This window comes from Jaculus jaculus, chromosome 9, assembly GCF_020740685.1.
Source record: "Jaculus jaculus isolate mJacJac1 chromosome 9, mJacJac1.mat.Y.cur, whole genome shotgun sequence".
NCBI lineage: Eukaryota > Metazoa > Chordata > Mammalia > Rodentia > Dipodidae > Jaculus > Jaculus jaculus.
The window spans coordinates 112,434,167-112,504,845 of record NC_059110.1 but is presented as its reverse complement, the minus strand read 5'-3'; the positions used below and the strand labels follow the sequence as shown (position 1 = coordinate 112,504,845).

At 49.5% G+C, this 70,679-nt stretch overlaps 1 protein-coding gene across 2 annotated transcripts; it reads left to right on the top strand.

Moving 5' to 3' along the window:
• The first annotated feature begins 33,920 nt into the window (after positions 1 to 33,920).
• Positions 33,921 to 63,492, top strand: Tns4 (tensin 4). Of its 2 annotated transcripts, none has more exons than XM_004655436.2 (13): positions 33,921 to 34,021; positions 38,420 to 38,941; positions 47,240 to 47,612; positions 50,310 to 50,731; positions 54,432 to 54,518; positions 54,832 to 54,957; positions 57,741 to 57,833; positions 57,956 to 58,033; positions 59,610 to 59,681; positions 60,573 to 60,741; positions 61,590 to 61,658; positions 61,905 to 61,931; positions 63,088 to 63,492. In XM_004655436.2, the coding sequence occupies exons 2-13, from the start codon at positions 38,515 to 38,517 to the stop codon at positions 63,227 to 63,229; spliced, it is 2,085 nt and encodes a 694-aa protein (XP_004655493.2). In that variant the 5' UTR covers positions 33,921 to 34,021; positions 38,420 to 38,514; the 3' UTR covers positions 63,230 to 63,492. The 2 variants fall into 2 exon arrangements, with proteins under 2 accessions (XP_004655493.2, XP_045014194.1); XM_045158259.1 differs by having other exon boundaries at positions 60,534 to 60,741.
• The last annotated feature ends 7,187 nt before the right edge of the window (positions 63,493 to 70,679 follow it).

Genomic DNA, 70,679 nt, shown 5'->3' with positions numbered 1-70,679 from the left:
CACCCTTGACCTAATAATCTTATTCTTGGGAATTTATTCCAAAGAAACAAATTTAAGTGGAAGCCAAATATTAATCCACATAAATACGTGTGTGGAAGGGCTTTCTTCAAAGGTCAAAATGGGGAAGTGGTTTCATAAACTTGGACATCCACACAATGGGCAATCAAGCCTGGGAAACCGCAGCTGTGGGAATGAGGAAAAAGCTTTTACTACTCTCCAGATCGCCACCACCCCACCCCCGCCCCCAACTAACTCCTTCAACAAACCATGCTCCTGGGGGGCGGGGGGGGAGGTCTGCGTGCATGTCCAAAGACACTCCTAATCCCCAGTGGGTCCAAAGAAATGGAAAATAAACTGGAATACAGCAGCAATAATGGCCCAAATAAGTCTTTTGCTGTTGTTTGCTTGTTTGTTTTGGTTTTTCGAGGTAGGGTCTCACTCTAGTCCTGGATAACCTGGAATTCACTCTGTAGTCTCAGGGTGGCCTCAAACTCATAGTGATCCTCCTACCCCTGTCTCCTGAGTGCTGGGATTAAAGGCCTCCACCACCATGCCCGACCCAAATAATGCTTGATTTAGAGATTTCCAAAGGTCCCAGGTCCTGAAGACACGCAAGGTTACCTGAGAGTGGCTTTGATTACTGACGATTGATCATTTTTCACCTTTCACATTGCACTGGAGGTTAAGGGATATAGTTCTTCAGGTAAAATTCTGCAATAGTAACAGGTGTAGTTTCTAGTTACTGAGAGATACACGACAGGCTACAAACCCAGACATCTGAGATCCGCCCATAAAGATAAGTGATGAGAAGATTTCAAAATTCATGCACACCATGACTTCAACTTACAAAAATGTACACGTTAGCATGGAACAGATATGGCTGTACAACCTCGTGTTAGTCACCTGCTGCTGTGTACCAAAGCACCCTAAAGCTCAGGCTCCTAGACAAGTACCCGTATTCTCTAACAGTTCCTCACCCCGCAGGTGTGGCACCTCTGCCAGCTAGAGTCGGGGTGCTGCTGGCTCTGCCACCCCCAAGCTCTCATTCGTAGTTATTGGCAGGATCTAGTTCTTCATGGGATGTTGGGCTAAAGGCCTCAACTTTCTCAGGTCCTGGCATCCTGGTCTTCGCATGGAATAGTCCCCTCATGGCAACTGGCTTTTTTTTTTTTCGAGGTAGGGTCTCACTCTAGCCCAGGCTGACCTGGAATTCACTCTAGTCTCAGGGTGGCCTCAAATTCTCGGCAATCCTCCTACCTCTGCCTCCAAGTGCTGAGATTAAAAGCATGTGCCACCATGCCCTGCTGGCAACTGGGATTATCAGGGAAAATAAAGGAGGTGAGGGGAATGAGGGGGGCAAGATGAGAGTCCCAGTTTTCCTTTTCTTTTTTTTCTATTTTTTGTTTGTTTGTTTTTTGTTTTTTCAAGTAAAGTCTCACTCTAATCCAAGCTGACCTGGAATTCACTATGTAGTCTCAGGGTGGTCTCGAACTCACAGTGATCCTCCTACCTCTGCCTCCCGAGTACTGGGATTAAAGGTGTACACCCATCATGCCCAGCTTAGAGTCCCCGTTTTCTAAGGGCTAATCTCCAAAGGGATATCTCTCATTTCCACCACATTTTATTCATTAGAAGCAAGTCACTAGGTCCAGCCCACATTCGGGAGAGCTCCCATGAGAACATGTGGTATACCTACCACCGACTTGAACATTTATAGCTTTTCTCAATAACCAAAACAACATGGCTAAAGTTAACTTATCTAACATGGAAATGTTCTAAATGTGCCCATGAGTGCCCGTACCAATGTCTCATGGGGCACAGCTCCCCTGCCCCCACCCCCCTTTACAGGAGGCCCCTGTTTGGTCCGGGTGCATGAGCAGCTAATTTTTTTTTTTTTTTTTTTTTTTTTGCCAGATTGAGTGGCTTCAGGAATGGAGTGAGGTAGAAATAGGGATGCTTCCAGAAGCCAAGTGTCCAGAGGAGGAAGGCAACCCCAGGCTAACCTTTGGAAAAAAGGCTCAGCTAGTCCTGACTCCCAGACTATTCTCACTGCTTCTAGGGCTGAAGCAGCCCAGCAGGGCCCAGCCAGACATGGCCTCAGCTACTCTCTCCTGCTTCAGTTCCTCCCGTTTATTCTCCGAGCTCTCCTCATTTTAACTCAGAGGCTCTCCTTTCCTTTTCTTGACATGTTTGCGTGGCATGTGAGTGTGTGCGTACGCACCTTCACGTGTGGAAAGACGTGTGTGAGGGATGCGCGTGTGTGTGTGTGTGTGTGCGCGCACGCGTGTGTGCGGAGGCCAGAGGTTGACTCAGACGTCTCTCCACTTTATTTGTTGAAACAGGGTCCCTTGATGAACCTGGAACTCACTGATCCTACTTGACTAGCTAGTCCAGGGGGTTTTCCTGCCTCTGCCTCCCCAACTCTGGGCCTGGCTTTTTTTTTTTTTTTTTTCTTGAGGTAGGGTCTCACTCAGCCCAGGCTGACTATGGAGTCTCAGGTTAGCCTCGAACTCACATTGATCCTCCTATCTCTGCCTCCTGAGTGTTGGGGTTAAAGGCGTGCGCCACCATGCCTGGCTGGGCCTGGCATTTTTAAGTGGGTACTGGGTACCTAAGCTCAGGTCCCCATGCTTACCTGGCAGCCACTTTAGCCGCTGAGCCATCTCCCCAGCCCACTGTCCTTTTCTTCTTGACTCTTGTCTTCTTGACCCTCTTCTCTTGGACACCCCCCATGCCACCCTGTCCTACTCCCAAACCTCTTTTTTCAGGCTCCCATGAATCATGCAGATTAAATATTTGAGAAAGACAGAGAGAGAAAAAGAGGCAGAAAGAGAGACAGAATGGGTTTGCCAGGGCCTCTCGTCACTGCAAACGAACTCCAGACACATGGCCACCTGGGGAATTGGACTTGGGTCTCTGGGCTTCGCAGGCAAGTGACTTAAGTGCTAAGCAGTCTCTCCAGCCTGGGCACCACTTCCTTGCAAACAAGGCCAGGGCTTCACATTACTGTGACCTCTTCAAGCAGGACCAGCTTTTTATTTATTTGTTTTGTTTGTTTGTTTTCACGGAGGGGAGGATAGGGTTGGTTGGTTGTTGTGGTATTTTTTTGGTGTGTGACAGGGCCTCACTTTGTAACCCAGGTTGGCCTCAGTATGTTACCCAGGCTAGCCTCAAACTCACAGCAATCCTTCGTACTTAGCCTCCCCAGTGCTGGGAATACAGGCACAAGCCACAAGGTTGTTTTATTATTATTATTATTATTATTATTATTATTATTATTATTATTTTATTTGCAAGCAGAGAGAGAAAGATAAGAGACCGACAGAATGTGTGCATCAGGACCTTCAGCCACTGCAAACGAGCTCCAGATGCATAAGCCACTTTGTGCATCCAGCTTTACGTAGGTACTGGGGAATCGAACCTGTGTCATTAAGCTTTACAGGCAAGTGTCTTAATTGCTGAGACATCTCTCCAGCCCATGAGGGTGATTTTTCAAACAGTGCAAGTTTGGGAGGCACTATCCTTTTTTGTCCCAGGGTCTCACAGAGACCCCTCCTCCTCCCTGCCACTTGGCACACCTGGGACCTAATGAGCTAGTTCTGCCCTGTGGGCCCTTGCAGAACAAGCCCACCTGTGACCCCTCCAAGGTTGGGGGAGGAGAGAAGGCAGGCTGGAAGAAGGCAGGAGAGAGTCATGGGTACAAAGATAGGAGCGGGGGGGAGGGGAGGGCATGAGCAAGGTGTTCCTGACCTGTGGAGAGACAAGGCTGGTAGCGCTGTAGGATACCCAGGTTCCACTGGAACAGGTCCCCAGAGCAGAGTCGAGATCCAAGGCTAAGAAAGATCTTCCCAAGCTCCTACAGTCAGGAAGCAAAGAGCCAGGCTCCTGGGGCTCCTTCCGGGACAGTGTGGGATGCCCGCAGCCGGAGGATTAGAGATGCCAGATTTAGCAAGTAAAAATCCAGAAGCCTCATAAAATTTGCATTTCAAATAAGTAACAAATACTTTTTTTAGTCTAGGATATATCCTAAATGGGATACAGGTATCCTGTATGTTAGCTGGGAACCCAGCTAAGGTTATGAATTAAGGCTAAAACCTCTAGGCTGGAGGTCCATGATTGTTCAAAGGGATTCCTGGAGAAAAGAACAAACTTCTGGGCTCCCCCTCCAAATAATCCATGCAGCTCAGAAAATGGTTAGCAGGTTTGATCCCCAGTATCACATAAAAGGGGATGTGATGGCATATACCTCTAATCTCAGCACTGGGGAGATGGAGATAGGAGGATCTCAAGCTGAAGGTTACCCCAGATACCTAGAGAGTTCAAGGCCAGCCTAGGCCAGATCTTTTTTTTTTTTTTTTCAGAAAAGGATGTTTTTTATTCAAGTAACTACAAGTAGGAAAACAGAGGGGGCCTAGGCTGGGACAAATGGCCACCCCCCCTCTCCAACAGAACAAGGGGAGAAGGTGGCCCCTATACCCTTGTGGTCAGTGTGGGGCCACCCTCCTCACTTTGCTGCAGCATCCAGGGGGCTAGGCCCCACCCTCCCTGGGACCTGGGTGGTCAGCAATCCCGCCCGCGGTGCCCCAGTCCCCCTTCCCTGTCTGGGGAGGGATTCAGGCAGAGCAGGTGAGGAGGATGAACGTTCGCGCTGGTAGCAGCAATGGTGGATTTCTAAGAATGAACATTGAGCAAAAAACAACACAACTGTCCAGAGGTAGTTTATGAACAGAGGAAAAGATGGAACCAGAACCTTGGGGGGCAGGGTGGAGCAGGAGGGGCGGGGCTAGCTCCTTATTAGTGCCCCACTGGAAGGACAGATCTTAAAGAGATGTTAGAGAGAGAGAGAGAGAGAGAAGAAAGAAAGAAAGAAAGAAAGAAAGAAAGAAAGAAAGAAAGAAAGAAAGAAAGAAAGAAAGAAAGAAAGAAAGAAAAAGGCTGGAGAGATAACTCAACAGTTAAGGTGCTTGCCTCTTAAGCCTAATGACCCCAAGTTCAATTTCCCAGTACCCACATAAAGCCAGTTGTCTGGGGTTCCTTTGCAGTGGATAGACGCCCTGGTGCTCTCTCTCTCTCTCTCTCTCTGCCAGGCATGGTGGTACACTCCTTTAATCCCAGCCTGCAGGAGGCAGAGGTAGGAGGATCACTGTGAGTTCAAGGCCAGCCTAAGACTACATAGTGAATTCCAAGTCAGCCTGGACTAGAAAGAGACCCTACCTCCAAACCCCACCCCCTAAAAAAAAGGACAGGTGAAGGAAAGGAGAGAGGGAGAAAGGAAGGGAGGGGGCTGAGGAGATTGCTCAGTGGTTAAAGGCACTTGTTAGCAAAGCTTGCTGGCCCCAGTTCAATTCCTCAGCACCCATGTCAAACTGGATGCAACCTGCCAGCAATAGGAGGCAGAGCCAGGAGAATCTGAAGCTTGCTGGCCAGGTAATCTGACCTTCTTTCGCAGTCTGGCAGCTCATTTGCAGCAGCAAGAGAGTTCTAGGTTCAGTAAGAAACCCTGTTTCAAAAAAAAAAAAAATGAGCTGGGCATGGTGGCACACACCTTTAATCCCAGCACTTGGGAGGCAGGGGTAGGAGGATCGCCATGAGTTCGAGGCCATCCTGAGAATACATAGTGAATTCCAGGTCAGCCTGAGCTAGAGTGAGACCTTAACGTGAAAAACAAAAGAGAGAGAGAGAGAAAAAAAAGATGGAGCGCAACTGAAAAAGACACCTGGCGTTGACCTTTGGCCTCCACATGCACATATATGCACACACAAACACTTATACACACACCACATGCACTCACACACATGCAAAAAAAAAAAAGCAATTCCAACTAAGCTCACATTAAGACTTTGCTTTGGGGGGGCGGATTTTCAAGGTAGGGGCTGACTTGGAACTGACTCTGTAGTCTTAGGGTGGCCTTGAACTCAAGGTAAACCTCCTACCTCTGCCTCTGAAGTGCTGGGATTAAAGGTGTACACCACCACACCTGGCTTATGTTACGACTTTAATGTACCTTTTTTGGGAGTAACACAATTCACCACATAACGAGAGTAAGGAATAAACTAGAACTCAATGCAGAAGGGCGCTCATGGGTTTTTCAATGAAGAAAAAATATGTATCACATCTTCTTTTCAATATTAAAAAACTGTGTATGAGTCTGTGTACAAGATCATTAGTTCAGTTAATAGACATTTACTGGACACCCAGCCAGGGTTACGTCATGGGTAAGGCAGCTCCCATCTTCCCTAAGCCCCCTTCAGTCACAGTTAAACAGCAGTTTATGCATCTACCTATTATTGCTATTTTCCAACTGAGCATGGAGGGAGAGAGGGAAAATTTTTTCCCTTTTAAGTCTTTTCTGCGTTGCTTGAATTTTTATAGCAAGTATGTTATTAATTTGTGACTTTTAAAGAATGCTTAGCCTTTTTTTTTCAATCTGAAAATACGGTCCTTTGGAAACTTCTCTGGGCACAGTGGTTGGGATACAGCTGAGCAAGCAGTGGTACCTCCATGTGTGGCTGCCGGACCAACCAGCGAGTGTGAGTAAGTGAGAACTAGGAGGAACGTGTGCCCGATCCAGTTATTCATGAATTAAGAGTCGTACTGATTAGAAGAATGAAACAGCTGTGATTGTTCATGTCTGTGCAAGCTATTTCTCCTACTGGGCTGTAAACTCTAAGATGACCAGGGCCATGTTGATGGGTTGCTTTGTTTTCCTATTTTGCTTTTCAAAAAGTTTTATCGACAATTTTCACACATGTACATAATGTATTTTTATCATAATTCCCTTCTGTTACCTTCTCATCTCCCCTCTCCCCATCTCTCTTCTACTGAACCCCCTCATTCTTTCCAATTAGTCCTTCCATTTTAATTTCTCTCTTCTCTCTTTTTGGCCCTCCTCCATATAATAAGGGAATATTGATGGACCAAATAGCATGCAGGTCTTGTGCAATAACAGCTGCTATGAGCTCATAAACGTAACAGCCACTTCCTGTCTGGAAAACATTATTCCAAAGCACTCCTCCCCATCCCCGGGCTTTTACATTCCTTCTACCCCCATCTTCCACAATGTTCCTTGAGCCTTGGAGGGCATGGTATAGATGAATATTTCATAGTCACTTATTCTCTGCACTTTGACAAGATTATTTTTAATATTTTTTTTTAACAGAGGAAGAAAGAAGGAGAGAATAGGTGTGCCAGGGCCTCCAGCCACTGCAAACAACCTCCAGATGTGTGCACCCCCTTGTGCATCTGGTTAGCGTGGGTCCTGGGGAATCAAACCAGGGTCCCTTGGCTTTGCAGGCAAATGCCTTAACCACTAAGCAATCCCTCCAGCCCACTTTGACAAGTTTTGAGTCTCCCCAGTAGTTACCACCACCCATAAAATGAAGCTTCTCTGATCAAAGGTGAGAGCAACACTAATCTATATGCATAAACAGATATTTAGAGGGCAATTTGATGGGATATTTGGTTATTTTCTGAGACAGGATCTTACTACATAGCTCTGGTTGGTCTGGTACTTGCTATGTAACCCAGGCTGGTCTCAAATTTGCAGCAATCCTCCTGTTTCAGCTCTTAACTACTGGGATTACAGGTGTGTGCTATCATGCTTGGCTACTATGTTGGTTTTGTGCTACACTGAATAACCAGCCTCCCGCACAGTGTTCAACAATGCAGATACTCAAGGAAAAGACATTGAGTGAATGAAAAAATACCAAAGCTAGAGGTGACACAATCATTCCTGTCATCTAATGTCCTTATTTTATAACTAGCAAAACTGAAGCCCAAGAAAAGTCAAGACACAGAGCAAGTTAGTGGTAGCCAAGACAAGAAGAGACTTATGATTCTCAGCTAGGTCTTACCTTCGAAATGATATAGATGGATGGATGGATGATAGATAGATACGTAGATACATACATAGATAGATAGATAATAGATAATTATCTAAAATCATCAAAAATGCTTAAACCAGTGTTTTCTTCTAATCTTGACTTTTCCCACTCGGGCTAAGTATTCAACAGATGTTGGGGTTTGTAGGTACTGGTTGCTCCCATCCTTACTTCTCCAAGTTCTGAATCAATTGAGAAATAGTCACAAGAGACAAGTAAGGATGAAAATGTCAGCTTTATTGTGGGGCCAGATGGACTAGAGAATGTGGCTATGGCCCAAGGCTCAAATGGGCCTGCTCACCCTTCTCCCCTCACTTGAACTTACCCACCCACTCACCGCCGAGCAGCTGGACGATTGAAGTCCTCTCAGGCAGGGGCTGGGTCAGCCTGGGGCTCATGGCTGGAGGAGGCAGGAGCAGGGAGAGAGCATGCTGCTTGGGGTGGGGTCAGCCCCGGAGGGAGCGCCAGGAGCAGGCTGAGCACTGCACAGGGCAGGTCTTCCCAGTGTCCTGCACCTAGGAGTGCCCCCTGCTCCCACGGTGAGGAAATCAGTGATGGGGTACCAAGAAAATCTAAATGTTTCAGGTTGTTGGTTCCTGTTTTATGGGCAGATGGGAAAATAAGAGAGGAGAATGTTGTGTCCCCCCACACACCGTTTGCTTTTTTAAAGATTTATATTTATTTGTTTATTTATTTATTAGACACAGAGAGAGGGAAATAGAATGGACGCTCCAGGGCCCCTAGCCACTGCAAATGAACTCTAGACACATGTGCCATCGTGTGCATCTGGCTTACGTGGGACCTGGAGAATCGAACCTGGGTCCTTGGGCTTTGCAGGCATGCGCCTTAACTGCTCAGCCTTCTCTCCAGCCCCTCTTTGTTTGTTTCTTGAGGTAGGGTCTCACACTCACTCTAACCTAGGCTGACCTGGAATTCAGAACTCTGTAGTCTCAGGCTGGCCTTAAACTTATAGCAAGCCTACTATCTTGGCCTCCCAAGTGCTGGGATTAAAGGCATGCACCACCACACCTGGTCTTGTTGTCTCCTTTTATGCTAACCTTCAACTCGCTCAATACCTTTTCACAGAATCTAAAACCACCTATGTTCCAAGAAGCAGCTTTGAAGTTGAAGTTATGCCAACTGAAAGTAAATGTGTTGCAAAGAACAGAAAATGGAACCATCAGTAACTTAACAAAAGGATGTGTTTTTCTTATGTGACAGGAAGTTCAGACGTAGGTGTTCTGGGTTGGTATGAAGCTTTATGATACCACCAGGACCCCAGCTCTCCTTCTGTCCATCTCCACCTTCCTTGAGAGTGGCTCTGTCTGATTGCTCCTCCACCTCCGGCATCATGTCCATCCACACTCCAGACAGGAGGAAGGAAGGGCAAAGGGACAGCTAAATCACAACAATGCTTTTTCTGGAAACCCCATCTCGTTAACCAGAAGCACCAGGTGCTCCACCGCTCTGAAAGGGAGACTATGAAACTTATTTTGAAATCTGGCAAAGTAAATTATGTCTAATTACAGAAGGGAGCTGGAGAGATAGCTCAATGGTTAAAGCACTTGCTTACAAAGCCTGACAGCCTGGGTTCAAATCCCTAGTACCCATGTAAAGCCAAATGCACAAAGTGGTGCATGCATCTGGAGCTCATTAGCAGTGGCAAGATGTCCTGGTACATCCATTCCTTCTCTCTCTCTCTCTCTCTCTCTGTCTCTTGCTCTGCTTGCAAATAAATAATTTAAAGAAATAAATATGGGGCTGAAGAGATGGCTTAGCAATTAAGACACTTGCCTATAAAGCCAAAGGGGGGGGGAGGGAGGGCATTACCATGGGATATTTTTTATAATCATGGAAGTTCTTAATAAAAATTTGAAAAAATGTAAAAGTTAATTAATTAATTAATTTTTTAAAAAAAATTTAAAGCCAAAGGATCCAGGTTCAATTCCCCAGGACCCATGTAGGTCAGATGCACAAGGTAAGGCATGCATCTAGAGTTCATTTGCAGCAGCTAGAGGCCCTGGCATGCCATTCTCTCCCTCTCCCTCCCTCCCTCCCTCCCTCCCTCTCTCTCTCTCTCTCTCTCTCTGCTTCTTTCTCTCTCAATAAATAAATAAAAACAAAAAAGATTTAATAAACAGAGAGATGAGCATGGTGGCGTATGCCTATAATCTCAGCACTAGGGAGGCAGAAGTAAAAGGATCACTGTGAGTTTGAGGCCAGCCTGGTACTACAGAGTGAATTCCAGGTCAGCCTGGGCTAGAGTAAGATCCTACCTGGAAAAAATAAGAGAGAGACAGAGAGAGAAAGAATATTGGCTACAGAATGATGTGCCACAAGATTATACAATAATAATGAAATGTTATAAAAAGTACTGTCAACAAATTGCTTTAATTAAAAGATGTGAGGCCAGGATTGGGCACACATCTTTAATCTTATCACTTGGAGACAGAGGTAGGAGGATCACTGTGAGTTTGAGGCCATCCTGGAGCTACAGAATGATTTCCAGGTCAGCCTGGGTTAGAGTGAGACCCTACCTAGAAAAATTGTCCTGGAGAGATGTCTTAACAGTTAAGGCACTTGCTTGTGAAGCCTAAGAACTCATGTTCGAATCTCCAGGTCCCACATAAGCCAGACGCACTGTGACACAAGCATGCAATGTCACACATGTGCACAAGGGGAAGCACACATCTGGAGTTTGTTTGCATCCGCTGAAGACCCTGGCACACCCATTCTTACTCTCTGTCTCTGCCCCCCCCCTCAATAAAAATAAGTAAATAAAATAAAGCCAGGCATGGTGGTGCACGCCTTTAACCCCAGCCCTCGGGAGGCAGAGGCAGGAGGATCGCTATGAATTCAAGGCCACCCTGAAACTACATAATGAATTCCAGGTCAGCCTTAGCTAGAGTAAAACCCTACCTTGAAAAAAGAAAAAGAAAAAAACAGGAGCTGAAGGGATGGCTTATCAGTTAAGTGCTTGCCTGTAAAACCTAAGGACCCCAGTTTGAGGCTCAATTCCCCAGGACCTACGTAAGCCAGATGCACAAGGGGTCGCATGCATCTGGAGTTTGTTTGCAGTGGCTGGAGGCCCTGGTGCACCTATTCTCCCCCCCCCTCTCCCTCCCTCTCTCTCTCTCTCTCTCTCTCTCTCTCTCTCTCTCTTTTCAAGGTAGGGTCTCTCTGTAGCCCAGTCTGACCTGGCATTCACTGTGTAGTTTCAGGGTGGCCTCGAACTCATGGTGATCCTCCTACCTCTGCCTCCCGGGTGCTGGGATTAAAGGCGTATGCCACCATGATTGGCCCATTCTCTCTCTCTCTCTCTCCTTGCAAATAAGTTAAAATTTAAATTAAATAAAAACAATGAATAAAAACCAAAAATAAGAAATGAAAAAAATGCTTATTAATCAGGCTGGATCTCCTGTGCTGATATTTTTAATGTCTCCATCTTTTCGCTCATACAGTTCTGTCTTTCTCTTGTTTTGTTTCCTGAGGAGTATCCTTGACTTCAACTATCAACATTTCTACTGATTTTAATTAAATATTATTACATATATGAATTATACATATATAATATATAAATTTTTGTTCAAGGGCATATTTTGTTTTCTAATTGTTCCTTTTTCATGATACTGCTCACGTTTGATACATACAGTGCCTCCTTGAATTCTCTTTTAAAGTTTTCTCCCATCTATGACTTTCCTCAGAGGTCTTATTTTCTGTTTATTTTTCTTGGTCTTTCTAGTTCATATTTCAGGCTTCCTCAAACAGCTTCTGGCTTCTGGATGTCCATTCATATTTAAGAATGAAGCAGTAGAGAGTTTCCTGGAAACTCCGTGCGCATGGATAAGAGATGAATGGCGGGATTGTTTCCCATCAAGCTGGTCTCTTTGTCTGGAGACTTCTAAATGTCAGCTTGCAATGAGCTTTGTTCTAGGGTGTCACCTCAAAACCCAGCTGACCTGATCTTCCGCAGACAATTCGATTGCCTTAAAGAAGACCCTCTACTCGGAGGAAGAAACAAACTTGGGAGCAGAGCAAACATCTGGCTGGCTAAGCAGTCTGCGTACAAGAGTCAGAGAAGTTCGTGGTTCTACCGTAGACGTTGAATGAAACCTGCCCTCCACTACGCAGCGTACCCAAGTCCTCGGCTTCTCCAGGCTGCTGCGGGGTCACTCAGCTCCATCATTAGCACCAGCCACTGCCTCGTACATTCCAGACCATAGCGGGCTCGCTTGCCATCCCCCATCCATCACTCCTTGAGAAACATAGTACCGTTCACCTTGTCCGTAGGGGTCCCCTTGGATTTCTCTCCTTTGGAAGGGCATGCATGTTGACTATTATTAAGGCATTTCTAGAGGAAAAGGAGGTCTGTCCAGGAGGATTGAACTGCCCCTTCCTTTTGGATTGGAAGTCCAAACTGCCTTGTGACCAGGAGCAGTGAGCTTCGGGGTGCGTGCCTGCGGTTTCCCATGGACCTGAACAGACTGTCAGCCGTTGTGATCGATGGCGCGTTTATGAGGAATTCAAAACCATGCACAGACACGGAAGAAATGCCTTTTGTTACATAACACATTTCAGTCTCTGATGGTTATATTTTAAATATACATGACTGAAATCCAACTTGTCCTTAAATCAGCTCCTCAGAACCCTAACAACTTTGTACAATATAAATATTGTTGAATCTATTTAGAATAGCTAGGCATAGTGACTTCATGCCTATGATCCCAGCATTTGGGAGGCTGAGACAGATGGATCACTGTGAGTTTGAGGCCAGTCTAGGCTACAGAGTGTGTTTCAGATCAGCTGGGCTGACTCTGCCTGAGGAAGGAAGGAAGGAAGGAAGGAAGGAAGGAAGGAAGGAAGGAAGGAAGGAAGGAAGGAAGGAAGGGGGGAGAGAAGGGAGGAAGGGAGGGAATAACGGAGGAAGGGAGAGAGAGAGAGAAAGAGGGAGGGAGTAAGGAAGGAAAGGAGAGAAAGAAGGAAAAAGGAATGGAAGGAAGAAAGGAGAGAGAGAGAGAAAGCATATGAAATTTTCAGTCAAACAAACTTGGATGTAAATCCAATTTCAACTATCTGCTTTCTCCAAACACTAGTCCTTTTATCAGTACCTACCTCCTTAGAGAGCTGTGAGGATTAAATGGGATAATACACAGGTGGAGGACCTAGCACAGCACCTGGTGATTAGTGAGTGTCCAAGAGCTACTAAATGCTGGGCTGGAGAAATGGTTTACCAGTTAAGGCACTTGCCTGGGAAGCTTAAGGACTCAGGTTCGATTCCCCAGTACCCATGTAAGCCAGATAGATGCACAAGATGGTACATGCATCTGGAGTTCATTTGCAGTAGCTAGGGGCCTGGGTGGACCCATACATTCTCTCCCTCTCTCTCCTCTCTCTCTCTCTCTCTCTCTCTCAAATAAATAAGTAAAATATTTGGGGGGAAAAAAGAGATACCAAGCACTGTTCTTGTGCTCAGCTTCGTCCTGCGCTGCTCCCCACTGTGTTCTTGCTATTTCCCCTCCCCTTGTCATCCCTTGAGTCCATGCTCATTCATTCTTCAAGGTTCAGATCAGACATTTCCACATTTCCAGTCTTCTCTGACCTTCCAGAAGTTCAACTGCTCTGTGTTCTGTGCCCACCCCTGGACCAAGCACACGCTCGGCCTCTGGTGTAACTCCACTTTGCCACAGACAGGACTGTGCATATGCCTGTGCCCCTAGTAGGGAGGGATTCCTTCCAGACAATGTCCTGACTTTGTCCTCAGGTCCCCCACTCCATACACACACGCGCACACACACATGCACATGCACACACACACGCGTGCGTGCACACACACACACACACACACACACTGTAGCTCGTACACATGGGCACTCAGTAACAGTTGAGAGCTAAACTGAATTACAACAAACTGAGCTGGATCACGGGCAGCCTTAACCCTCTGCCAGGCTGAGCTCTGATGCCCCAACTGTGACCCCACACAGACAGAGTCTAACTTGTCCGCAGTGCAAACACTTTGCTCCTTTCCTGCAAGAGCTTCTGCGCGATTGTCATCATGACCGGCAGCCTCAGCGCTGCCAGACACAAGCAAACAACACGTTCAACGCCACGAGATGGAACTTCAGTTTGGCTTGGCCCCTGCCCCACCCCATGAGACAGTCAGAGGAGGAAAGATCATTGGGCCAGACACAGCTTACCTGGAACTCTGAGAACCTTCTGGGTGCGGCTGGGATTCTTCATGCTTGGGAATGACATATCTAGCCCTGGGGCTGGGCTGGGCTGGGCTGGGCAGGCTGTTTTCTCTGTTTTTCTCTCCTCCTTGGGCAACACATGGGCTCTGACCTCTCCCCTCCCTCTCCCTCTCTTTCCTCAAAGGCAGGTTCGGGCAAACATAGAGATAAGTCTTCGGGAAGACCCTGTTCTAGAGGCTTAGGCAGAGCCTTAGAACAGAAAAATACAGCCAGCACTGGAACTCATTGTCTAAGGAAGAATAAGAAGTCCTTGCCCTCAAGGGGCCCCCTAATCCAATGGAGGCTAAGGGAAACAAAGTACAGTCACAGCCCCCCAAGTGGTTCCCATGCTCACGTGATCATCCTTGGGCTCAGGAAACTCCAGCTGGTTGTGGGAGCATTCCTGCAAAGAGCCCATCAGTCATTGCACTTGCTGAGTCTCTTCCTGCCCCTATGCTCCATGTGTCTCACTTACAGCCACCTCCCAAGTGGTCCAAAGCTGTGTTATCCTCAGGGATGCAAACTCAAATGGACATTTCAACATTCTGTGTATTTACCGGGCGTGGTGGCGCATGCCTTTAATCCAAGCACTTGGAAGGCAGAGGTAGGAGGACCGCCATGAGTTCGAGGCCACCCTGAGACCACATAGTGAGTTTGAATTCCAGGTCAACCTGAGCTGGAGTAAAACCCTATCTCAAATAAATAAATAAATAAATAAAATCTGTGTATTTAACTTTCCTCTAAGCCCAACAGAAGAGTCTGATAAGACACAGTGAGGCATCTAAAATCTCTTCTCTCTCAACTGTCTTTCCTCACACATCAAAACTGTTCTTAGACATCTCTGCTCTCTGGTCTTGCCCCTGATCTCTTTTCCCTCTCTCTCTTATCTCTCCATTCTCTGTCACAAATACCTGGGGACTACTCCACACTGGCATCCTCCTTAGAGTGCAAGGAAGATCATTTTAAAAATGAAGTTAGGGGCTGAAGAGATGGTTTAGCGGTTACGGCGCTTGCCAGCAAATCCAAAGGACCCAGGTTCAACTCCCCAGGACCCACATAAGCCAGATGCACAAGATGGTACATGTGTCTGGAGTTTGTTTGTAGCGGCTGCCTCTCTCTCTCTCTTTCTCAAATAAACAAATAAAAATAATTTTTTTTAAGTTTGACTTTTTTTATTATAACTTCAATTCTTTCTTTCTTTCTTTCTTTCTTTCTTTATTTATTTATTTATTTGAGAGTGACAGACACAGAGAGAAAGACAGATAGAGGGAGAGAGAGAGAATGGGCGCGCCAGGGCTTCCAGCCTCTGCAAACAAACTCCAGACGCGTGCGCCCCCTTGTGCATCTGGCTAACGTGGGACCTGGGGAACCGAGCCTTGAACCGGGGTCCTTAGGCTTCACAGGCAAGTGCTTAACTGCTAAGCCATCTCTCCAGCCCAAAAATAATTTTTGTAAGTGGAGTAAGCCCTGCTAGAATTTTCTCCAGTGATCAGGGAGAAGGGAAATATGAGGAGGGGTACTCACACACTAATAACCTCCCCCTAGTCTGTGAATATCACGTCACTTAATTGTCACAGCTACTTTTATAAGGGTGACTCTATCACCATTATTCAACAAGTGAAGGAGCAGGCCTGCCAAGAGCAAAGAGTGCAACTGGGACTTGAACCCATGTCAGTCCACAGTCTAACAGGGAGACGGAATGGAAAGGATGAAGTCCCTGGTGCCTAGTCTTCACTGTCGCTGGGTGTTTGCGGGGAAGTTGAGTGACTCAGGGCTTGGAGAGAACACCCTGAGGAAGGAAGGAATTCTCCAGGGTGTGGGGACATAAGGTTCAGTCCCTCGGGACGTACATGTGTTTGTGTGTCTACATCTGAGGGAGACTGTGACTGCCACAGGGAGTTCCCTTCAGGCCCTTGTTTCCTATAGCCACCCAGAACATTCCACCTGAAGCCACGCATCCTGGGGAGGTTCGGGAGGACACCAGCAGAGAGGCAGGTGCCTGGGGACCTGCGGGAGGGTCAGAGTGGACCAGAAGATTGCAGGGACGGGAGGCAGGCTGAGAATATGGGCCAGAGCGTGCAGACTCGGCCCCGCATGGTCGCCCCTTCAGCAATTCGTGGCTGGTGGAACAGAGATTGGAAACCCTTTTTGCAAGTGAGGAAACCGAGGTGCCAAGAAGTTCCACCCCCACAGACAAGTCAGGGTCAGGCTTCAGATTTTCTGGCTGGGCTGGGCCAGGTAGGGGTCAACAGCTCATCCCAAAATGGTGCCTCACAGAGACCTTGACATCAAGTGACTCTGGTCTCTGGATGCTGGTTCCTTGGGATGGACACAGGAACTTCTGCTAGCTGCTTCCTGGACGTCAGGCAAGAGAAGACACAAAGCCACTCCATCACAGCTGTGGCTTCTCACAGGGGCCACCTCCCTGAAAACATCCCCTCCAGTTGCTTGTCTTTTTTTTCCCTACATTTATTTATTTATTTAAGAGAGAAAGAGGCAGAGAGAGAGAGAGAGAGAGAGAGAATGGGCACGCCAGGGCCTCCAGCCACTACAAACAAACTCCAGATGCATGTGCCCCCTTGTGCACCTGGCTTATGTGGGTCCTGGGAACTCAAACCAGGGTCCTTTGGCTTTGCAGGCAAATGCCTTAACCGTTAAGCCATCTCTCCAGCCCTTAATATATATATATATATATATATATTTAATCGCCAGTGATTTGGCCCTGACCAGTTTGAGGCCTAGTTTTTCTAGAAAGGGAATGAAGCTGTCCCCATGCCCTCTGATCCCCTCACGCCTCTCATGTGCCTCTGAGTCCCTTGCAGTAATTTTGCTTCTCTGTACCTTAGAGCCCATGGCTCCTGGTGCTCCCACTTAGAATGTGTTCTGGAAATTAATTCTCCTTTCCCTCCCTTTGCCACCTTGCATCACCCAATTTGGCACAGATAACCTCTCGGACTTCTTTAAAGCGTCCCAGGCAGGGTGCTGAAGAGAAGGCCTAGGGGTTGAAGGCCTCTCGGGCTAGAGACAGCCAAGTTCTCCTCGGAACCCACGTGAAAAGCTGGACAAGGCCACGCACGTCAGTAACCCCAGTCCACAGGTGACAGAACCCAGAGGTCTGTTGGGGATGACACCCTGACAACAGCTCCAGGTTGAGGGAGAGACCCCTGTCTCAAAGAAATCATGTGGATGAGATAGGCATGGTGGTGCAGGCCTTTAATCCCAGAACCTCAGGAGGCAGAGGTAGGAGGAGCACTGTGAGTTCAAGGCCAGCTTGAGACTATATAGTGAATTCCAGGTCAGCCTGGGCTAGAGCAAGACCCTACCTCAAAAAGAAAAAAGAGCAAACACATGCCTAATACTGAAAACCTATGACGGGGAAGTCATGAGCCCTAGGGGAATAACACTTGCTGTGTCTGGTTAAATGCATATATTATGCTCACCAAATTGCCAGTAAGCACTTTTTTTAATATTCATACCCATATATTAATGCGACTCACATTTTTGTCTAGAGAAGCTTTTCTTTTCAAGATGATGGTGACCTCTGGGATGACTCAAATGGCACCATAGTGCTGAGAAGAAGTGACAGAAAAGGGCTCAGCACTGAGACATCTCTATCACACCTTCCAAGGCTCAGGGTCCATTGCAGAAGAGATGGCAGAAAGAATGTAAGAGCCAAAGGAAGGGTAGGACTGCTTATAAAGCAATCTTCTACATACAAAATGGCCTGGATATCCATGACCTCACTGTGCCTGACGCTACACAAGATCATCATAAGAGGAGGAAAAGATGATGACATCAAAATAAAAGAGAGACTGATTGACGGGGGAGGGGATGTGATGGAGAGTGGAGTTGTGAAGGGGAAAGCGGGAGGGAGGGATGTCATGGTTTATTGTCTATATGAAAGTTGTCAATAATAAAAAAATAAATTACCAAAATAGAAAAAGAATTAATGTGGATAAGTCATAAGAGGACACCCAACATTCTCCTCTGGCCTCTGTACAGATACACATGGGGCATGCACATCTGTGCCCACACCACGAATTACACACACACAAAAAAAAAAAAAAAAAAAACTAAGAAAAGTTCACCAGTCCCATGACACTCCCAAGTCTAAGAAGGCTGTGATGGCACAAGAAGCAGATGCCCCCTTCTCCTACGATCTGAGGGGCAGGGCAGACGCCAAAATATATGTGACTAGTACAAGAAATGGCATCCACGCCGGGCGTGGTGGCGCACGCCTTTAATCCCAGCACTCGGGAGGCAGAGGTGGGAGGATCGCCGTGAGTTCAAGGCCACCCTGAGACTACAGAGTTAATTCCAGGTCAGCCTGGACCAGAGTGAGTGAGACCCTACCTCAAAAAACCAAAAAAAAAAAAAGAAAGAAAGAAAGAAAGAAAGAAAGAAAGAAAGAAAGAAAGAAAGAAAGAAAGAAAGAAATGGCATCCCCTTCAGTCCACAGCCCTGATCAGAGAGAGCCCTCCCTGGACAGGGGTCTGGACGGCAGCCCTGAGGACCAATGGTGGGGCTACTCCAGAGTCAGAGGAAACAACTCCTACTCTCTCAGGCAGCTCCATTAGCCAGTCTGTTAAACGGGCTTGGGAGGCCAGGTGGGCGGCTGAGCAGGGAGCTGGGTGTGAGGAAACAGGAGAGCCAGAGTCCCTCTCCCAGGGCAGACAGGAGAGCAAAGGCAATGGAAGCCAGACTCCATGGGTCCCTGGCAAGCTTGTTAACCGTGACCCCTTGCATAGCCACAGCTAGAAGCGCGCCTGGGCTTTCTGGGTGAAATGGGCCTTGATGGGGAAGTGCCTTACATGTTTCTGAGATTCTCACAGTCCTCAGTTGCAGGGAAATGGAGAGGAGCCCCCCAAACCCACCCTACCTGCCATCAATACATCAGGAGAGTCCCTATATCCTTCTTTTTAATTTTTTTTTAAATCAATTAATTTATTTATTTTTACTTTTATTTATTTATTTATTGGTTTTTCGAGGTAGGGTCTCCCTCTGGCCCAGGCTGACCTGGAATTCACTACATAGTCTCAGGGTGGCCTTAAATTCATGGCGATCCTCCTACCTCTGTCTCCCAGTGCTGGGATTAAAGGCATGTGCTACATAATTTATTTTTTAAGAGAGAGAAACAGATAAAGAGAGAATGGCTGTGCCAGGGCCTCCAGCCACTGCCAGGTGCATGGCGCCACCTTGTGCATCCAGCTTTACGTGGGTACTGGGGAATCGAACCTGGGTCTTAGGCTTTGTAGGCAAGCACCTCAACCACTGAGCCAGGTTACCAACACCAAGGCCTCTAAGAGGCAAATACCCCTCATGGACTCACTGGGGCAACTGTATCCTTAGGAAGCTCCCACACCAAGATCCCACAGCCAGAGACCAGGCCTTACTTGGGGGTGGGGAAGGGCTGAGGGTCAGGTTTGCAGACAGAGAGGCTCAGGACTCTTCCATCAGCCCTTCCCCCGAGAAAAGGGCGCTATCCTGCAGGGGAGGGTGGAGACTCCATGAGTAAACAGGTTATGAGGAACACGCTTCCAATAACGTGAGTCAGAGGCAGGAGGAAGAAAAAGAGAACCAGATGTGGATGCCCACCTTGCTAGCCCAAATCCTCCAGAAGTCCCCTATACCTCCAATCAGGTCTCCAGTCTGCTGCTTCAGGGAAAGGGTGTTTGGCGTGGGGACAGGTCTCAGGCAGTGCATGTAAAATCCCTGACCCTAAGAGTCCAGACTATGATGGTGGGCAAAGAAGAGCTCACAGACCCTTTTCCAAGATCTCCTCCCCTCGGCTGCCTGAAAATCAGTTGGTCTTTGCAGGAGGGCACCCAGTAAGGTGCCCTTCTCCCACTGACCACATGCCTTGGACACGTGCTGTCTGAACCTTCCTGAAAGCTTTGGACTTTCAACTCAGCTGACCTGCCTCAGAAAGACAGCCCTCCACCAAAGACAGAGTCTGACCAGGCTCTCAGACTCCCTGGGGCATAGTGCAGACTCCTGAGGGTTTGTGTCCTCTGAACAAATGACCTCCTGAGCACAGGCTGTCTCAAAGCCAGCCATGTGCCTGGAGCTCCACCTCTGTTCAGAGAAGCCACAGCCTTGGAACTGCGCTACCGGCTGCTTCCCTTGACCTCTCTCCCTGACCTTTAGCCATCCACAGGGTCTTTCAAACTAGCACCTTTAACCACTAAGCCATCTCTCCAGCCCCCACCCCACAGGGTCTTTCAGAAACAGAGCCATCATAGCTTTGATCACATCTTTTTTTTTTTTAAATTTTTATCTTTTTCAAGATAGGTTCTTTCTCTAGCCCCAGGCTGACCTGGAATTCACTATGTAGTCTCAGGGTAGCCTCAAACTCATGGCAATCCTCCTACCTCTGCCTCCCAAGTGCTAGGATTAAAGGCGTGCGCCACCGTGCCTGGATGATCACATCTTTAAATGTGCTGCTGCTTCTTGCTACTCTTGGGATAAAAGCCAAAAGCCTAACCTAGTGCACAGGGGTTACCCTGGGGCTACCTCTACAGCCTCCTTGTAGTGAGCCCTTCACTGTTTTTACACCTAATATGGTGCATTTTCTTCAGCCCCTCAAGTGGGCCACCTCAGGACCTTTGCACATGAAGCTGTTGCCACCAGTCTGCTCCTTCTCTTCATCCCTTGCTGCCTAGAGAACTCCGATGGCCTTCAGGTGTTGCGTTCACTGGGGAGAGCCCTCGCTGATGCCCAGCGGCAGTTCTCTTCCTCTCAGATCATCCTTTGCCAGGCATGGTGGTGCACGCCTTTAATCCCAGCACTGGAGAAGCAGATAGGGGGATCGCCTTGAGTTGGAGGCCAGCCTGAGACTATATAGTAAATTCCAGGTCAGCCTGGGCTAGAGTGAGACCCTACCTCAAAAACAAAATACAAAAAAAAAATATATATATATATATATATATATATATATATATATATATATTGTGCCTCCTAGTATCTGCATTTTGTGATTATACATTCGCTTGGTCATTCTCCAAATCAAGCCTCCATCAGATCCTTCTTCCCCTCCTGTGGGCCCCAACAACCTTCAGGAGGATATGAACCATTGCCCAGCCCCTCCCCTTCCTCCCCTCCAGGAGGTGGGAGCCTGACCCAGAATGACCTGCACCCCTGGAGGCTGGAATTGGGGAGGACTTGATCCCACAGGGTCAGCCTTAGACGTGGAGAGGAGGAACTAGCAGACGGGGAAACACACTCCGCTAGAAAGAGAAAGCTGGGGATTGTTTGAGGAGAGAGATAAGGCGGTCAGTAAGCAGGAAATGAGCGCAAGAAGTACTGGTTGAGGCAGGACAGTTGAGAATTAAGGCGGCAGATAAAAGCCACAGGAAGTGGGCTGGTTTCTTCGGGGTAACGGAAGAATCTGATTAAAGCCACACTTTCCTGTCTGGGTGAGGTAGACACTTCATTCACTTATTCATTCGTGTTTGAATGTATCATATAGGGCCATTCGACAAACACTGAGTGAAGAAAGACCTACCTGACTGTATGCCAGGCACAGTGCTGTGCCCTGAGGACACAGCGGTGAGTAAAAGTGATCGTGTCCCTACACTTCTGGCTTCGTGGGCATCTAGCTTTGTGTCTAGACCGTTTCCAAGCTGCCAGTCGGCAGTCCGGGTCATGAGTCACAGCTAGCATTTTGAGAAATGCAGTACAGAATGGAATGGAACAGAAACTGGGGGTGCCCCAGAGCGAGGAAAGGCATCTGTGGGTGTTCACTGAACTAGGCTCCAGCATAAAATGGATTTCAGGGAGGCCGGGGAGATGGCTTGGCAGTGAAGAGAAGCTCGCTTCCAAAACCCGCCGGCTGGAGTTCAATTGCTCCAGTACCCACGTACTGGTGAACAGAAAATGGCCCGTGCATCTGTGACCCCCGCACACTCACCACAATCAGTGGGAGGGGGAGCCAGGAGAATGAGAAGAATGAGGGCCTGTTTGAAGCAACAAGGAATCTTGTGTCATAGAAAGTGGAGCACAGACACCTGAAGGCTGACATCTGACCTCCATGTGCGTGCCACGGTACATGTGAGTCCCTTACACACACAGTCAAATAAGTAAATCTAGCCGGGCGTGGTGGCACACACCTTTAATCCCAGCACTTGGGAGGCAGAGGTAGGAGGATCGCCATGAGTTCGAGGCCACCCTGAGATTACTTAGTGAATTCCAGGTCAGCCTGGGCTAGAGTGAAACCCTACCTTGGGAAAAGAAGGAGAACGAGGAGGAAGAGAAGGAGAAGAGGAAGAAGGAGGAGGAGGAGGAGGGGGAGGAAGGGGAGGAGGAGGAGGAGGAGGAGAAGAAGAAGAAGAAGAAGAAGAGGAGGAGGAGGAGGAGGAGGAGGAGGAGGAGGAGGAGGAGGAGGAGGAGGAAGAAGAAGAAGAAGAAGAAAAGAAAAAATAAATCTAAATATATGTTCCAGGGGCTGGAGAGATGGCTTAGCAGTTAAGGTGTTTGCCTATGAAGCCAAAGGGCCCAGGTTTGATTCCTCAAGACCCACCTAAGCCAGAGGCACAAGGTGGCGCATGCATCTGGAATTCATTTACAGTGGCTGAATGCCCTGGCATGCCCATTCTGTCTCTCTCAAGTAAATAAAAAAAATTTTTTAAGGTGTAAGCATAAAAATACATTTCAGAATAGAATCACAATCAGAAAAGTCTGGAAGACTCCAGCCTAAGCATTGTTTGTTTTTGTTGTTACTGTTTTGGGACATGGTCTCTTTTAGCCCAGGCTGGCCCTGGGCTTCACTATGTAGCTGAGACCTGAAACTTCTGGTCTCCCTGCCTCCACCTGGGATGATAAGCATGTTTTACCATGCTCTGTTTATGTGCTGCTGGGGATCAAACCCAGGTCTTTGTACACTCGCAACTGAGCTGCATCCCCAGGCCCCTGAGCATTGTGTAAATAATTCCATAAGCCTAAATCTCTGGGAGGAACATGAAATATACACAGGGCCACGGGGGAAATAGGCCGCAAGGGTCCATCTGAGCTGGAGAACAGTCAGGGAAGTCTTTCCCGGGGAGATGTTTGAGGAGGAGGTGGAGGAGGAGACAAGGAAGCTAAGAAAAGGGAAAGAGGAAGGAGGCCTGTGTTGGCATGGTTCATGGAGACATGGGCACACGGACTTCTCAAAGGAACAGGAGGGGAGGGGGGAGGGAGAAGCACGGAAACTGACGGGGAAGAGGGGAGGCCAGTTTGGATACGGTGTCAAGGGCAGCTGGGAGGGTGGAAAGACCCGGGAGTGCAGAAGCAGAAAGGAGCCTCGGAGGTTTGTTGGAGACTGGTTTTGATTTCGAATGCATGAGGAGCCACCGCTGGGTTTATGTCTTCATGTATCCAGCAATAGCTTGCTGAGTAGTCCATTCGCCTGCCCCTCGCTCCTGAGGACCCAGATGAAAGCACCCTAAAGCCACTGGGGGCTAGTTGGGTATCCATGGGATACACGGGAACTGTGAAATGGCACTCAAGACCGGAAGCTGGGCTGGAGATCTGGCTTAGTGGTTAACGCATTTGTCTGAAAAGCCAAAGGATCCAGGTTTGATTCCCCAGTACCCACGTAAGCCAGATGCACAAGCCAGTGGCGCATGCATCTGCAGTTCTCATGGGTCACCAGCTGACAGCTAGCTGCCCTTGGGCATCAGGTCCAGAGTATTCTTGGTCTGCTGGAGTGGACACTGTGATGGTTTATGTTGTCAACTTGACAGGACCTAGAATCACGTAGAAAACTAGACTTTGGGCATGCCTATGAGGGGTTATCTTAATTAGGTTAATTAAGGTGGGAAGACTCACATTCAGTGTGGGTGGCACCATCCTATGGGCTGAGGTTCTGGACTGTGTAAAAAGGAGATAGGGCTGGAGAGAGGGCTCAGTGGTTAAGGCGCTTTCCTGCAAAGCCTAACAACCTGGGGTCTATCCCCCAGATGCATGCGCGCCCCCCCCCCATGTGCATCTGGCTAACATGGGTCCCGGGCAATCAAACCGGGGTCCTTTGGCTTTGCAGGCAAACGCCTTAACCACTAAGCCATCCCACTGGCCCCATTTTCTCTCTCTTTCTATCTGCCACTTTCTCTAGCTCTCTCTCTCTCTCCCTCAAATAAATAAATAAATAAATGAAAATACTTTTTTTTTTTAATTATTTATTTATTTATTTGAGAGCGACAGAGACAGAGAGGGAGAGAGAGAGAATGGGCGCGCCAGGGCTTCCAGCCTCTGCAAACGAACTCCAGACGCGTGCGCCCCCTTGTGCATCTGGCTAACGTGGGACCTGGGGAACCAAGCCTCGAACCGGGGTCCTTAGGCTTCACAGGCAAGCGCTTAACCGCTAAGCCATCTCTCCAGCCCAGGATGAGCGCCTGCATTTGTCACCTCTGCTCCCTGACTATGGATACAGCATGACAGCGCTGTGTCCTGCTCCCGCCGCCTTCTCGTGACGGAATGTCTCCTCCCCTCGAAGCCGTAAGCTTGAATAAACCCTTTCCTTCCTTAAGCTCTTCCCTGTCGGGTATTTGGTCACAACAACAAGAAAGTATCTGATATAAACACCATCTAGCCAAGGCACAAAGTGGCAGTCAGGATCCTCCCCAAGTGCAGGGGCAGGCGCAGGAAACTGACCAGCTCTGCCAAAATCACCCTCTGCAGCTTCTAGAACACTCTGTACTTCCTTAACTACTCTGGTTTTAGGGTGATGGCCTTCGAAACATCTTTAGCCTTATTTTTTCCTCTGTTCTCCATTTGTTTTGGGGGTTTGTTTTTTGGTTTTTTGGTTTTTTGGTTTTGTTTCTGTTCTGGCGATTGAATTTAGGACCTTGAACACTCAAGACATGGCAAGCTCTCTACGACGGAGCTACATCCTCAGGCCTCTTTTCCTCTCTCTGTTTCTTTCATTTTGGGGACATCATCTCCCTCAGTCCTCTGGACTGCCTTTGAACTCGCACTGTAGCCCAGGCAAGCCTTGAATTTGCCATCCTCCTGCTTCAGCCTCCCCAGCAGCCGGGAGCTATGGGCCTGCACCACCATGCTTGGCTGCTTCGGGTTTGTTTTGAGACAGGGTCTTGCTGGATAGTGTAGACTAGCCTTGAACTGGAGATCCTCCTGCCTCAGCTTCCTAAGTGCTGGAGTGTTGGGATTATAGACATGTATCACTACGCCTAGCTTTCTAAATATTTTTAAACTTTTATTAATTCTGGGGGGTGGGTGAGTGTGCTAGGGCCTCTTGCCACTACAAAGGAACACCAGACACTTGTACCACTTTTTGCATCCAGTGCATGCAGGTAGCTTGGGAATTGAACCCAGGCAGGCAGGCTTTGAAAGCAAGCATCTTCAACCACTAGGCAATCTTCCCAGCCCCTAAATCTTTATATTAACTGTTACTTAGTCCTCCACCTTTGGCAGTTCCATCAGTGTCTCAAATCATTTAGTCTCCAAACTTAATCCAAGTGGGCAATTTAGCAAGACCCTATCTCAAAAAATAATTGTGAGAGCCAGGTGTGGTGGCGCACACCTTTAATCCCAGCACTTGGGAGGCAGAGGTAGAAGGATCGCTGTGAATTTGAGGCCACCCTGAAACTACAAAGTAAATTCCAGATCAGCCTGGGCTAGAGCAAGACTCTACCTCAAAACAACAACAACAACAAAACAAAACAAACAAAAAAAAAAAAACTGTGGGGCTGGACGGATAGCTTAGCAGTTAAGGTGCTTGCCCACAAAGCCAAAAGAACCCAGGTTCAATTCCCCAGAACCCAAGTAAGCTAGATGCATAAGGTGTCACATGCATCTGGAGTTTGTTTGCAGTGGCTGGAGGCTATGATATGTGCGCTCTCTCTCTCTCTCTCTCTCTCTCTCTCTCTCTCTCTCTCTCTCATAAATAAATAAACATAATTAAAACAATTGTTTTAAGGGCTAGGATATACTTAATGGTAGAGTGCTTGCCTATGAACACACACAAAGCTCTTGGTCTCATCCCCAATACTAGAAGAAAGAAGAGAAGAAGGGGAGGAGACGGGAAGGGAGAGGTCAAAATGGGAGGGAAGGGAAGGGGAGAGGGAGAGGAGGGAAAGGGAAAAGGGAAGGAGAAGGGAAGGCCCGTCAAGCTGGGTTTGGTGGCTCACACCTTAAATCCAAGCAGAGGCAGGAGGATCACCATGAGGTGAAGCCACATCCTGCTCTACATAGCAAGTTCAGAACATCCGGGGCTACATAGTGAGACCTTGTCTCAAAGAGAAAAAGGAAGGTGAAAGTGAAGGAAGGAAGGAAAGAAGGAAGGAAGGAAGGAAGGGGAAAAACTCATGGTTCCAGCTATAAACTCCCTAAGGAACAATCCTGACACCAAGTTGATACCAACGGCTTGTGCAGAAGGAGCACAGTATTTGGGGATGGCTGCCCTCTGCCCAGCCTCTGCCCTTAATGCCTGGCATTCCAGGTCAGTCTCCATCCTCCTCGGTTTCCTGGTCCATACAAGTGTAAGAAGAAATGCAGACAATTGGTCTCTAGCTGGTTCCTTGCTCCTGAGTATGAGGGCTGGTTGCCTCCCCAACTCAGCCTGGGGACTCTGAGACTGAGACTGGCAAATTCTACCCCTCTCACCTCCTCCCCCATACCCAGCCGTGGCTCCCCTCTCCCCGCCAAGCTCAGCTTCTTGCCTGAGTCTGGCCAAGGGCCGAATTGGCCAGGTGAGTGTGGTTACCCACAGATGTGACCACCCAAGATCCCATGATCCCCTGTGGCAGAACCTGGACCCACTCTGAGGTCTGGGAACTCCAAGTCCAATGTCCTTGTCACAAAATAGCCAACCCACACACAATACAAGCATACAGGCCTACTGCCCACTCACTGTCCACCTCCCTCTGTCCCCAGGTGACCCCATCGCATTCCTGTGGCTTGGGGTTTTCTAGGGTGGCGGCTGTGACTGAAGCCTTGGCGCTGTCCCACTTGTGAGTGGGGAAGGGGTTCTGGGGCCAAATTCCTCTTCAAATGAGATTCCCGTGGTTTCCTCAGTTGAGGCGTCTGTGGAGCAAAGAACAAACAATGTGGGATTAGATTTCTCTGGAAAATAAGCTCCTTGGGTGAAGATCTAAGCTTCTGTCGGGGCCTCCTGCCTGCCCCCGGTGCCAGGCTGGACTCTCTCTGCCTTCCAGGCACAACAGTAGGGCAACCCCAACTTTCAAGGCCATGGACTCCTCCTTCTGACATGCTCTGTGACCTCAGAACTGTCACAAGAGACAGGCGCTGTTTCTACTGGATTTAACTGACCAGCCATAACTGGGAACCACTCACTATCTGCCCCCTCCCAGGACGGGTCCTCACCAGCTGTGTGTGCCACGGCTACCACTGCTGGACGAGGAGGGGCTCAAGAGCTGGGGGCAACAATGAGATCGCCTGTCGCCCTGGGTCCTCAGGATTCAGTAGCAAATTCTAAAGTCACAGGCCCCAAGAGGCACAGAGGAGAAAAGGACAATGAGACAAAGTCACCAGCTGACTTCTCCCCGCACCACCCCCGTCCCAGCACCATCTTAGATCCTAGCAGGGTCTCTCCATGCAATGGAATGTCACTCGTCCATTAAAAAGGAATGAAGTACTAAGACATGCCACAGATGTACAGGAAACCAAAATCATGCCAAGTGAAAAACAGCCAGGCACAAATGGTCACACATTGTATGATTCCGTTTATGTGAGATACCCAGACTAGGTAGAGCCACAAAGATGGGACAGAGATTAGTGGTGGCCAGGCCCCGGGGGAAGGGGAAGAGGAGTGACTAGTTAAGGATGTCGAATTTCCTTTTGGAGTGATAAAAAATGTTCTGGAACAGCTAGGGATAGTGTTTGCACAATCTTGGGAGAATGTGCTAAATATCACCTGTGGTAAATTTTATGGCATATGCATTTCACCACAATGAAAGGCCCTGTCTTGGGTCCTCAGTTATAAAGGGGTACACTCTGGCTGCCCCTGTGGCACAAGGAGTCTGTGGGTCCAGGGGGTTGTTCCCGTCAAGAGTTACGGTCTCCTTCCTAGACCATGTCTCTTGCACATAGATTTTGGTGGCATTCCTCCCCAAGCAGCCCAGAGATTCTTCACACGGGAGTTCATTTCCCCAAAGGCAAACCACACCCTGGTCCCAAGGGATAGCTGTTTGCAAGGGAGTGAATGGAAATTTGGCTCGCTCCAGATGGGTTGTCCACATCTTCCAGTGTAGAATGGAGCCAAGAATGAAATGATAAGAAGAGTCAGGCCACAAGCAGGGACTGGGATCCAGGGGCCAGGCCTCCCCAGACGGCTGCCTCCGGACTATAGAGCTTCAAGTCATCTGAGAACCATGAATTTGAACCTGGCCTTCATGGTTATTGTGAAGATCCATGTCAAGATCAGTGGATGCAACATATTTTAACAGTGTTTAAGTTTTATTTAAGACTTGCAAACATACATTTGCACGTGTACGTGTCATGTGAATGCACACGTACCACAGAGCACGTGGGGAGGTCAGAGGGCAGCTCTGGTACTGGTCATCGACTTACTGTATTGAGGCAAGGTCTCTGTTCTGTGCTGTGTCTGCTAGGCTGGCTGGCCCGTGATTCTCCGGTCTCCGCCTCCCATTTCACTGTCTGAGTGCAAGGGTTTGATTTAGGACTTGTGAGTATTTATCTGTGTGTGTGCATGTCTATGTGAACGCACGTCCTAAATCAAACTCAAAAGCTATTAAAACATGTCAACGTACTGTGACAACGTATTATATGCCCCCAGTCCCAATGAAGTCACAGTTTACAATGCCTCATTCACACTAAATGAATCCTCCTAAAAATGTGGGGCTGTCAGGGTATGGTTTGGAAGGCTGACACAAGATCACCCATGAGTTCAAGGCCAGGTTGGGCTACACAGTGAGTCCTGCATCAGGTCAGGCTCTAGAGTGAAACCCTGTCCCAAAACATATGCCCAACTGGGAGCAAACGGTCTAGAGAGAGTTCTTGTCCTGAAACAGCAAGAAAATAGCTGAGTTTTCCCCAATCTGAAGCTATGGTTTCATGTGTCTGAAATATCATAAGGAAAATTAAATTGTACCTGTCAAGTGCCACCATAGAGATTTCTACAATTGAAAGCTCTTTTCATCAGCTATCAAGTAAGCAGCTTTGAAAAAGGAAAACAATACACTGAGCATTTGAAGATAAATTTTGAAAGTGTTCCCATTGTTATATGGTTTTCGTGGCTGAAAACCTCAGGTATTTCCAAGATCTTTCCTATCTGCCCTTCAAACACCATACAAAAAAAGAAAATTTTAATTTGCTAAAAAAATCTTCTAAATGAAGAGTTTGAGTGGGTTTTAAATCCATTTGCTAAAATATTAAAATGCAACATATTCCAGTTTCTTTGCAAGAACAACTGATTGACATGAGAGAAGATGGAAATTTGCAAGCCAATTTTGAACAAAACCTTGGCATAATTGTTGGATGGAATTGAAAATTGAAAATTAATGTCATGATTTAATGAGCTGAGCCTACAATGCACCTCATCGTCTGGATCTAGGTGCTTTTGTGAGGAACTCCCGTCAGCTGTGACAGCCATGAAAGCTGAAGATTGAAACACACCGGATTTAGAATGAGACATTCAAATCACTGTCCCGCAAGAACGTAAAACTAAGTTTTTTTTTTCAAAAATAAATAAGCATATCCAATCACATTGTTCCCATGGTGAGAGCAAAAAGGGACTTTCTTATATTAAATAAAACAGCAGAAAATTACTTTTAAATATTATTCATTTTATATTTATTATGGTCTCTACGGTTTTATAACGTGCGTGATATATGGATCTCATGAACGTATGTATCATGTGCAGAATCTATTTTGAAATGTACATATATTTTTATAATGTAAGCATTCATATTCATATACATTCCCATATGTAGCTCATGTGTATCATTTCTAAAGTTCTATGTACACACTTTATAAGTAAATAGAAGCCAGAATGACTGCTCAACCTTTTTTTATGGATGGGATATATAAACAATAAAGTCTGAGTTGGATGGATGTTGGCAGTGGCTGTGGGTCCTCCAGTTGTCCTAGAATTGAAGACTGCATGGGACCCACCCTGTCCTGGGCGTGGGCATTCATAATAAAGACATTCCCTCACTGGACCTCGCCTTCCCAGCAGCGACAAGGGGTCAGCTGAGGCTTCACACAGGTGTGCTTTATGGGTAAGAAGTCACAGATCCAAAAGAATAAGCACTGGGCTAAAGCAGGCCCATAGGAAAGATCACAACCTCCTCCCTTGAAAAAAGAAAGGCGGGGCTGGGAAGATTGCTCAGCAGTTAAAGGCACTAGCTTGCAAAGTCTGCTGGCCTGGGTTCAATCCCCCAGTTCCCACATAAAGCCAGACACACAAAGTGGCACATGTGTCTGGAATTAATTTGCTGTAGATGGAGTCCCTGGAGTACCCATATTCTCTCCATGTCTGCCTCCATCTCTCTGTCTCTGTCTCTCTCTCTCTTTCTAATAAATAAACAAAAATATGATTTTTAAAGGGCAAGGATTCCTAGACATGGTGGTGCACACCTTTAATCCCAGCACTTGGGGGCAGAGGTAGGAGGATTGCCATGAGTTTGAGGCCACCCTGAGACTGACTACACAGTGAATTCCAGGTCAGCCTGGGCTAAAGTGAGACCCTACCTCAAAAATAAAATAATAAAATAAAATAAAAAGGGCAAGAATAGGCTACAGAGATGGCTTAACAGTTAAGGCACTTGTCTGAGAAGCCTAAGATCACATGTTCAAATCTCCAGGTCCCATATACCAGACACAGTGATGTAAGCATGCACATGCACGTAAGGGGGCACACACGTGTGTAGTTCATTCACAGTGGCTGAAAGGCCCTGGTGCACTCCCTCTCTCTCTCTCTCAGAAATTAAAAAAAAAAAAAGAAAAAAGGGCAGGAATGGAGAGATGGTTCACTAACTGGATTCATATGCTTGCAAAGCCTGCTGGTCTGAGTCCAATTCCCCAGTGCCCATATAAAGCCAGATGTACAAAGTGTGGCACATGCACCTGGAGTTTGTTTGCAGTGGCCAGAGGCTCTGACACCCCCATACTTACATTCTCTCTGTCTGCTTGCAAATAAGTAAATAAGTAGATAACTTTTTTTTTAAATTTTTTATTTATTTATTTGAGAGCGACAGACACAGAGAGAAAGACAGATAGAGGGAGAGAGAGAGAATGGGCGCTCCAGGGCTTCCAGCTTCTGCAAACGAACTCCAGACACGTGCGCCCCCTTGTGCATCTGGCTAACGTGGGACCTGGGGAACCGAGCCTCGAACCAGGGTCCTTAGGCTTCACAGGCAAGCTCTTAACCGCTAAGCCATCTCTCCAGCCCGATAACTTTTTTTTAAAGAAAGGCCTCTCTCTCCTCTTCCCTACATTCGAGCTCAGGAAGAGACAGCAAGTGGCTCTCGTTCTGCTCACTGGGCCTTCAAAGGCCCTGAAAGGTAATTGTATTTCCAGGTGTATCACAGGAAACCGTGTGACTTTAAAGAGCTCAGGGTCTGGCCTTTTACCTGCTCTGCTATCTCTGGCCCTCTCTGTGCAGCCTGGTTACTAAGATGATCCCGATTATCTCTGTTGTGAGTCCTTCCTGCTGCTCATTTCAGATTTGCATGCTGAAAAAAAACAGGGCTGGACAGATTGCTTAGCGATTAAGGTATGTTTGCCTGCTAAGCCTAAGGACTCATGTTCGAATCTCCACGTCCCACATACACATAAGGGGATGGAACCAGTCTGGAGTTCGTGTGCAGCAGCTGAAGGCCCTGGTGCCCCATTCTCTCTCTCTTTCTCAAAAAAAAAAATATATATATATGTGTGTGTGTGTGTGTGTGTGTGTGTGTGTGTGTGTGTGTGTGTGTATCTAGGTGTGGTGATGCACGCCTTTAATCCTAACACTCCAGAGGCAGAGGTAGGAGGGTCGCTGTGAGGTTGAGGCCACCCTGAGATTACATTGTGAATTCCAGGTCAGCCTGGACTAGAGCAAGACCCTACCTCAAAAAAAACCCAAAAACAAAGAAACAAAACACCATCTTAGAATATTCCAGGTAAGTCTTCTTACATATTCCTTATATACAACCGGCTGCATCAATCACCTAATGTAACAGGAGCCATACTAACTAATTTGAGCCTGGAGAATTTCATGCACTTATCCTGTGCTTGGAAAACCACTGGAAGAGTTAAAGAAGCCAGTTGCACCTGTAATAGAGGAACTCAGGCTATTTCTTGTCCTTACCCATGATGCTTCTCTTCCATGCACACTTCCTGAACCTATGACACTTTGCCTTCTCCCTTGGGTTACCATAGATCAAGGTGCCCAATAGAATATAACGCAAGCCTCACATAGAGTACCACACACACACACACACACACACACACACACACACACAAAGTGGTGCACGTGTCTGGTGTTTGTTGGCATTGACAGGAGACTATGGAGTAACACACACATGCAAATAAGTAAATAAAAATTAAAGAAAAAAGATTAAGAAAGTGATGTGGTCACAAGACTGTGAATTCCAGGGCAGTTTCCAAAAGCTGGAAGAAGCCAGGCATGGTGACACACGCCTTTAATCCCAGCACTTGGGAGGCAGGGGAGGATTGCTGTGAGTTCGAGGCCACCCTGAGACTACATAGTGAATTCCAGTCAGCCTGAGCTACAATGAGACTCTACCTCGGGGGAAGAAAAAATCTGGAAGATACAAGGAATAGATTTTTCCATCTAGGCTCTGAAATGAACATGGCCCAGCCAAATTTTTGGGCTCCAGTCTGTGAGATAATAAGATGTGGTCATTTTCAGCCACTGGGTTTGTGGTAACTTGTCATAGCAGCCTTAAAATGTGAAACGAGCCAGGCGTGGTGGTGCACACCTTTAATCCAGCACTTGGGAGGCAGAGGCAGGTGGATCGCTGTGAGTTCAAGGCCACCCTGAGACTACATAGTGAGTTTCAGGTCAGCCTGGACTAGTGTGAGACTCTACCTCAAAAAAAAAAAAAAAAAAGTGAAACAAGGGCTGGAGAAATGACTCAGCACTTAAGGCATTTGCCTGCAAAGCCTAAGTACCTAGGCTCAATTCCCCAGAACCCACATAAGCCAGATGCACAAGGGGGCACATGTGTCTGGAGTTTGTTTGCAGTGGCTGGAAGCCCTCTCTATATATATATCTGTCTCTTTCTCTCTCTGCAATAATTTTTTAAATATTTTATTTATTTTTATTTATTTATTTGAGAGCAACAGACAGAGAAAGAGAAAGAGAAAAAGAGAATGGGCGCGCCAGAGCCTCCAACCACTGCAAACAAACTCCAGATGCGTGCGCCCCCTTGCGCATTTGGCTAACATGGGTCCTGGGGAATGGAGCCTCAAACCGGGGTCCTTAGGCTTCACAGGCAAGTGCTTAACCGCTAAGCCATCTCTCCAGCCCTGCAATAAAATTTTTTAAAAATATTTTTAAAAAGTGAAAAGAAGCAGATGAAATGACTTTCAATCATATATTTTATTTGACACAATATCCACAAATCATTATCATTTCAACATATAAGCGAGATAGAGGTTACGAATAATATTCCATATTCCATTCCTCATCTGCCAAGTGGTTGGCACTTGAACTGTAGTTTGCCCCACAGCACACCTCAGCAGAGAAGGCTGGCTTGTTCACTTGACACCAGTGCCACCCACCATGGCTGGAAGCTTCTCACAACCTTCTGGGACCCCGGGGAGGGAGCGATTTCCTGCCCTCCTCACCCAGTGGAGTGTGGAGTTTCCTCCTGCCAGGCAGCTAACCCTTCTTCCCAAATCCCTCCAGGCGCTCCCAGCCCCATTCTCCGGCTGCAAGTTACACTGCAACAAGACAGGAAGCAAAGGCAACATGTGAATCCTACAGAGGTACCCAGGCCCGCAGGACAGGACTGGGGAGGGGTCTCCTGCCCACTGACTTCCTTTCTTTATAAAGCCCAAGGCTGTTCCACTCTGCTGTCTCTGCCAACCGCGGTTGCCCCCCTGCTGGCTCCAGGTGAGAGGGAGGCCCAGCAGCACACCTTGATCCAGGCGCCCTTTATCACGTGGTGTACAGGGAGGGCCCAGCAAGGAGCTTGGCGCCCCCTACACACACCCTGTCGGGCGCCTGCCAAGACCAGCCACCACCCAGGGTGGCTTCCCTTCCCCCAGGCCACGCCTGCCCCACCTGAGCTGTTGGGACAAGGCAGGGGCAGGGCCAGTGGCTGTCAAGGCCACGTGTAGGCCCTAGGGGAGAAGGAGGGCCTCCAAGGGTGAGGGCGGGCTGCTCCTAAGGCGGGTCTGGAGGTGAACTGGCACCTCCCCTTATGTCTCACCTGGACTCAGAGCCGGTTTTTTGGTCCCAGAAGCCAGTAGTGAATGCAACTGCATCTGGAATAGCCAGGTAGGTGCCTTTGCTCTTTAAGGAGACTGGAGAGGGCTCAGCCCCTCACCCTGCATCCTTATCCCTATCCTTTATCTGTTTTCGTTGGCTTCTCCACCTCTCCGGGGGGAGATAGGTGCAGAGTAGAGACTGTATGCAAGAGATGGTCTTTGGAGGCAGACCTCAGGTCAGCACTAAGGCTGGGTGATGAGAGAACCCAGGGTAAGGGGGAGAAAAAGCTGGGTCCAGGTTAGGGACACCTGAGAAGGGCCTGGACTGACCCAGGGCTCCTGCCCCCCAGACAGAGCACTGGGCCTTCAGAGACAAGCAGGCGCGCGTTCTGCAGGCCATGTGGTTTCCTGGTGCCAGAGGGAGGGAAAGGGCAGCGGGTGGAGGCTTGTGTGTTTGGGGAGATTCGCTTCATCCTCTGTCTTCAGTGACCTGAGCTTGCAGGAGGGAGAGGGCAAGTCAGAAGAGGTGGGCATACAATGAAGAGGGGTTTTCCAGGGTCCCAAGAGGCCCCTGCTCCCCTTCCAAGTCCCCTGGAACAAAGAAAGAGACTAGAGCTGAATCTGGAGAGGAAAGGATGAGAGAGACCGCTAACTAGGACAAAGCTGTCTTGAGCCCTAAGCTACCCTCCCCCCCCCACACACACACACACGCGCACACACGTGCACGTGCATACGCATGCACAATCCTGAGGAGGATGGGGACTCCCCTCTAAAGCTTAGAGCAGGAATCGGTGAGCTAAGGTGGTGTGCTGGTGGGGTGTGGAGGTGGGCAGCGCCCTAGAATACGGGAGCAGGCAGAGCCCAGCCTGGGAGTCCACTGGTGACTTGGGAGGGCTAAAAGTGAAAAGAGCTTGCAGAAGAGCCTCAAAGCACAGTCCTGCGTGGCTCCAGACTCCCAGAAGGGGCCTAAGTGGAAGGAAGGGGTCTCACACCCGTGAGGCATCAGCGGAAGTCAAGCATGTGGGAGAACAGAGCCAGGAATTCCACTGTTGAAACCTCAGCCCTGTCTTTGTAGGTGGGCTAGGTGACCTTGGGCAAGTCCCCACGCCTCGCCAGCAGTATGTGAAGTGTGTGTTGCTATCAGATCCCCATCCGTCAGATGAGAGAGCTGAGACCCACCCAGCAAGGAAAGGGCCCTTGCCCAGGCTGGCACAAAAGCAACGTCCAGACGAGCAGATGGGCATCCCGAGTCCTGGTTCTGGGGAACACCCTGGCCTCCGTGCAGTGTCCCCAGAGTTCTCGGCAGGCCTGACAGAGAACCCTTCAGGCTGTGCCCAGCTCCTTGGACACTTGGAGACTGTGTGGGAAAAGCCATGTCTCTGTGTCCTCGGCTGCCCCTGGGTTAGGAGCTCGGAGGCCGGCTCCCCTCCACTGCCATTTATAGACACGCTTCCCGCACCAGGACGCACCACCCCCTCCAGGTTCTGGCCAAGGAGAAGTCTGGCAGCAAGGATGTAGGAGGCTGGGATGGGGCGGGAGCAGGGGGCCGGAGGGCAGGGAGACAGCCAGTTACGACAGGCCTGGCTTTTGTCATGAGCTCGTTATGAGCCCTTGGGCAAACCATGCCCCTCTCTGGACCTTGTTTGTCCCTCTCTGCCTTTGAACTTCACGTGGCTGAAGGAGTTCAGATTGCAGAGCCCCAAGGCTTGGATTTGAATCCTGGCTCCGCCACTTTTCTGAGTGGGAAGGTTCTGCCGATTCTTAGCCCTTTGGCATCTCGGTGTCTTCATCTGTGAAACAGACCGCTGGCCGGGGCCGCGTTATGGCCAAGGTGGCAAGAAAGTTAAGTTACCAAATACGACTCAGATAAATCATGTGGACCAGTGCCCAGCATCTGGCCAGTGCTCAGTAAGTAAGGACAGCAGATGAGGGTGTCACACTTCATTAAGCCTGGATTTCTAGGCCATCATTAGAATTGTTCAACGGGCCTCACAAGCATCATCTTGTAGCTTCCTCGCAGTGGCTGGGAGGGGAGGGGAGGCAGGAATGCCCCAGCCTCCTCTTCCAGCTGAGGAAACCGAGGGTCTGAGTGGCACTATGTGAGCTATTGGAGCTAGGAATTGCATGTAAATCTCTATTGCTGGTCCATTTTACCTCAGTTGCCCGGGCTGGCCTCAGATGCCTTTCCCTGCATTAAAATCTTAACTGAAGCCAAATGGGGAGGAGGCCTCTTGGCAAAGGGGAGAGTTGGGGGGAGGGGTTTCGGGCAGGTAGCAAAGCTCAGGGCAGTGGCCAGCATGTCCCAGTTCCATACAATTGTCTCCATAGTCTCGGTCCCTGGACCTCTTCCCTCCTCCCTCTCCCACCTATGAGAAACTAGTGTGTGCCATGGGGGCTAAACAACAGCAGAGCCTTCCTTCCCACAGTAAAGGGAATAAGGAAGTTAGGGCTTCTCTCTTCTGGAAGAATTGTCCTCCCCACCCCACCACCAAGGAGTGAATATTGTCTGATGATGTCACTTCCCAGCTCAAAAAAACACGTTTGTGGCTCCCCATTGCCCGCAGGTTTGGGATAGCAGTCCCACACTGAGCATCTGGCCTGCCTGGCCTGCTTTTTCCCTCCCCTTCCCTCTCTACCTCAGCTCTCTCTCTCTCTCTCTCTCTCTCTCTCTCTCTCTCTCTCTCTCTCTCTCTCTTTTTGTTTTTGTTTTTTGTTTTGTTTTGTTTTCCCAGGTAGGGTCTCACTCTAGCCCAGGCTGACCTGGAATCCACTATGTAGTCTCAGGGTAGCCTCGAACTCACGGTGATCCTCCTACCTCTGCCTCTCGAGTGCTGGGATTGAAGGCGTGCGCCACCACGCCCATCTGTTGGTCAACTGTTATTGAATTTGAAGTAATGCTTTGGGACCGTCCATCTGTCAGATGCACCTGACACACACTAGACCCTACTTTCCACATTGTCCTGTCTGCCTTGACCAGCTAGCATTGATTTTTTGTTCTTGTCTACTCTTGCTTGTCCCTTCCTCAAGGAAGTCCTCTGTGACTTCTCCATCGGTGCCACAAAATAACCATGTTCACAGCTGCCCACCTGTTTGCTTCTCTGTTTCACCAACCAGCCTAAGTTCAAGGGTCCTTTGGGCAATTTCCATACCTCTTTGTGTCTGTTTTCATTGCAAAAAGGGGATAATAATGGTATCTACCTCACAGGATTATGATGAGGACTTTAAAAGGCTTTATGTATAAAAAAATCTGTCCTACGTGCCTAGTAATCCCTCAATAAATATTAGGTAGCATTTGTTTAATAACATGCCTGCAGTCTAACAGTTGTTCAATAAACAACTCTTGAAGTTACTTAATCTCCACTTAGGAAGTGTTAGGCACTGTTCTGAGCATATTGCAGAGGTTAGCTTGCTTTATAAGTAGGGAAACTGAATGTATTAGTTACTATCTTGCTGCTGGGACAAAATACCTGACACCAAAAAAATAAAAATAATCAGTGTAAGGGAAAAAGGATTGATTTCCGCTTACATTTCCAGGTCCCTCGTGGTGGGGAAGGTGTGGAGGCAGCAGTTCGAGGCAGCTGGTCACAGTCAGCCTACACCGCGGAAGCAGAGAGCAAGGAAGGCTGGCGCTTCGCCAGCTCTCTCCCTTCTTACGTAGCCCAGGATCCAGGCACATAGAATGGTGCCGCCCACGGTTAAGGGTGGGTCTTCCCACCCTTGATTCCTCACAGATGATTCTAGGTCCTGTCAAGTTAACACTCAATGTAAACCCTCACCCTGAAACAGAAGAGTTCATTAACTGGCCCCAACATACTCAAACCAGGCAGTCTGGCCCCAGAACTCATGCTTTTAGCTGTGTGAGTGGATCTGGAATGTGGGTGGGAGTGTGTGTGTGTGTTGGGGGGTCAGGGCTTCACCTACAGAGGTTACTCAGCTCCCACCCTCCTCTTTCAGGTCCTGGGAGCTGCCACCAGTAAGCAGGTTATAACTGGGGTGCAAGTGAGGTTGACCAGAAGTCAGCAGTAAACCGCCGGAGTCGGTGCCCCACCATGTCCAGTTCCTTGCTGGCAGGAAGTCATGCGGTGAGCTTGGCTCCCCACGAAGAAACCAGGACGGCTCTGCACCCAGCACCCAGCCCCAGCCTGACACCACAGTGCCCTTACTATACCACGGAAGGCTGGGGAACCCAGGCCCTGATGGCACCTGTGCCCTGCAAGGGGCCTCCTAGCAGGCTCCAGCAGACCCAGCAGACAGAGGCCAAAGCCCACCACCTCCTGCAGTCCGCTGGGGAGCAGGCCTCGGGGTCCCCACAGGACCTTGACTCCTACATTGACTTCTCGCTGGAGACCCTCAACCAGATGATCCTGGAACTGGACCCCACCTTCCAACTGCTTCCCTCTGGGTCTGCTGGCCCCAGAGCTGAGCCTTCCCACAGTACCATCTCCAGGAGCAAGAAGGAGGAACCGGAAGCCTTAGGTAAGGACTGGGGACACAGGGCCAGGAGAGGAGGGGCTGGCGGCCAGACCTCAACTCAAGGACTCTGCCATAGAGGCAGAGGAAGACTGTCCAGTAAGGTGCTGCCCAGCCCTGAACCAATTCCTAAGCTCGCTGTTTTCTCCGCAAAGAGATAAATACAATTCCATCTGGTCCCTGAGTCCAGAAGGCAAGAAACACGAGTTTCATGTGGAATTTTTTTAAATACAGTTTATATTTATTTATGTATTTATTTAAGAGAGAGAGAGAGAGGAAGAGGGGGAATGGGCACACCAGGACCACCAGCCACTGGTCATGTGGATTTTAAGAGCACTTAAATGAGCTAATGCATAAAAACATTTTTAAAATACCATGCATGCAGCAAGGGTTTCCTAAACACAGTCTCTGAACCTTACCGTTCTAGCATATCTCACTTTAGCCTATCTTGGATCTCCTAAAATTATTACAGGATGGGCCTCTGTTTCAGGGAATAGCTCTTGGAAGGAGCCCAAACTGGAAATAGTAGGGTTAGAGAGAATCAGAATTCGGTCTGGTTAGGGCAAGAAGCCTTGTATTCAAGTAGCAGGAAGCTAGCTCCCTGGGTGGGTGACAAGGGTCCTGAAGTGAAGGCCCCTTTTTATACATAAAAACCACAAAGGTTGGTCAGTTGTGGTATTCAAGAAGGGGAATTGAGAATTACAGGTGAGGACTGGGGAGATTGGTTAGTGGTTAAGGCACTTGCCTACAAAGCCAAAGGTCCCAGGTTCAATTCTCCAGGACCCACGTAAGACAGATACACAAAATGGCAATGTGTCTGGAGTTTATTTACAGTGGCTGGAGGCCCTGGTGTACCCGTTCATTCTCTATCTATCTATCTGTTTCTTTCTCAAATAAATAAATTTTTAAAAAATAATTTTTTGGAGCCAGGCGTGGTGGTGCACGCCTTTAATCCCAGCACTCGGGAGGCAGAGGTAGGAGGATCGCCAAGAGTTCGAAGCCACCCTGAGACTACATAGTGAATTCCAGGTCAGCCTGAGCCAGAGTGAGACCCTACCTCGAAAAACCAAAAAATAATACTTATTATTATTATTATTATTATTTTTAGCCAGGCATGGTGGCGCACGCCTTTAATCCCACCACTCAGGAGGCAGAGGTAGGAGGATCGCCATGAGTTCGAGGCCACCCTGAGACTCCATAGTGAATTCCAGGTCAGCCTGGGCTAGAGTTAAACCCTACCTCAAAAAACCAAAAAAAACATATATATATATATATTATTTTTAAAAAGGGAAAGAATTAGGGGTGACTCTAGGCCACACAGCAAGACCCTGTCTTTAGAAAGCTTAAGAAACAAACAAACAAAAAAGAACAAAAAAAAAAAGCAGACTAAAATCCTCAAAGGTAACAAGTACTCAAAACGCATCACATCACAATTACTTTACTATTATATATGCTCTTGAGGTATTATAGCTACTGTGTTGGTATGGAGACATTGGCTGGCTTTTTTGTTTTGGTTTGGTTTGGTTTAATTTTGTTTTTTTTGAGGTAGGGTCTTGCTCTACACCAGGCTGAGCTGGAATTTACTATATAGTCTCAGGTTGTCCTTGAACTCATAGCAGTCCTCCTACCTTAAACTACCAAGTGCTGGGATAAAAGGCATGCACCACCATGCCCACCGGTTGTAAATATTTTTATTTATTTGCAAGCAGAGAAAGAGTGAGCAAGAGAGAGAATGGGCATGCCAGGGTCTCTCTATGCTGCTGCAAATGAACCCCACATACGTGCACCATCTTGTGCATTTGGCTTTCTGTGGGTACTGGGAAATCAAACCTGGGCCATTAGGCTTGGTGAGCAAGTGCCTTTAACCACTGAACCACCTCTCCTGCCCCCCTTTGTTTTTCTTTAATATTTTATTTATTTATTTGGGAGAAAAAAGGGGGCAGAGAGAGAGAGAGAGAGAGGGAATGGGTGTGCCAGGATCTCTAGCCACTGCAAACCAACTCCAGATGCATGTGTCGCCTTGTGCATCTGGCTTACATGGTTACTGGGGAATTGAACCTGGGTCCTAAGTGCCTTAGCTGTTGAGTCATCTCTCCAGCTCCCAACCTTTGTTTTTAATGTAAAGTTATTTCATTAGAAGTTTATAGAATGTAATTTTTAATAATGACTGAATTTAGCAACTAGCTGGACAACATCTTGAAATTATAATAATCAGGTCTTACTTAGCAAGCTGGGACAAGCCAACACCAGTACACCCAGTCCATGAGAATCTGGATACCCCTCCCTGCACTGGATTCAGTTTCCTGCACTTGAGAAGAGTTTCAAATACACTCTGAGGATGAGGGTTAAGGAGCAGCAGGCCCATCAAAGAGATTGGAAGACTGAGGTTTACTTCCCACTGCTTAAATACAAGGCTTTCTGGCTTAACCAAACCTGAATTCTGGGTCTCTCCAACCTCACTATTTCCAGTTTGGGCATCTGTCAAGAGATGTCCCCCTACACAGAGGCCCATCTAGCAAACCTACAGCAATTTCAGAAGGCCCTGGTTAGGCTCTAAGAGAGACACCACAGAACAGGAAGCTCCGGGGTCTCTGTACTGAGGACGCCCTCACTGTGTGTGCATGGCCTTTCATTTACGTCCTCCTGAAATCTACATGAAACTGGTGCCCATCACTTTCCAAACTCAGCAAAGGGAGGAGGCGCAGACAGAATCTGGGATAATGCCCTCTTCTTGACCACTTGCTGTATACCAGCACTTTCTATAGAATCTTCAATCCTCCCTGAGATGACCATTTTTACCCCATTTTACAGAAGAAAATGTCCTGAGGTTGACAGGGTCGGGTAAGGAGTCCATCTGGCCTAAGTACTGGGCTCGGGTAGACCTTAGGCAAGTTGTTCATGTTACTTCTATATTTTAGTTGCCTCATCTATAAAATAGGCATAATAAGAGTTCTTATCTCAAGAAAAAAAAAAATCACTTCTTACCTCAAAGGGTGCTACAGGGATTAAAAGAAAGCATTTCTCGGGCTGGAGAGATGGCTTAGCGGTTAAGCGCTTGCCTGTGAAGCCTAAGGACCCCGGTTCAAGGCTTGGTTCCCCAGGTCCCACGTTAGCCAGATGCACAAGGGGGCGCACGCGTCTGGAGTTCGTTTGCAGAGGCTGGAAGCCCTGGCGCGCCCACTCTCTTTCTCTCCCTCTATCTGTCTTTCTGTCTGTGTCTGTCACTCTCAAATAAATAAATAAATAATTTAAAAAAAAAAAAAGCATTTCTTAGCTGTTCCCTCACAAATCCCAGCACACTGAGTCATGACAAAGGATAACTGTTTTTACTAAACATGGGGATTGTATATAGGACCAACCCCAGGGTAGTTCGGCTCCAAGCTGGAGGCCAGCGTAATGGCCCTGACCCTCTGGCCCCCACGAGGGGCTCCTGATCTCTGGCCCGGCTCACCCTCCCCTGGCAACGCACGTCCAGCCGGGCCTGTTGGAGGAGCGGCCTCTGCCCCTAGCAGCCTTCCACCACTTGAAGCCAGTCATCCGCACGTCACTGCGGGGAAGAGCCTTGGACCTAATTACCGCTGGCGGTAGCAAGCCCAGAGTTTTAATGTTCATGCCTCAAGGCAGGGATTCCACTCAGCCTGGGCTGGCTGGGGCAAGACCAGTCTCTGTGGGGCACCCGTATGCAGCGGGCAGGGTGGGGGGGGCGGACGACATCGGGCCCTTCCTCCGTAGCAGGGGCTAACGACCAACTGCCAATGACTTGGCAGTGGCCCACAACCTCCGATGCTCTGGGCACAGCCTGTCACTGGGAGTACGGATTCATCCAACTCTGGGAAGTGAGGAGTCAAAAGGAGTAGGCAGTGACCAAACGACACTCTGGCCCCAGCCCCTCCTCCTTCTTCTTCTTCTTCCTCCTCCTCCTCCTCTTCTTCTTTTTAATGTTTTTATTTATTTGTTGCAGAGAGACAGAGAGAGAAAGCTAGACAGAAACAGAATATGGGTGCACCAGGTCCTTTTGCCACTGCAGACAAACTCCAGATTACATGTGCCTCTTTGTGCATCATCTGGCTTTACGTGAGTCCTGGGGAATCAAACCTGGGCCGTCAGGCTTTGCAAACAAGTGCCTTTAATCACTGAGCCATCTCAGCGGTTAAGGCTCCCACACCCCTTCTCGTTTTGTAGCTCTGTCTGAAGTGCTGCTCGCTATGTCTCCCAGGTTAGCCTTCAACTCACAGCAACCCTCCTGCCTCTCCCTCCCAAGTGCCGGGATTACAGGCAAAGCCTGCCGTGCTGAGCTGTCCTAGTTCCTTCTGATGGAAGTAAAAAGAAAACGTCTTCTCTCGTCTCCATTCCAACACTCCTTACACCTGAAAACTCCTTACCTCCTAAGACCCTGTCGGGAAGTTGTAATAGCAGCAGGCGCCTGCCGCGATGGAGGCCCACGATACCCTTCCCATACATCCCAGCCCCCCAAAAACTCTCTCCCACAAGCCACCACTGCTGGTCACAAAGCACCCACAGGCCCAGGGCAGTGCAGCTAACCCTTGGAGAGGGCTTACACACACACACCATTGTGCGGCCTCATCAGTGCCCTTTCTGGGTGCTGACAGTGAGATCCTGCCATCGGGTGCTGGCACACGCTCCCCTTGGTCCTCCCTTGGCAAAGCTCAAACACCGAACTTGGCCATCGCCTACAGACCCCTCCCTACATAGACGCATCGAGTGCTGCGTGTGTGAAGATCAGGCCCCGTAGCCCGCGGTCCCCGTGTCTGCCCCGTGAAGGAAAGTGTGTCGTGTTACAGACGGGGCAGCTGAGGCTGCGGAGGGCCACCATCACCTGAGTTGTGATTGGCAGGTCAGGCCTCAAAGTACATGTTCCTGTCTGTCTCCTTTTCCTCGGGGCTGGTTTCCTGTCCACTGGACATCGAAGATTCCTTCTGTTTAGAGGCAGCTTTCAGGCCCTCCTGTGAGGCTCGGCCCTCCAGAACTTCATGAGCCCTCCTCTGGGACCCTGCTCCTGCCCCTCGCTTGCCTTCCTTTTAGACTTGCCCTGCAGTGCCACCGGGATCGCAAACACCATCCCCCTTCTTTATCCTCGCCACGACCTCCCACCCCATCTTTGGAACAGTCTCCCACATTTCATTTTCCAACAATTTCTGCCAGGCGAGGCTGTTTGCCAGTCCCAAGGGCAGGGTGTTTAATAACTGTCTCTCCACCCCCCACCCACGTGCCCTCCCTTTGCAGGCCTGGCCTGCTGCTGGCGCCTGCGTCCACCCTGCGCTGCTTGGACTTGCCCCACAGGCCTGTAAACAGCGGCTGCGCCCCACGGATGGGGTGGGGGCCTCCACTTCCCCAGCCACATCCACCTCAGGACAACAGCGGGGGATGATTCACGGCAACAGGCCCCTCCCGCCCTGCTCTGCCTGCCGGGGGCCCCCAGCAAATGTTTTAACTGTTTGCAGAGCCCAGGAGGTAGGACCCAGGAGCTTCACCAGGTCAAGAGACCTTTCTCAGAGCAACCAAACACTTTGCTCACTTGGGAAGGCCTGACAATGGGGTCCCAAAGAACCCCTCTCCATGTCGGGAAAGGCTCCCTAATACAGCTCAGGACTGGAAGGTGGGTTCCATTGGACAACTTGCTGAGTCCTTCGGAGCCTCGCCTTCTCATTTCGTACATGGGCGTTGATCATTTTCTAGCAGAGCTGTTGTGAGAGTTAAATGAGACAGGGCAGGTAGTAGATGTGTGATGGACTGGCCGATCCCTGTCTCTGGTTAAAGAAAAAAAAGTGCCTGGCTTGCCCAAGGCCTGTTACGAGATTCAAAGGTAGTTACGGGCATAAACACCATAAAGTCCTTATAAAAACAACAGTTGCTCTTGCCAGCCTTCTAGAAGAAGCTAGCCCATTCCAAGATCTCTTTTTGGGGGTTTTTTTCTTGTTTGTTTGTTTGTTTGTTTGTTTGTTTGTTTTTCTAGGTAGGGTCTCACTCTAGCCCAGGCTGACCTGACCTGGAATTCACTATGTAGTTTCAGGGTGGCCTCAAACTCATGGAGATCCTCCTACCTCTGCCTCCCGAGTGCTGGGATTAAAGGCGTGCGCCACCACATCTGGCTCCAAGATCTCTTCTCTTTCAAGGCCTACAATATAGTGCCCCCAAACAGTGTTTCCAGGCTAGGGAGATGGCTAAGCAGTCAAAGGCTCCTGCTTCACGTAGTCTTCCTAAGCCAGAGATGGGCCAGCTTGGCCAGAGGCCTCTCCCTTTGGATAGCGCTACCTCTGAGAAGCAGGCGGGTAGAGAATGTTCCTTCCTCGAGGCCAGCCAGGAGCCAGGCTTCACACATCCTGTGTTTAATCCTCTCCATCACCCTAGGAGATAGGGTTGAGATCATGGCTTCGCAGATAAGGAAACTGAGGCCAAGGGAGATTTGGAAAGTTACCCAGTCAAATGTCTCTTGGCTGAAAAGTGATGACGTCAAGACTCACACCCAGATTCTTGTGACTGCATAGCCCAGCTATGTAGCCTCCACCCCCTAGACCAGCAAGCCCAGGTCAGCCCCCCAGTCCTGTTCATCTGATGTAATGCCCACCTCCACCCAGCCCCACCAGGCTCTGACAGAGGCAGGAACCATGAAGGTTGCCAGAAGGACCTACCCTTGAGCCGGCTAGGTAGGCTGGGCTCCGTGATCTTGGGTGCAAAGAGGAGGTGGCTGTGCCAGGCCAGGGTAGTGGGAGGCTGGCAGGAATTGAAGGCTCTTAAGGGTTCTTCCCCAGCTCCCATCCTGGGAAGCCAAGAAGAAGATTCATAGTCCTCCAGAAAGAGATAGCTGGTAAACTCCCCAACTTTTCCACCACCTTTGCTGAGCAGCACCCCAGGTATGGAGGAATGTCCATGCTGTCCGTTAGGGAGAGCCGCAAATCACCTCATGCTGAATTAGAAACAGGAGTTTGGAAACCCAAGCGGTCTGGGTACCTCACGGGGAGTGCAAGGGTGAGGGCTCATTAGATAACCGCTCCCCGTGATCAGGTGCACCAGCCATGAGCACACATGGCCAGGAAGGGGGCCCAATGCCCAGCAGCAGGACCTGCCCTCAGAGGACTCCGCTGGAAATCAGCGTGCTCAAACTCTACTGTTCATCCGCATTCCCCAAGCGTGTCCCAGAAATGTAGGCACTTGCTCTGTAGGCCTGAGGTGTAGCCTGAGATTCTGCTCATCCGACCAATCTCCAAGTGATATGCTTCGGTGAGGCTGGAAAATCACAGTGCTGACACTGGGCCATATCTGATTCACCTGGGAAGCTAGGGAGACAGGCAAAGCAACTGGACACCTAGCCCCAACCCAGACACTCCCATCTCCTTAGTATGTATGGTATGACCAAGCTTAGGAGGCCCAGCCTACATGGTGGGTGCAGACGGAGAAGCAGCCTCCACACACCCCACAGGAGAGAGGCATGGGCCTCCTGATTCTGGAGTAGTGGAAGATCATCTCCCAGATTTTAAGCATCTGCTATGGGCCAGGCCCCAAGATTGTGCTGCCTCACACTGATGCCGCTCTTACTTCCTGTGGCACCAAGAGGCTGGGCGTAGTTACCCATAGGTGACTATAGGTGAGGGTCTAAACGATAAAGCCACTTGGCCCAGCTCCTCCAAGGTCCTAAGTGACAGCCAGATCTCAAGGCCGGCTCTGATGCCCAGGTTGCTGCTGTTCCTTATTCGAGGGACAGCGTCACTGAAGATGGAGCTGAGGGCTAATCTTGATCCCAATAGGTTCGCCTCTCTGGCCCTTGGTTTCCCCACCTGTATAAAAGAAGGAGTAGGACTGGAGAGATGGTTTAGTGGTTAAGGTGTTTGCCTGCAAAGCCTAAGGACCCACGTTTGATTTTCCACTACCCACATAAGCCAGATGCATGTGGTGGCGCATGCATCTGGAGTTCGTTTGCAGTGGCTAGAGTTCCTGGCATGCCCTTTCTCTCTCTCTCTCTCTCTCTCTCTCTCTCTCTCTCTCTCTCTCCCTCCCTCCCTCTCTCTCCCTCTTTCTTTCTTTATCTCATAAATAAAGAAATTTTTAAAACTTTTAGCCAAGCGTAGTGGCTCACACCTTTAATCCCGTCACTCGGGAGGCAGAGGTAGAAGGATCACTGTGACTTTGAGGCCATCCTGAGATTACATAGCGAATTCCAGGTCAGCCTGGACTAGAGTGAGACCTCACCTCGAAACCCCCCCAAAAAAAAAAATTTAAAAGGGGGTAAATGCATTCTGTGAGTTCAAGCTCCTGGGTTTTACCAATGCTCTGTTTCTCTCCCCAAAGATATAAAATACATTGAAGTGACCTCCACCAGATCCGGGTGCCTCAGTGGCCCCCAGCGCTGCTCCAGCCCATCTGTCACCCCATCCTTTGGCTCACCACGCAGCGGCGGACTCCTTTTCTCCAGAGACATCCCCAGAGAGACTCGAAGCAGCAGCGAGAGTCTCATCTTCTCTGGGAACCAGGGCCGAGGTTCCTCTCCTCATCCTTCTCCCTCCCCCAGCATCTCCATCCCTTGCTGGGAAAGCAGCGCCTCAGGCTCCCCACTGGCAACCTCTCCAGGTTTGGAGAAGGGGCTGAGGGCATCGCAGCGGGGCAGCAGGGTCTCTGTGCTGTCAGCCAGCCCGGTATCAGACATCAGCTATGTGTTCGGAAGGTACGTTCCATGTTCCTGACCTTGTCTATACCATGCAATACACACACACACACACACACTAAAATCATGGAAGGGTGCCCTGCTCCAAGCAAAATGTACATACACAAGCATTAAAATAGCGTTGCTGTCTTTTCTACCATCGCAGCCACTCAGATCTTGAGATTTCCCTCAACGCATTTAGAACATAAGTCCATACACAAAACCCCTGCCTTCCCTCAACCTTTTGAGAGCATATTTCTACATTAATGAGGTTCACCTATCTCCTTTCCAGTCCTTGAATGACCCATCTCAAGAAAGGGCTTTTCAATGGCCCTGGGCATGGTGGTACATGCCTTTAATCCCAGTACTCAGAGCAGAGGTAGGAGGATCGCCATGAGTTCAAGGCCACCCTGAGACTACATAGTGAACTCCAGGTCAGCCTGGGCTAGAGCGAGACCCTACCTCGAAAAACAAAAAACCAAAAAAAAAAAAGTGTTGGGGGGAGGCTTTTCAGACTCAGGGCTACATACAGACTTGGGTGCTGAGGAATTTTCTCTGCACCAGCCCTGAACATGTCCAGTCCAGGTCCAACCTGTCTGCAAGGCCCTTGGGAATGATGGGCAGAGGGGAGCCTTGTGTAATAGTTTGGTCAGACCTGCCTGGCTAGAAAGACAGAGGGAATCCAGGCCAGCCTAATTCACATGGCCTGCAATGGGTCAACCCCGCTGATTACATTGTTTTGTTATTTTATTTTACTTGTTATTTTTTTATTTTTTAATGTTTTTTAATTTAATTAATTTATTGTTTAATTAATTTGTTGTTTAAATATTTTCTTTTTATTTATTTATTTGACAGAGAAAGTGGGGGAGAGAGAGAGAGAGAGAGAATGGGCATGCCAGGGCCTCCAGCCACTGCAGATGAGCTCCAGATGTGTGCGTCCCCTTATGCATCTGGCTAATGTGGGTCCTGGGGAATCAAACCTGGATCCTTTGGCTTTGTAGGCAAATGCCTTAACTGCTAAGCCATCCCTCCAGGCCTAATTTATTTATTTGAGAGAGTGAGAAAGGGAAAGAGGCAGAGAGAGAGAGAAAGAGAATGGGTGCACCAGGGCCTCTAGCCACTGCAAACGAACTCCAGATGCATGCGCCACCTTGTGCATCTGGCTTACATGGTTCCTGGAGAATCGAACTGAGGTCCTTTGGCTTTGCAGGCAAACACCTTAACTGCTAAGCCATCTCTCAGGCCCTTTTTTGGTTTTTCTCAAGGTAAGTTCTCACTCTAGCCCAGGCTGACCTGGAACTCACTCTTATAGTCCCAGGTTGGCCTCAAACTCACAGTGATCCTCCTACCTCTGTCTCCACAGTGTTGGGATTAAAGGCGTGCACCATCATGTCTGACATTGATTTTACTTTAAAAAAAAATTTTATTTATTTACTTGAGAGTGACAGACAGAGGGATAAAAAGGTAGATAGAGAGAGAGAACGGGCACGCCAGGCCCTCCAGCCTCTGCAAACGAACTCCAGACGCGTGCGCCCCCTTGTGCATCTGGCTAACGTGGGTTCTGGGGAATTGAGCCTTGAACCGGGGTCCTTAGGCTTCATAGGCAAGTGCTTAACCACTAAGTCATCTCTCCAGCCCTGATTTTACTTTTTTAAAAAGTATTTATTTATTTATTTATTTACTTGGGAGAAAGAGAGAGAATGGACACTCCAGGGCCTCCAGCCACTGCAAACAAACTCCAGACACATGCACCACCTTGTGCATCTGGCTTATGTGGGTACTGGGGAATCAAACCTGGGTCCTTAGGCTTATCAGGCAAGCACCTTATCCAGTAAGCCATCTCTCTAGCCCTGGATTTTAATTTTTTTAATTTTTTTGTTTATTTTATATTTATTTATTTGAAAGCACCAGACAGAGAAAGAGACAGAGAGAGAGAGAAAAAAAACGGGTGTGTCGGGGCTTCCAGCTACTGCAAATGAACTCCAGACACATGTGCCCCCCTTGTGCATCTGGCTAACGTGGGTCCTGGGGAATCAAGCCTTGAACCAGGGTCCTTAGACTTCACCGGCAAGTGCTTAACCGCTAAGTCATCTCTCCAGCCCCTGGATTTTACTTTTTGAGATAGGGTCTCGCATAACACAGGGTGTCCTCACACTTAATATGTAGCCGAGGATGATCCTGAATTTCCAATCCTCTTGTCTCTACCTGCAGAGTGCTGGGATAGCAAGCGTGTGCGGTTGGGGTTATGCAGTGCTCCATGTCAAACCCAGGGCTTCATGAATACTAGACAAGTACTTTACTAACTGAGCTGGACCCCTAGGCCCACCACTGGCTACTTTTTATTTGGTTTGGTTTAGTTTGGTTTGGTTTGGTTTAGTTTTCCAGGTAAAGTCTTGCTCTAGCCCAGGCTGACCTGGAATGCACTATGTAGTCTCAAAGTGGCCTTGAACTTACAACAATCCTCCCATCTCTGCCTCCTCAGTGCTGGATTAAAGGCATGTGCCACCATGCCCTGCTAGGGCTACTTTAAATGACTGAAAACTCTATACTCCAGGGACTTTTCTCTACCCTTCTGCAGCCTCGGTTATTGGGTGAGAATGGCCTTTACTCCAGGCTTGGGGGATAGGAAGTATGCAGTGCTCTGTTTGGTCAGAGACCTGGCTATGGCCCCAAGTGATAACCCTAATGCACTAATGACCTGTCCCCTCTCTCCTACAGCAGCCAGTCCCTCCTGCACTCCAGCCTCTCTAGCTGTCAGTCATCTAAATCCTTGGAAAGCCCAGCCAGCTCTTCCTCCAGCCTCCACAGCCTTGGCCCAGTGTCGCAGTGTATGAGACCCAGTAATGTCCAGGTCCCTAGCAACTCCACTCTGAGCATGGTCCAGCCCCGAGCAGCCCGCTCCCCTCCAGTGGCCAAGGAGCAGGCTAGCAGCTGCCCCCCATCCGTCACTAACTCCATGGTGGACATACCCATTGTGCTGATCAACGGCTGCCCAGAACCACAGTCTCCCCCACCCCAGAGGATGCCTGGACACCAGGGCTCTGTCCAGCCCAGAGCTGCTTCTCCCAGCCACCCATGTCAAGCCACCAAGAGTTACAGCCAGACCGTGCCAGATGGCCCCTTCAGCACATCCCCAGAGGGTACGTTGTAAACCAACACCTTCAACATTGAAAGGGTTAGTTAGAGGACTAGACAAAAGACCAGTGGGTTTGTGCAACCGCCAGTCAACACTGTGCGTGTGTGTGTGTGTGTGTGTGTGTGTAAGAGTATGCAGGAACATGGGCACATGGTATGTGCATGTGGGGGCCAGGAGTCGATACTGGGCGTCCTCCTCAACCACTCTTCAACCTATGTCTTAAGACAGGATCTCTCACTGAACCTGGAGCTCACCAATTCAGCTAAACTGGCTGGCCGGCAAGCTCTGGGAATTCCTTGTGTGCATCCCCACGGCTGGGATTACAGGTGCCTACTGCCAAGCCCAGCCTCATCTTGTGGGTGATGGGGATCAAACTTGGGTCCTAGCAGGGTGTGGTGGCACACGCCTTTAATCCCAGCACTCGGAAGACAGAGGTAGGAGGATTGCTGTGAGTTGAAGGCCACCCTAAGACTACATAGTGAATTCCAGGTCACCCTGGCCTAGAATGAGACCCTAGCTCGGAAAACCAAAAAAGTTAAAGAAAAAAAAAAATGGGGTCCTCAGGGTTGAGCGGCAAGCACTTTATCAACTGAGCCATCTTCCCCAGCCCCTGGTCAACACTTGTTTTGTTTTGTTTTGTTTTACAAGGTAGGGTCTCACTCTGGTCCAAACTGACCTGGAATTCACTATGTACTCTTAGGGTGGGCCTCGAACCCACGGCAATCCTCCTACCTCTGCCTCCCGAGTGCTGGGATTAAAGATGTTTGCTCCAACACTTTTACTGAGTGCCCACTCAAAGTCTGCCTTGTACCAGGCTGTGAGAACATACAGATAGGCACAGTCCAGGAAGAGAGGCCAGAGCCAAGCGTTCATCATAGAACAGGGCCGGCACGGAGGTAGAGATGCTGTGACCCTATGGGCGATGGAAAGGAGTAATTCAAGGCAGCCTAGAGAACAGGCGTAGCACCTGAGCTAGACCCAGAAAACCAACCGGTAGTTTGTGCCCAGAGAAGGGGAAGAAATACATTCTTTTTTTAAAACATTTTATTTATTTATTTAACAGAGAAAGAGGGAGGGGGAGAGAGAAAGAATGGGCATGCCAGGCCCTCCAACCACTGCAAATGAACTCCAGAAGCATGTGGCCCCTTGTACATCTGGCTTACATGGGTCCTGGGGAATCGAACCTGGGTCCTTTGGCTTTGCAGGCAAACGCCTTAACTGCTAAGCCATTCCTCCAGCCCAAGATATTCCTTTTCCACCGCTCCCAAGGTAGGGTCTCATTCTAGCCCCTAATGATTTGGAACTCACTTTGTAGCACCAGGCTGGCCTTGAACTCATGGCCATTCTATCTCAGCCTCTGAAGTGCTGGGGTTAAAGACATGTGCAATACCTGGCTTAAGAAAGGCACTCTTGCAAAGGAAACTAGGACCCCACAGTCAGGACAGTGTGCCAGCACTGGGCACATTAAGGAAACCCCTGGAGCGCTGGACAAGGCCATTGAGAATAATGGCAAGATTGTATAAGAATGTCAAACTAAAAAGTGAATTTTATCACCGGGCGTGGTGGCGCACACCTTTAATCCCAGCAGTCAGAAGACAGAGGTAGGAGGATTGCTGTGAGTTCAAGACCAGCCTGAAACTACATAGTGAATTCCAGGTCAGCCTGGGCTACAGTGAGACCCTACCTTGAAAAACCAAACAACAAAGAAAGAAAGGGGGGGGGGAAGGAAGGAAGGAAGGAAGGAAGGAAGGAAGGAAGGAAGGAAGGAAGGAAGGAAGGAAGGAAGGAGGGAAGGAAGGGGAAGGGAAGGGAAGGAGAAAGGAGGGAGGAAGGACAAGGGGAAGATAGGAGGGGGAAGGGAGGGGAAAAGAGAGAAGAGAGGAGGGGAGGAGAGGGAAGAGAAGGGAAGGGAAGAAAGGTAAATTTGATCCTTTAGCAATAGGAAGCTGTCAGAAAGTCCAAGACAGGGGAGAGATGGGGTCAGTTGGTACATGAGTACCAGTGTACCCTAGTAGATACTAGAAGATGCAGGGCTACAACCAGGGCCGAAAAGCAAGGGCGGAGGAGAGAGGACAGAGCCAGACAGCCCTCAGGATGTCTGAGCAGCAGGCTTGATGACTAACCCAAGAAGAACCAGAGGGCATGCCCACCCTCACCGTGATGTTCACAGATGACGAGCATGCCGAGGGGCGAGCAGGGAATGGAGACCATGCATTCTAACACAGACAGCCGAAAACCACAAAACGGCAAACACCCTCCTTCCCGGAGCCTGAGCCGACAGGCGTCCAAAAAGAACACAATTAACCAGAACCCGCAGCAGTAAACACAGGCTGAGCTGTAACACACACCTCCCGTGATCAGAGGCCTAGAAACACTGTTGAAACTTCCTGGCCCTCAGCCATGGTCGGCCGAGTTTCTCTTCACCTTGGTCACCTCAAGGGGAGGCCTGAAGTATGAGTTGTTCACTCCAACCCACTGCTCACTCCCCGACAAGTAATGCCAGCCGGAGAAAATGACAACTCAGGAGGGCCTTTGAATCTGCTCCCGTCACTTTCTAGAGCAAATCACTTGCAGACGGCAGTATGTACTTTCTAAAATGAGTTATGCACGTCATGAGACGTCAGCATTGAGAACCATGGCATGGCTCTCTGCCTTAGGGACGCAAGATCATGAGCATTTGTATATCTCAAAGAGCACATTTGAGTAGCCAGACAATATAGTGTGCTATCACTAATTATATTTCAGGAGTTTTATCAAAGTCTGAAAAATGCCCTCAAACTGAAGTCCATTCTCACAGCCGGGGCATGCAACTTAAGCACTTGCCTGGCATGCACAAGGCTTGGATTTCATCTCCAGCGCTAGAAAAATAAAAAATAAAGAAGTTCATTTTCATCTCATAGGCTTTGGGAACATTAAAGACCCTGGGAAGCTGTCAAGCCCGCTTGGTCTCTTCGGGGCTGAACTATTATAGTCCCAGCTCAGTCAGGAAGCCAGGCTCCTGACTTTGGGCACTTGAAGGCTTTTGCACTTGAATCTATTTTCCTGCCCTCTGTGTTTTCTTTTGTTTGCTTTCCCAAGCAGAACACATTCCTAAGGAACTCTCGGAGTTATTCGTGGGGAAGAAAATATAAAATCAAATGTGCATCTCAGAATTAATTGATCGTGGTGTTGAGCCCTACCAGGCAACATTAGGCATGCTATCTGTTTGGTTTTGATTCATTACCAAGGCTACCAGGAGACTTATAAATCTACACTGCACCAAGCCCTAGAGGCCTGTTTGGTTTCTATTTGGTGTTTCCTCTTTTCTTTCTCTCTTTCTTTCTTTGTGTGTGTGTGTGTGTGTATGTGTGCCAGAGAGAAAGAGACCAACAGACAGGCAGACAGACAGACAGAATCTCATGTAGCCCAGGCTGGTCTCAAATTCACTATACTTCTGATCATCCCGCCACCACCTTCCAAGTGCTGGGGTCACAGTTTGCACTACTACATCTGGTTTATGGAGTGCTCCCCAGCTTGGGGTGCTGGGCAAGCGCTCCACCTACTGAGCTACATCTCTAGTTCGCTGTTCTTCCTGAGGCCATATGGAGTGGCACTTGGGATGGGGGTCAGGGAGAGTAGCTGGAACAGGCCCTCTAGGCCAAGGGACAGAGCAGGGCCCCAGCATTCCCTGCTGGTGCTCTCTTAGCAACCCTCTCTGTCTCCAGGTCCTACGAGGGACATGCAGCCCACCATGAAGTTTGTGATGGACACATCAAAATACTGGTTTAAGCCGAGCATCACCCGGGAGCAAGGTAAAGGGCAGACTGTGTTTCAGGGCATGAGCGTCCAGTAACTGGGTCTGGCCCCACACTCTGCAGCGGCACATGGGGCCCTGGGGTCACAGTAATAAAAGGGGTGGCAAATAGCAGGCCCAGGGAAAGGGAGGTGTCTTGCCGACCTGCTGACGTCAAAAGGAAGTCAGAACTGCAATAGAACTTGCAGATTAGACAGGAGAAAGGACTTCCTGAGGAAAGGTTCGGTAGCAACTTCTTGATGAAGACTCTTTGGGGATGGGAGAATGTCTGTGTGGAGTGGGATCTGCCTCTAACCCAAGGATTATTCTAGCAATCGAGCTTCTAAGAAAGGAGAAGCCGGGGGCTTTCGTCATCAGGGACAGTTCCTCCTACCGAGGTTCCTTCGGCCTTGCCCTGAAGGTGCAGGAGATCCCAGCGTCCGTCCCAAACAGACCAGGTATGTACCTGTATGCTTGCTCACATCTCTCAGAGAACGTGGTATGTGGTAGGTTCTGTTGCAGCCAGACTATAGCTGTCAGGTGATTCCTGGGAAAGAGGGTCCATCTCCTGGTCCTTCTAGCTACCATCTAGCACCAAGGCATTGTAGAAAGCATTTTTTGTTTTGTCTTGTTTTTTGTTTTTCTTTTACTTTTTTTTTTTTTTTTTTTTTTTTTCTTTTTCGAGGTAGGGTCTCACTCTGGCCCAGGCTGACCTGGAATTCACTATGGAGTCTCAGGGTGGCCTCGAACTCACGGCAATCCTCCTACCTCTGCCTCCCAAGTGCTGGGATTAAAGGCGTGCGCCACCACGCCCGGCTGTTTTTTGTTTTTCAAGGTAGGGTCTCACTCTAGCCCAGGCTGACCTGGAATTCACTGCATAGTCTCAAGGTGGCCTCGAACTCACAGCAATCCTCCTACCTCTGCCTCCTGAATGCTAGGATTAAAGGCATGTGCCACCACACCCAGCTATTTTCTTTTTACTTATTTATTTATTTGAGAGAGAGGGAAAGAGGCAGTTAGAGAGAGGGAGAGAAAGCATGGGTGCACCAGGGCATCAAGCTGCTGCACATGAACTGCAAACACGTGCGCCACCTTGTGCATCTGGCTTACACGGGTCCTGGGGAATCGAACTTGGGTCCTTTGGCTTTGCAGGCAAGTGCCATAATTGCTAAGCCATCTCTCCAGCCCCATAGAATGCATCTTACTGCAAGCCTGAGAAGCCCCTGCTTTCCCAAGTTCCCTGCTCCATCCACAGGCAGGGATGAGGAAGGGGACCACTCCAGCCCCTCCTCTCTCCTGAGCATTCACACCCACCCAGCCTAGATTCCAGGAGCCTAATGTGGTGTTTGTAATAGCTCACCACACGTGTGATAGCTTATCCCATGTGCGACAGCTCAGCGCATTGTGGGTGGGAAGCCTCATATGCTCCTCTGGTAACTCAGCACCCTCCTGTGTGGGGTCTACCGTGTGCCAGACGCTGTGTGAGGAACCAGAAATGCAGAGGAGTCATTCACACAAGCCGCCTCAGCGAGGAGATTGACGGGAACAAAGAGTTCCAGTGCAAGGTCCCTGGGTAGTAGTCCTCCCGCCTAAACCCAACTGTAAGTCAGTTTACAGAGTGAATGACCCCTGAGCAGTCGACTGAGTAAGCATGAGCCACACAACTTTGTGCTCCTAGCAATGGACTGGAGTGTGGCTCAGCGATAGAGGGCTTGCCTAATATGTAGAGACCCTGGGCTACAGCCCCAACTCTGGGGGGGAAAAAAAAAAAGGAAGGAAAGAAAAAACAAACAAATATGAGGCTGGAGAGATGGCCTAGCAGTTAAGGCATTTACCTATAAAGCCAAAAGATCCCCATTTCATACTCCAGGACTCATGTAAGCCAGATGCACAAGAGGGCACATGCATCTGGAGTTGGTTTGCAGTGGCTGGAGGCCCTGGTATGTCCATTCTCTCTATCTGCCTTTCTCTCTCATAAATAAATAAAGTAATTTTTTTAAAAAGCCAGGCGTGGTGGCGCACGCCTTTAATCCCAGCACTTGGGAGGCAGAGGTAGGAGGATCGCCAAGAGTTCAAGGCCATCTTGAGGCTACATAGTGAATCCCAGGTCAGCCTGAGCCAGAGTGAGACCCTACCTTGAAAAACCAAAAAAAAAAAAAAAAAAAAAAAAAAAAAAATATGGCCTCCAGGGCAGGTGTTGGTGTTCAAGGAGTTCTTTGGAGAGGCAACAGGCCCGAATGGAGAAGGAAGCTGTGGTCTGGTGAAGGATCAGAGTCCCTTGCAGCCTTCCAGAGCCAGCCATGCTCCTGTAGAGTTGACCCACTGGAAAACAATGGTGCCAGGGCTGGGGTGGGGAGAGTGAGAGAAAGTCTGAAGAGTTGATATTTGGTCGAGGCAGTCGTTAAGAATCATCTCTTGGCTCAGCGATTAAGGCAGTTGCCTGCAAAGCCTAAGGACCCAGGTTCCATTCCCCAGAACCCACGTAAGCCACATGCATGGGGGCGGGGGGGGGCGCGTGCATCTGAAGTTCGTCTGCGGTGGCTGGAGGCCCTGGCGCACTCATTCTCTCTCTCTACCTGCCTATTTCTCTCCCTCTCAAATAAAAACAAACGAACAAACAAACAACAAAAGAAAGAAACTCAAGTGGCCACTGGGGACTTTTCTAGTGAGGATCAACAGACCTTACCTTCTTGGGGTCCAGGTCTACCTTTCTGTGGGACAAGGTGGCACATGCGTCTGGAGTTCGCTTGCACTGGTTAGAGGCTCTAGTGTGTCCATTCTTTCTATATATAGATCTGCCTCTTTCTCTCTCTCTTTCTCTCTCTCAAATAACTAAATAAATAAATAAAATTTTACATATATGTAAAATAAAAGGAATCATCTCTGGGCTGGAGAATGGCTTAAATAAATAATAGATAAATAAATAAGTGTCTTAAATAAATAATTACTTTTTAACAAAAAAGCAAAAGAAAGGAAAAAAAAACAGAATCACCTCTGATAACTCTTGACCAAGACAAAGTGTTCCTAATGGGGAAACAAAGGACACAGAAGCCTTTGAGCAAATGGACTGGCGCTTCCTTTGAGGGGGCTCTGAACCCAGGCTTGCATCCTACAGTCCAACCTGAGCCACAGGCTGGCAAGACAGCCTTGGGAAGCACCCAGCAAGGTGGGTCGGGGGGTTCAGCTAACAAGCCCCAGGCTCTGGAGCCCCAGCCCCCATAAGTTTTTTGTTGTCATCCAGGTGAGGAAAGCAGTGACCTCATCCGGCACTTCCTGATCGAATCTTCTGCGAAAGGGGTGCATCTCAAAGGAGCAGAGGAGGAGCCATACTTTGGTGAGCCTCCCTGGCCTCCAGAAGCCTCCAGCCCAGGAGTGGGGAGAGGGGAGCTGTGTCTCCTCCTCCGTGAAGGGTGCTGAGAAAGCCCTATTCACACAGAGCTACTGGTTTCCCTGCAGGGAGCCTCTCAGCCTTTGTGTACCAGCATTCCATCATGGCCCTGGCCCTGCCCTGCAAACTCACCATCCCACAGAAAGGTAGGCCTGGACCCCAAGAAGGTAAGGTCTGTTGATCCTCACTAGAAAAGTCCCCAGTGGCCACTTTAGTTTCTATCTTTTTTTTTTTTTTTTTTTTAATGGTTTTTCGAGGTAGGGTCTCACTCTAGCCCAGGCTGACCTGGAATTCACTATGGAGTCTCAAGGTGGCCTCGAACTCACAGCGATCCTCCTCCTACCTCTGCCTCCCAAGTGCTGGGATTAAAGGTGTGCGCCACCACGCCCGGCTATTTCTATCTTTTGTTGTTTGTTTTTGTTTGAGAGAGAAAGGGAGAGAAATAGGCAGGTAGAGAGAGAGAATGGGTATGACAGGGCCTCCAGCCACTGCAGACAAACTCCAGATGCATGTGCCCCCCTGTGCATCTGGCTTACATGGGTCCTGAGGAATAGAACCTGGGTCCTTTGACTTTGCAGGCAAGTGCCTTAACCACTAAGCCATCTCTCCAGCCATGTTAGTTATTTTTGAGGTACAGTCTCACTCTAGCTAGCACAGATTGACCTGGAACTCACTCTGTAGTCTCAGACTGGCTTTGAACTCATGGCAATCCTCCTACCTCTGCTCCCGAGTGCTGGGATTAAAGGTGTGTGCCACCATGCCCCGCCCCTCTAATTTCTTTATGAATTATTTTAGGGTCAATGTTTAAAGGAGAAGGGGGCTGAAGGGATGGCTCAGTAGTTTAGGCATTATCCTGCAAAGCCAAAAGACCCAGGTTCAATTCCCCAGGACCCACATAAGCCAGATACATAAGGTGATGCATGTGTCTGGAGTTCGTGTGCAGTAGCTAGAGGCCCTGGAGCACCCGTTCTCCCTTCTCTGCTCTCTCTCTCTCTCTCTCTCTCTCTCTCTCTCTCTCTCTCGTCTCTAATAAATGAATAAAAATAAATAAAAATTTTAAAAGGGGGGAAGGGGGAAAAGGAAGAAAAGTGGTTCACAGACCCACAAAGTCAACCCAGAGCCGAGCTCGGATCAGCAGCCGCAATCCACCGCAGACGGTGCAGATGCCCCCAGATGGAGTGGGAGTGGGTCGTCTTGTGTGTGCGTGAAAGGTGGAGAACCATTTCTGAAAGAGGAGGAGGGCGTGAGGATCCCCAGACAAGAGAGGCGTGTGATGGAGACAGCGTCACTTCCCTGCAGAGTCTAGGATTAGGAAGGGTCCAGAAGGGACCAGGTGTGGTGGCGCATGCCTTTAATCCCAGCACTCGGGAGGCAGAGGTAGGAGGATCGCCGAGTTCGTGGCCACCTGAGACTACATAGAGAATTCCAGGTCAACCTGAGCTAGAGCAAGAAGAGGGAGGAAGGGAGGGAGGAAGGAAGGTAAGGAGGGAGGGAGGAAAGAGTCCAGAAGAGGGCAAGGGCATGTGCAGACAAGGCCACAACAGCCGGGGAGGGGCAGGGGGGGCTTGGAGACAAGGGGTCCATTTCCCTAATTGCGGTAATCACACCTGGTTTCTTCCTGGAGGTGGGGCAGTGGTGGGAAATGTTCAAAGGGATTAATGAGGTCTGATCCACTCACTCCATTCCTGCCCCCTTGGGGCCTGTTCCTTTGCCTTGGCTCAGAACTGGGCGGTACAGATCCAGCATCAGACTCCCCCACAGAGAGCCCCATCTCCTGCCAGAAGAAATTTGCTGGTAAGCGATATGGGGGAGGTACCAAGCTCTCTGCGTCCCTGGAGGGCACTTCCCAGCCCCCACCTCTCAGCCCTATGCTTGTGTGTACACACACACACACACACACACACACACACACATTTCTTATCACCAGTCCCCTCAACTCCAGTAAAGCAGGAGATGACAGGCTACCACTGTGGGCCAACAGGGAAGTGGGGTGGTTACGGGGTGCTTGTAGGTTCAAATCCCATCTTATGTACACGGAGCACACACATCCCTGCTAGGGTGTCTTTGCAGCTGAGATCCCTGCCCCAGGGGTGGTCTCTAAGTGGAGGAGAGTGAGTCCTGGGGCTTCCACACAGGAAAGGCCCCTTTCCCACCTCCAGGCATCCATCGGTGGCAGCCGAACTCTGTGCCCCCCACAAAGCACAAAGACTCCCTTATCCCTCCTCCCTCCATTCTTGCTTTCTCTTCCTAATCTCACCAAGGGTGTGGGTAGCCATAGGTATGGACAGAAAGAAGTTTTCCCAAACGCCCATACATACAAGTCAACACCCCTTCCTTACCCCCATACTGAAGGGCCAGGAACCAGAGCAGTGCTAAAGAACTGAGACCAAGCAGGGCGTGGTGGGTACACACCTTTAGTCCTATCACTTGGGAAGCAGAGGTAGAAGGATCACTGTGAGTTCAAGGCCAGCCTGGACTTAAAAAAAAAAAAAAAACATAGATTCCTCACACGGGATTAACCTCAACTTTTGGTCACCCAAATACTTCCTGCCTGCCTGTGGGCTCTAAGAGGACCCCACTGGATGACTGGAGGAGAAAGGCACTCCCTCTACCACGGGGCAGACAGTGATCCCCTTGCCTTCCGAGGACCCGGCTGCACCCTAGCGCAAGGTCTGCATCCCACAGGCTGCCACACGCTGTACCTGAGCTCTGTGAGCGTGGAGACCCTCAGCGGAGCCCTGGCTGTGCAGAAGGCCATCTCGACCATCTTCGAGAGGGATGTCCTCCCCACACCCACCGTGGTCCACTTCAAAGTCACTGACCAGGGCATCACCCTGACTGACGTGCAGAGGAAGTAAGTAAGGGCTTGTCCCGTCCCGGTGCTAGAGGACGGGCAGAGCAGGCCTGTGGGGACGCGCAGAGTCAGTGATGAGGGCAGAGTGACCCAAGGGGCCTGGCGAATACTGGGTGATGCCAAGCAAGTTCCCTTGCCTTGTCCATTGACCCCTTGCCAAAGCCTCTCTTGTTGTGCCTGACGGGGATGAAATGAGCCAGTTTTCAGTGGGTGTTGATTAAGCCTGAACTTGCCGGCAACACCATTCATGGTCCAGGCACTGCTGACCTCTAGGACTCAGAGTACAATAAGATCGTTTCTTGGGCTTGGCAACTCCGTCTAGCCCGAGCCTTCCCTCCTTTAACTAGAAAGACACGAGTGGTCTAGGATGTAACTCTCTGCTTTCAAAAGTTAATGGCACGGCTGGAGAGGTGGCTTAGCAGTTAAGACACATGCCTGCGAAGCCTAAGGACCCTGGTTCGATTCTCCAGGTCCCACGTAAGCCAGATGCACATGGTGGCGCACACGTCTGGAGCTCGTTTGCAGTGGCTAGAGGTCCTTTCTCTCTCTCTCCCTCTCTCTCTGTCTCTAATAAGTAAATAAATAAAAAAAAATCTTAAAAGAAAAAAAGCAAATGGCATGGTTGAAGGATGGCAGAAGACCCTAATATGAGGGCACAAGGCAAATGTACTTTATAGAAGAGAATTATAGCCTGTATCCCCAGGTCCAGCAGTGGGAATGTGAATGGCAGGTTGTGACAATTTTACTGGGACAGGACATCTGAGCTCAGGGGGGCCAGGGATGTTGGAGACGGATCACGGTATGGGCCAGCCATCACCGTCGTTACTTCTCTCCCTCTCTCCACCCAGGGTGTTTTTCCGACGCCATTACCCACTCCTCACCATCCGCTTCTGTGGCATGGACCCTGAGCAACGGAAGTAAGTTCAAACTGAGAAGTCCATCCAGGGCCTAGCTGCCCTCCACAGCGACCTGCTCACTCTAGGCCGAGATGGCAGAGGAAGCCTGTGAACTCTAAGGGTCAGGGACAGCTGACGAGGTCAGGTAGGGCCGGGGCAGGCCTGGGGACGTGGCTAGCCAGGCTGCCAGTCTCTTTTGCTACTGCTTGTCAGGGTCCTGCGGAGCGGAGCCCCGTTACTCACTTCTGTCACATTTCTTTTCCGCAGGTGGCAGAAGTACCGCAAGCCCTCCTGGTAAGTCCTGCCCAACAATCAGAAGCCCTGACAGGTGGCCAGTGCCAGGCCCAACTGAGGACGGGAGCTAGAAGAGGAGGGAGGGCTGGACGTGGTGGCACATGCCTATAATCCAAGCACTTGGGAGGCTAAGGCACAAGGATCACTGAGTCTGAGGCCAGCCCAGTTCACATAGTGAATTCCAGGCCAGCCAGAGCTACACAGTGAGACCCTGTCTCTAGTAAACATAAAAGGTACTTACTTAACTTTGGCCTGGAGATGTAGCTCATCCGTACAGCACTTGCCTAACATGCACAAGGCCTTGGGTTCCCCCACAAAAGGAAGGAAGGAAGCTGGGCGTGGTGGCGCACACCTTTAATCTCAGCTATCGGGAAGCAGAGGTAGGAGGCTCGCCATGAGTTCGAGGCCAGCCTGAGACTACATAGTGAATTCCAGGTCAGCCTGAGCTAGAGGGAGACCCTACCTCAGAAAAATAAATAAATAAAATAAAACAAAAGGAAGGGAGGGAGGAGGAAAGGGAGGCTCCATCTTTGGGTTTGTGGCCAATCGTCAGAGCCCTCAGAAAGCTGCCAGTCTGCTGGGCGGGGGCGGGGGGGCAGACATGAGCCTGGCACCCTAGGTGTCATGCAAGAGGCCCAGGCTCCACCCTACCGTGCTTACAGGTGTATCCAGACTGCAGCCTGTGGGCTGTGCACAGCCGAGAACAGCTGTGAATGTGACCAAGACAAAATTGGAAACTTACTTAAAACATTATGAGAGTTCTCTCTCTCTCTTTTTTTCACAATTTTTTTTTGAAACTTGATTAGCCTGTTTTTAAGTGTGAACTTAACTTTGTAGACGACAAGATGGTGTTGCAATGTCAAAAGAGTGGGCAGGCCTGGGGGATGCCCCAGCTGATGGTCAAGTACATTCTTGCCTTTAGGGAGCATCGACTGCAACGGGGAATGCCCAGGTCTTGTCTTCAGAGAGCCCCACTGAAAATGCCTGAGATCTAGTCTGACAGATTACCCTGGCAACCCCACTGTAAGGAGTTGCTAAGGTGGTTAGCTGGGGAAGGGCAGGGGGCAATGAGGTGCAGGTAGAGTACCCTCCCCTTCACTTCCTCCTGTAAACCTGGTACCTCCTGTATCTCATTCAAACTGCCCTCTCTCACCAGGATCTTTGGGTTTGTGGCCAAGAGCCAGACAGAACCACAGGAGAACGTGTGCCACCTCTTTGCAGAGTATGACACGGTCCAGCCAGCTTCCCAGGTCATCAGCCTGGTGGCTTCTCTGCTGCGGGATGCAGAAAGGCTGTAGCAGGAGGGAGATGCCGGTCCGCCTTCCGTGCCTTGCCAGAGACTTGCCCAAGAGCCTGGCTTCCCCCCTGGACTAAAGGGCTGTGGACACATTGGCAGGCCTGTCTGTTGGACATAAGGACAGGATTGAGTTGAAACCCTTGAACATTCTGTGACTTTCAGCAGCAACCTTTACCCAGCTCCCAGACGCCGGGCCTCAGTTTCCTTAACTTGGCCCGGCCTTGTGGCACACGCTTTTAATCCCAACACTTAGGAGGCAGAGGTAAGAGGATCGCTGTGAGTTCAACGTCAGCTGGAGACTACATGGTGAACTCCAGATAAGCCTGGGCTAGAGTGAGCCCCTACCTCGAAAACAAAAAGAGAAGAGGGGGCGGAGGAGGAGGAAGTTAGCAGACAGGACAGCTGTTCTTCTGAGGCTCTGCTGGGCATCTCTAGTGTATGCTTCCTGGATCCTAAAACCCACACACCACATCCACGAGTCCCTGTGTGAACATGACCACCAGGACCCTCTGGCTCCATCACTGGACACTCCCTACGTGGCAGGCTGAGCTAGAGACCTGTGACTCCCATCTACGGCAAACAGCAGGAGCTGGGTCAGATCCCATCCTGACTGGGGGTCGGTGGTAGTAAGACTCCAAGACGGACTCCACTGGCCTCTACCACTGTTCCTCTCCTCGCTTTCCCGGACGTCTTAGTTTTAGTTCAGTTTTACAAATTTCAGCTGGGATCCGGACGCCAAAGGCTTCACCTGTAGAGACGACGCTCTGAGAAGAGCTGCCCCCAAGAAGGGAGCCGCCTGACCGGCAGGAGCCTGCGAGGTCCGGTCTGGCACGGAGAGGAGTCTGGACCGCGGGCTTCAAACAGAACAACGTGCGTGCGCCGTGCAGCCCCCACTTAGCTTGCTAAACGTAGTCCGTGCCAAAGTTGGCATCCGGAGTCCGAGCGTAGCACAGGTTCTCGGCTCCCTCCCCCGGCTTTTCCACCTTGCAGCCAGATTTCTGTCCGCTTGGTCTTCTTTAATGCAATATTTAAGCATTCTTCCCTTATCTTTGGATTTAATTCATCCAGTGTTGGTTCAGTCCCTCTCTCTCTCTCTCTCTCTCTCTCTCTCTCTCTCTCTCACTCACACACATACCAGCCATCTGGCAGAATTTTTGGCTTCTTTTGACTGTGGGCATTTTTTCCCAAAAAAACAATTTGCAAAAATCTTGGGATCTCTCTCCTAAGAATCTAAAAGAAAGATCCCTGATCCCTGTAGCACTTACACATAGATGTTTATCCAGCTTTACAGTTATCTGGGGACAATGGAGAGGTCACTTTGTGTCTTTGATCCTCATCGGAAGTCCAGGGGCCTAAACCTACTGTTTCTCTCTCCCGGCCTGGGATTTTACAAGCTAGCTTTGTGGTGGCAATGGCTGCAGCCCAGTGAGGGGGGCACCTGCACTGAGAAGACCCTTCTGTGCTCACCTCTTCACGTCTACTAGTATCCCCTCCCTCCTCCCCCGACACACACACAAATGAGTGTCAGCCTCTGTGTTTTCGGTTTTTTTAGTAAGAAAATGTTTCTGGTACCACTAGAAAACGGGGTCCTAGCACTGCTTGCGTACCTCGTGCCTGGTAGCTAGGGGCAGAGATACCCGGTTTCTACAGGGCAAGGTTATGAGCCCAATTTCTCCTTGGTTCTGCCTCAACTCCAGTCTCACGTCAGCTGGCCTTGCAACCACAAGGGGGCAGCAGAGTGGCGAATGCAGAATGCTGTTTCCGCAGGTGCCTTACTATAGAGAAGCTCGCCCCTTTGGAGCAGCCTGCAGCAGAAGCTGGGATGATTTACCCAGCAGGCCCGGTTGCTAAGGTAACCACACCATGGGGTGAGAGGGAGGCTCAAAGAAGAAGCCCACCGTGGCTCCATGTGGAGCCCACGCTTGACCCTTCCCAGCCCTAGCCTGCAGGCCTTCATTCTTTGGCAAAGGTCAGGTCTGTGGATAGATGATACTTTCAACTCAGGAAACCAAACCAGACTGGAGAGGCCCCTGGGCTGGCGGGGCAAGCTGAAACCAGCCCACCCAGCCTGTGACCCTGTGACCAGGCGCTACCCTGCCCCCTGGAATCTGCAGAATGTTAGCAGAGGTTTCCCAAATCACAGTACCTAGTCCCAGACTGTGGGTGGTAGGGTTCCTCCTAGCCTCATGGGAGCCTAAATGTCTCCCATCACAAAGAAATAAAATAAAATGTCTTTGCACAACAGTTTGGTCCTGAGGCATTCAGAGGTGTCTCCTCAAATGAGACCTGAACAGAAAAGGGAACCCAACATAGCAACTGGGGACTGTGTCACCAGGGAGACCAGGTGTGCCAATGTGCTGCCCCCCACCCCCAGCCGTAGACTGTTTCACAGGCCCTCGCTTAAACCATTCTGTTCTTCACCAGCCCAGAGCACCGCTCTGTTCTCTTCATAACCCTTTTCCAGATCTGCCAGGGAAACTGAGGGAGGGGGTGCCAGTGTCCAGGGTCCAAGGAGTGTGCGGTACTGGAATGAGTCCCGAGGTCTCACCCGGCCTCCCAGAGGCATGAAGAGAGACAGATGAAGTCAGAGCCTCTTGAAGTCCAGAAGAACCCCTGAGCCCAGATGAGTCCTGAGCTACGAGCTCAGCGCTGGAAAACTGGACAAGTTCCCTTCCTCCCACCCTGGGCCTCTGGGACTCTGCCCTCACTCTTCCAGCTGGCAACAGGCCATGCCCCTCAAGCTCTGTAATGCCTCCTCCACGCCTGCTCCCAGCCTCATGGTCACGGGTAGTGGGACACACCACGTGCAAGTCGCCGGGGTACACAGCTGCAAGCTGTCCACTTTCAGGGAGAGCCATGAGATTCCCTTCATCCCTGGGTTGAACTCTGGGGACAGGGTGACAAGATTCTTCTGATGGGCTTGTGAAAAGACCCTGCCAAAGTGCCAGGGTTAACTAGCCCCAGCCTCTCTCCTCACTTCCCAACTCTGGCCCCAGTCTCGACCTCCTGTCTCAGCTCCCTGCTTGCCCCCCCCCCCTCCCGCCCCGGGCCCATCCTCAGACAGAACCCAAAGAAGGCAGTCATCTCCGTCACAATCGCTGTGGTTCATCCTTCCATCAGGAGGATTTACTAGAGAACTTGATTTGGCCTTTTTTTATTTTTTAAACTTACTCATACAAGTGTGTGTATGCGCGCACACATATGCACACACATGCGCATGTCTACCAGGGCCTCTTACCACTGCAAACAAGCGCCACTTTTTGCATCCAGCGTACATGAGTGTTAGGGAATTGAACCTGGGCTGGCAGCCTTTGTACTTAAACACCTTTAACCTTCCCCGCCCCCCACCACTTGCTCCTTTGTTGACGGGTAGAGCAGCCAGCCCAGATAGAAGGAAGGCAGGATGGTCACCGTGAAACCAGGAGTCGGCAGGGGCAGTGGGAAGTCTGCACTCACACTGGGACAACCCAAGGACTTGTCTCTCCAGGAAGTTCCAGGACTTGTAGCCTTTGATCTTAACTCTTCCCTATGCTACTGGAATGTATCCATTCCCCAGCCATTTTTTAAATTTTATATATATTTTTTTGCATGTGTAGTGTGCATGCTTACGTGTGTGCATGTTTGCATGTGTGTGGGCACACGTGTGTGCACGTGCAGTTGGAGTCCAGAGGTTGATGTTGGGTATCTTCCTGAGTCACCCTCACTTAAACCCAGGACTCACCAGTTCAGCTAGTCTGGCTAACCAGCATACCCGTGGGATCCCCTGTCTCCGCAACACCCACCCGGCAGTTACGTGGGTGCTAGGGATCCAAACTCCAGTCCTCAGACTTGGACAGGCGTTTCGTCCAAGGAGCCCCCACCGTCTTTGAGACAGTCTTGCTATATATATGTCATATATATATAGAGTCCGGGCTGGCTTCAAACGTGCAATTCTCTGGCCTCAGCCTCTAGAGTGCTGGGATAACGGGCCTTTGCTGCCACACAGTCTTCCTCCAGCGTTTCCATCTGTGGACGAGGAGTAACCGCCCACCTACCCTTCCTTACTTTTTCCTTCTCCCACTCTCTCCTTCCCTGCTGGTTCTTTCCCATCACACCATCTCTCCCCCAGCTACTCCAGACCAAGCCCATCCTCCCTGTTGACAGAAAGCCTGTCCCTCCTTGCTCTTTTTCAGCATGACTACCTGGCCTCTTTGGCCAGATGGCTAGACCCACAGCAAAGCCCAGCTGCTGTGGAAATTGATAAGAAGGGAGGAGGCAGTCCCTGCTCTGAGACCTGCGAACAGACCACGCGCCCCTAAACCACATTTCTAGCACCTTTCAGCTACCCTTGCCACTGGCTGCCTCCTCCCCACACTCCTGGCCCACCGTGGCAGAGTCACTCATCTTGCCGCTGCCTCGTCGGTTTGGTCCTTAACCTTCATATAGTCTGAGAGCTCAGCACCAGGCAGGGGCTCGGGGCCATGGGCTTCCAACCCAGGGGCTGCTGCTTCCACCCGTGCAGCGAATATTTCCTGGCAGCAAGCTGACACGTGTGAGCCACGAAAACACAATGACAGTGCTAGATGGCAGTTGAGCAGGTGCCATGAAGGCTGGGCAGGAAGAAGAGAAACTGGGAGAGATCAGCTTTGCCCCCTCCCCAGGGAGGGAAGGAAGGCAGGGGTACCCAGGAGTTAGCACTGCACTTGGGTCTTCCAGGATGAATGGGAGTTTGCCATACAAAAGAAACCCACTCTTTTTTTTTTTTTTTTTCTTATTTGAGAAAGGGAAAGAGGTAGAGAGAGAGAATGGGCACACCAGGGCCTCCAGTCACTGCAAACAAACTCCAGACCCATGTGCCACCTTGTGCATCTGGCTTAGGTGGGTCCGGGGGAATTGAACCGAGGTCCTTCAGCTTGTAAGGCAAGTGCCTTCACTGCTAAGCCATCTCTTCAGCCCACAAAGCTTTTCTGGGGGAGTGGGGCTTGAGGTAAAGTCTCACTCTAGCCCAGGCTTATCTGGAAGGCAGTCAGGCTCACCACTATACCACCAACACAACTCAGGCTCACCTGGAACCCACTCTGTAGTCTCAGGGTGGCCTCGAACTCATGGTGATCCTCCTACCTCTGCCTCCGGAGTGCTGGGATTAAAGGCATGAGCCACTGGGCCCCCAACTCTCCTTTTTTTTTTTTTTACATGTTCATGTGTGTCTGTAGGGTGCATATTTGTGCAAGCACATGTGTGTGTGTGCTTGTGAAGGCTAAAGAGCAACATCGGAGGTCTTCCTCAATCTCTCTGCACCTTGTTTGTTTTTGACAGGTTCTCTCACTGAACCTAGAGTCCACCAACTGGGCTAGTGTAGCTAGCCAGCAAGCCTCAGGGGTCCTCCTATCTCCACCTCCCCGGTGGGATCCAAAATTCAAGTCCTTATGCAGCAAGCACTTTGCCAACTAAGCATCTCTCCCACCTATACTTTTTAAAAGTTTTTTTTTTCAATTTAATTAATTAATTAATTAATTTGAGAGACCTGGAAAGAAAGAGACAGAGAAAGAGAGAGAGAGAGAGAATGGGTGTGCCAGGGCCTCCAACCACTGCAAACAAACTCCAGATGCATGCACCACCTTGTGCATGGGAATTATGTGGGTCCTGGGGAATTGAACCGAGGTCCTTTGGTTTTGCAAGTAAACGCCTTAAGCGCTAAGCCATCTCTCCAGCCCTCATCTATACTTTTTGTTTTGTTTTGTTTTTATTTTTATTTATTTGAAAGCGACTGACAGAGAGAGAAAGAGGCAGATAGAGAGAGAGAATGGGTGCATCAGGGCCTCCAGCCACTGCAGAGGAACTCCAGACGCATGCGCCGCCTTGTGCATCTGGCTAACATGGGTCCTAGAGAATCAAGCCTCGAACAGGGGTACTTAGGCTTCACAGGCAAGCGCTTAACCGCTAAGCCATCTCTCCAGCCCTCATCTATACTTTTTGAGACAAGATCTCATTCTATATCCCAGGCTGGCCTTGAACTCAGCAATCCTTGCCTCAGCCTCCTGAGTGCTGGGATTACAGGTGTCAGCTGCAACACATGGCCATAAGGAACCAATTTTGGCTGGAGGGGCACCTGTGTGCTAAATTCAATATGGATCATATGTTTGATCCAATTCTGTATATTAGGAAAGAGAGGCTCTAGGGCTGGAGAGATGGCTTAGCAGTTAAGGCATTTACTTACAAGACCAAATGACCCAGGTTCAATTCCCCAGGACCCATGTAAGCCAGATGTACAAGGTGACATAAGTGTCTGGAGTTGGTTTGCGGCAGCTGAAGGCCCTAGCATGCCAATTCTCTCTCTCCCTCTCTCTCTCTCTCTCTCTCTCAATTAATGAGTCAAAATAAATTTTAAGAAAGAGAGGTTCAGGGTTGGAGAGATGGCTTAGCAGTTGAGGTGCTTGCCTGCAAAGCCAAAGGACCTCAGTTCAATTCCCCAGGACCCACGTAAGCCAGATGCACAAGGTAGCACATGTGTCCGGAGTTTGTTTGCAGTGGCTGGAGGCCCTGGCATGTCCGTTCTCTCTCTCTTTCTCTTTCCCTCTTTTCCTCACTTAAATAAATAAATTAAATTAAAATATTTTTAAAAAGAGAGGTTCCAGATGACTTGGCTCCCACTCAGCTAGCGGAAGGAAAAGAACATTTCAAATCCACGTCAATCCTAACTCCCCAGCTTCCTCAGACAAGCCGGTGGACAAACTTGTGTGAAGCATGTGCGTATGAAAGGTGAACTGTGTTCTCTGTAGATAAATATTAACGCCCAAGAGAGCAGACCAAAGAGGAAGCAAGGGAAGAGGCTGTCCTACAATCCTCAGGACCCCATGGGTGCCAAGTCAAGAATGGCTAGGGAACGACTATGTCTTCAAGAGGGAGGTTGGCCTCCGTGCCCAGTCACATGCGGCAGCCCATCTGCACTTCTCCTGTAGGCAATGGGAAGACATCAGAAGCTTTTCTGCTGAGGAGTAGCTGACGAGATGTGCCCTTTAGAAGTATGGCTGTGGGAGAGGAGACAAGATCTGGGGCCTAACCTGGAGAAGGGTGATAGGATTTCTTGGGAAGGGGCTGTTTCTTGCCACTAGAGTTGTCCTTAAGACACACGAGGGCCAGGACAGGACGAGAGATGAGAAGAGTGAACTTAGCTAGCATCCCAGGTCTTGAAAAGAAGGCTGTGGCCCTAATAATGTTAATAGGCCTCTACACAGCTGTTCCCTTATTTTAAATTTTTATTTATATACAAGGAGAGAGAAAGAATGGGCACACCAGGGCCTCTAGCCATTGCAAATGAACTCCACACGCATGTGCCATTTTGTGCATCTGGCTTTATGTGGGTCCTGGGGAATCGAACCTGGGTCCTTAGTCTTCCCAGGCAAGCACCCTAACCACTAAACCATCTCTCCAGCCCCTGTTTCCTTTTTTGCTAATTGTTCATTCATCAAACA

Excerpts from the sequence above, each read along its gene's own strand:
- Tns4 (XM_045158259.1), top strand. The coding sequence starts at position 38,515 with ATGTCCAGTTCCTTGCTGGCAGGAAGTCATGCGGTGAGCTTGGCTCCC. Across the intron at positions 58,034-59,609 it reads ACTCACCATCCCACAGAAAG|AACTGGGCGGTACAGATCCA; the intron begins GTAGGCCTGGAC and ends GCCTTGGCTCAG. Across the intron at positions 61,932-63,087 it reads AAGTACCGCAAGCCCTCCTG|GATCTTTGGGTTTGTGGCCA; the intron begins GTAAGTCCTGCC and ends CTCTCTCACCAG.